At 31.4% G+C, this 69,244-nt stretch overlaps 3 protein-coding genes across 4 annotated transcripts; 2 read left to right on the forward strand and 1 right to left on the reverse strand.

The window, feature by feature from the left end:
* The first annotated feature begins 2,663 nt into the window (after positions 1 to 2,663).
* LOC139480963 (uncharacterized) lies at positions 2,664 to 25,935 on the forward strand. The gene is made up of 8 exons (XM_071263957.1): positions 2,664 to 2,924; positions 14,626 to 14,786; positions 15,152 to 15,328; positions 17,562 to 17,711; positions 18,579 to 18,768; positions 19,251 to 19,342; positions 19,842 to 19,952; positions 21,588 to 25,935. Exons 1-8 carry the CDS (start codon positions 2,780 to 2,782, stop codon positions 21,792 to 21,794), a joined length of 1,233 nt encoding a protein of 410 aa, XP_071120058.1. The 5' UTR covers positions 2,664 to 2,779; the 3' UTR covers positions 21,795 to 25,935.
* Positions 25,936 to 29,935: 4,000 nt separating this feature from the next.
* On the reverse strand, positions 29,936 to 39,707 carry LOC139480965 (putative uncharacterized protein DDB_G0282133). The gene is made up of 9 exons (XM_071263958.1): positions 37,858 to 39,707; positions 37,401 to 37,510; positions 36,788 to 36,994; positions 36,346 to 36,459; positions 34,718 to 34,816; positions 34,182 to 34,259; positions 33,581 to 33,691; positions 31,649 to 31,732; positions 29,936 to 30,240 (listed from the first exon to the last, which is right to left on the reverse strand). Exons 1-9 carry the CDS (start codon positions 39,689 to 39,691, stop codon positions 30,181 to 30,183), a joined length of 2,697 nt encoding a protein of 898 aa, XP_071120059.1. The 5' UTR covers positions 39,692 to 39,707; the 3' UTR covers positions 29,936 to 30,180.
* A 1,711-nt stretch (positions 39,708 to 41,418) lies between these two features.
* Positions 41,419 to 54,463, forward strand: LOC139480966 (uncharacterized). Of its 2 annotated transcripts, none has more exons than XM_071263959.1 (5): positions 41,419 to 42,929; positions 50,187 to 50,391; positions 50,747 to 50,891; positions 51,475 to 52,539; positions 53,545 to 54,463. In XM_071263959.1, exons 2-5 carry the CDS (start codon positions 50,197 to 50,199, stop codon positions 53,988 to 53,990), a joined length of 1,851 nt encoding a protein of 616 aa, XP_071120060.1. In that variant the 5' UTR covers positions 41,419 to 42,929; positions 50,187 to 50,196; the 3' UTR covers positions 53,991 to 54,463. The 2 variants fall into 2 exon arrangements, 1 of the variants encoding a protein (XP_071120060.1); XR_011654541.1 differs by having other exon boundaries at positions 42,756 to 42,929; positions 51,475 to 53,007; positions 53,166 to 54,463.
* Positions 54,464 to 69,244: the final 14,781 nt, after the last annotated feature.

The following is a 69,244-nucleotide window of genomic DNA, read 5'->3' on the forward strand; positions in this document are numbered from 1 at the left end:
GTAGAAAATGATTTTAAATATTTGAATAATTTAGTTATTGAAATGAAAGTGGTTAGTCAAAACTCTTAAGCGGTGGAGATTGTAACTTGTAACTGTGAAACTTGAAGTTGATTTTTTAATATTAAAAAATTAGTTTTTTAATATAAAAAAAATATTTTAGAATATCATGAAGAAATATATTCTAATATTAAAAAAGGTATTTCTTGTATTAAAAAAGAAATTTTTAATATTGATTTTTTAATATTAGAAATTGATTTTTTAATATTTAAGGAATGACTGTAATATTTTTTCTGTCTATAAAGAGTTAATCATGAAAAAACGTTGATTACGTCACGGTCTAATGACTAATGTATGTCTAGTATGAGCTGATAAACAAAACGACGTCAGTCTATCAGAAGACGGATTACATCCAAAACTAAATTATTAAAAATTACGAAATTAGTGTTTTTCTTTTTAAATATTAAAAAATTATGTTCTTATATTAAAAAATGAATTTCTTATGTAAGAACCATAGCTCTTTTTGTCAACTTTAGCTTGCATTAGACATCTAAATTTGCAACCAAAATTTCTAAAATTGTATTTTAGCGTAATCATCAGGGATGTCAATTGCAAGTGTATTTCATTTGTAATATAAAAAAAAAATCAAAAATAAATTGAGTCTTGTATATAAAAAAAACGTGATGGTTGTTCCTTTGAAATGACGTGAACGCAGCTTTTTATTAAGAAAATATCACAGGTTTATTTATCATGACCATCCTTTCAAGGCTACGGTTTCCGTGCGAGAGCTATAAATATCACCAAAAAATTTACAAAAATACAACACAATGTTTTTAATTCCTTTACACTTCAGTCCAAATATTCTAATAATAATCAGAATATTTCATTTCAATAAAATTTGAAAAATAAGACTTTCCTTATTAGATCGAACACACCAGATTTATAAACTTAGTAGAGATAGTCCAGTCAATCTAGCTTAAATTGACCATAACCTTAAAGTAATTGCAACAGAAGTTTTTTAAGTTTTAATCTTTAGCATTATACCCAAAATATTGTTTAGGGGCCAGCTGAAGGACGCCTCCGGGTGCGGGAATTTCTCGCTTCATTGAAGACCTGTTGGTGACCCTCTGCTGTTGTTTTTTATTTGGTCGGGTTGTTGTCTCTTTGACACATTCCCCTTTTCCATTCTCAATTTTACAGAAAAAAGTCCCATAAAATCTTACTTGAGGAAGACTAATAAGATCTTTAATAATATATTTTTTTGAGAGAGTTTTCAATTTATTCTGAAAACTTAATTAACAAGAAAAATAAATTAACAAGACATTTGACTTCCATCAAAGTTTTGCAAACCAAGTGCTGATTTTAAAGGCGTCGACGTTTTTGATAAATGATAAGTTTTCTATTATACTGTATACCTTTCGACTTTGGGACCTATAACAAAGAAATGTTTCTGCTAGAACGAATGTTTATTGCATACACTTACAGTTATTTCCACGCACCCGACAAACTGACGCATGTGAAAAATACTCATCCTATTTCAAGGACTGTAGATCACTTTTTAATCTTAATAAAATGAGCAATTTCAAACTGCCGGCCCGTTTTACTTTCTAAAAGCTGAGGATGAAATTGATATTGTAGATCAAGCAAAAAGAGGATACATATAGTAGCTGTTACTACCATTGACGAACAAGAATGATTTTTCATTATAATCTTCTCGAAAGACACATATTTGAGATGTTGGTAGTACGGATAGAAGGACCCTAAAATTATTTCAATAAGTTAAGATTATGAGGAAATCAATAAAATCGAGAATGAAAAGATTATTTGTCAAAAATATATACTAGTAATCAGCCATGTTCACAGTCTATGATTTTTTTTAAAGTTTAAAGTAGTCAAACATCAAAAAGCCATATATGTATTAAAAATAGTACAGAAGTCGGTTGAAATAAATGAAAATTACGTCGATTAACGTTACCATTACTGAACCGAACACAGTCACTGTGCGTAACGTCAGAAGAGGTAACAAAAGAAAATAAACAAAATGACAATAATACATAAATAATGAACAACAGACTTAGTAGCAGTTACTGACTGCATGCCAGCTCCAGACCTCAATTAAACTGTTTGAAAGATTATGTCTTCATCATACGAATATCAGGCACAATCCCTCCCGTTAGGTGTTAAGTATTATACCATCATAAAATATATGAGATGAATGTCATGAATGTACACTGGTCTAAATCTACACAACATAAAGAGAAGGAACACTTGTTACAGTTCCTACTAAAGTTCTAATGGGTATAACAGGGACCTATAACGCCCGTTCTCTACGATATATTTAATATAATTCCATAATAAACATTTTAGTTAACCTTTTGGAATCTAAGTGCCAATTTTTTTTCAACCAAAAAAGTCACAGGGGTGCGGACAATGAGGACAAATGTTACCGACTCGCTTCTTTCTTATCTAAATTGAATTCGGTAATATTATTTTTTTAATTGTTTTTGAGCAAGTAGAAAGTAGTCATTTCATTTCAATACGTTAAAATTAGCAGTAAAGACGTCTTAGGCAACAAACAACAGAAGAAAAGGCTGTCGAATTTTTGAATGTAGTATAGGGACGAGTTTGAAAAAGGGCGAAAAACCCATATTCCCAACGGAAAATGCGTTAAAAGATTGCGCACTGACAATTTACCCTAGCAGTCGACGCAAGTGACAAACAATATTAATTTTCATTGAAATAATATACTAAAAGGAAATGATGCTTCATAAATCGGACTGACATGGGATGCGGCGGGAGTACAGATAGCCCTAAGGCTGAGCATGGGAATCGACGAACTTCAATCTTTGCAAAACCTGTGGTCAATCTGGAAATAGGAGAAAATGTTAAGCTGAAGGATTCAAATCCAAGATTAATATTTGTGTTCGGTAGGTGATTGTAATATAAAAAATATCGACTACATTACCACCCCTTAAAAATCCGTTAAAGGAATATGGTGCTATTTATATTGTTTAACTGCTCTGGTCATCTTTAAATTTCAATACTTATTCAGCTCGATCAGGCAGCTGCAGATTCAGTCACTGTCACATGAACTTTTCTTTGATTTTTTTTTTTACATATGCACATGTTTGCCTTCATTTAACACATGATTCCCAACGAAGGTTTGTGAGAAATGACACTGAACATTGCGAAGTTCCTTCTATAGTCAGAGCTCAGACATAAACAAGTCTATTTCTGTTTTTGACTTAAAGAGGTCAAAACATGTATTCTTTATAAAAATGTGTTTTCAATTTTAGACTTATCTAAGTCACAAAATGACAGACTTGTTTAGGTCTATTTATGTGGATGAAAAAACTTAACTTGACTTGGTGGCCAAACTACACCACCTTTGACAGTAAAAACCTGTCTGAGAGTTCACAAGGACTTGATCTATCTATATTTAATTATCTAATTGAACATCCTTACTAAACACAGATGTTTTACCTCATTAAGTGTGGATCCAGGTGGTTGCATTGTAAGGTTAATTAACATGATCCCCGATTTTTCAGACTCTCATTCATATTTTTCTTTAGAAGACAAGGCATTGGCTTTCAATGTTGTCATTATTTTATTTAGATGCATGACCTTTTTATAAGTATGCGTGGGTCCTGAAGTTGACCAATTTTGGTAACTTATCGACTTGTAGGAGTTGATATTTGCAACTTTTTGATTCTGGTCAATCATTTCTTGCTTAACAATATTTGACTTATTTAAGTCGTATTTTGTCTTGCATTAAAGGGAGACAAGTCCTAAAACTTACAAATTTAGACATCTATAAGTCAAAAGCAGATTCAGACTTATTTATGTCTGAGCTCTGACTGTATATGATAGTCGCAGTCATGAAAAATTGGCCACATCATTTTTGTCGAAATTTTTTTAAATATCGGCCATGTTTTTGTGAGATGATGTTTTCAATAGTCAACTTTCGAGTACGATGCATTTCCGTAAAAAACTTTGATTTTAGTGAACGTCATTCGTGCATTAAGGGGCGTCGTCACTTCCTGTACAATGTTGAACAAGTGGTTTGAAACTATGATGTTATATTGCATGAATTATTTGGCAAATTGAATACACCTAATTGCTATTTGTCTGCCATTACTGGATATCACACAGGTTCCCTTAAAATTTTGAAGTCATAATACAAAATATCTGACGCCACAATGGAAAAGTGATTGTTGTATGCGTTAAAAGTTCAAGCGGCTGGGTCAGATGGGATTAGCGATAAGGTGTATTCTCAGCCTAGCATAGCAAGGTGAAAAATTTTTTGACCCTTTTTTGGGGGAAAATAAATCTTTTTTAAGTCAAAGATGGTTAATTTTGAAGTGAAGTATCCACAGTTGAGTGTTTTGCCATACATGTATATCAAATCAAAAACCTAAAACTGACTGAAAAAATAAAAAAATTTGCAATGCCGCGTCAATTTATTATGCTTCAGAGAAAAAAAGGGCTAGAGAACTGGATCATCTCATGACATATATGTTAACATCACATCATATATGAAAACATAAGAAAAAAAGCAATTCAAATAATCAATTTTTAATATGGTGAAATATGAATGTGATGTTCGTATGTAAATAAGACTGAAGTTTACAACCGAGGTCCTTTAGGAGGATAACATTTTTATTTGCCTAGCCTTGTTAATTATGTCAATAACAAAATCAGAATGAACGTGTAACAGTGCAAGTGAAGAAATTCTTTCCTGTCCCATGGTCGACTCAGATACTTTTACTTGTTTCATAGGGATGAAAGGGCATTCAGTAGTAGAGGATGGGGTTGCATGGTGAAAAGTATTTGCAGAATACAGAATAATGCCTCATTCACACGAACATTTAATTTGAATTGAATTCGAATCGAATGCGAATCGAATTTGCTTATTGCGTTCACACACTTTTCTTTTTCAATTTGAATTGATTCGAATTGGCTAATTCGAATTATCCAATTCATATTAGAAATACGCATTTGTTAATACGAGTTAAAAGTTAACGTTGTTTGGACAGTAAAGTGAATTTGACGCACATTACAATTCGAATTAGAATTGACGTTGGGACGTAAAACGTTTCGAATGCGAATTAAACAAATTCGAATTAGTTAATGTGAATCGAATTCGAATTACGTGTGAACTCAGCATAAAGTTTGGGCAAATTTATTTCGGTGTCATCTCCAATGTTGCACAGAATTGGCCTTGTTTCTTAGATGGATAAATATCATATCGCACAACCCACCTTTTAATTTCATAAGGAAATTGATTTGTCTTCTGATTGAAGATCAGACTCGTAGGCGCGAAATAAACGAATTTGATGGTCCTGATTCAAACTTTTCTGATTGTTTGGAAGAAGCATCTGGGCAAGAAAACGGTCCTCTGAATTGACAAGACGAACTCGTAGTTCTTTTTGTAGATGGTTTAAAAATTGTATTTAATGGTTATATACGCACAACAAAACTGACCTTATAGAAAACACGGAAACCTCTCTAACAATTTGAAAAACCTATATATATAGTCAAATTGACAATCACACTCTTTCTTTTTTTGACTGTTTTGATTTTTTAATTATGATTTTTTCCGGCCATTTCATTTTGCATGCAAGTGTGTTGTTGCGTCAATGGTAGCTACGCCACTGACTACTGTCATCAGGGAATTGTGATTAAGTACATTTTTTTTACCTACAGAATAAAGATCAGTTCTTATACTTCTAGTTTATCCTGCACAATGACAATCACTAAGATGCTTGATGAACATTAATAGTACAGGGATACAGTCGATCCCCTCTACCTGGTAAATGAGGTCATAAAGGCGCGCATAATTGATGAGTTTTTTCTGGTGATGGACAAACTCAAAAGTGATATATTAACGGAAGACAAATCCTTTACAAATATTCACTCTTGCCCTACCTTTTATTGTGTTTGCACTATAATCCTGACCTTTACATGATCCAAGATCATTTTCAGTGGTGGAATCCGACATTGTCACTAGTTTTTTTTATTTAGGCCAAATAAAAATATATGTGTGGTTCCAGTAACCCAACCGACCCTAGTAAAAACCCCAACCCTAGAATTTTTTTTTCATTTCTGAAAAATAAAATTTCAAACGATCAAATTTTGAGGATTGTGAATTAAAATAATCAAATTCATAGATTTCTGTCATCTGAATTTCCATCACAATTATCTGTTATGGCTAATATGCAAGAATTCATAACAGAATGCAACAAAATTAACTAAAAACGTATCATGACTGTTTATTTTACAACCAAACACATGTAAAAATGGCGGACTTCCGGTTGGGGCGTGTATAATACCGACCTACCGACCCTATTTTTTAAAAGTATGTAACTGGAACCACACATATATTTTTATTTGGCCTTAAGAAAAAGTCCTTTTCATTGTATGCCTTATGGTCATTTAAAAATGAACATATAGTAATGGCAATAGAGAATTATTGTGATACTGAAATGAAAATTTTGTACTGTGAAGCAGACTCAGCATGCTCAGACAAGACATGTTCAAGATGTTTGCCAGGCTACCATTTTAATTTGATAAAGCCAAAACCTTAAAGGAATCCAACACAAATGTCCATTTTGATCTAATGTGTTTTTGGGGAAAGACGTCTTCAAGCCGTCAATCCCCTATGGGGTTGACCAGAGTGACATTCCCTCACATCATTCATTTTGTTTTTATAGTGTGGAAAACCCCCAAACAAATCTTACTGAGATTGATTAGAAGGAAACACACAAATGAATAGATTGACTTTAAACACTTTTCTACACATTTCCCTTCTGTGTCTAGCGAAATTATCGTATTTTGAGCTCTCTTTTACACTATTTACGTATCTTTTACACTCCGGAAAAATCAGTATGATGAGATATTCTAAATATATCCAACCTACATTATATTTTATAATGACGTCATTGTTGGAATGCCACACTATGCAGTTCAAGCAGGGATATTCTTCACTGGTTATTTAAATCATTCTCAGAGTTCGTGCACTAATTATAAATTGTTATTTGTTAAATTTAAACATAATTATGTTTGCTGTAGATGATTCAAACATCAACATGCAATACTTTAATTTGTAGGTCAACAACTTTCAAAGTAAACAATGATCGTGGAGATACATGAGATTGGAGAGAGAAAAGATTTTTTTTCATTTTTTCAGTAAAATTCTGTTTTGTGAATCTTCCTCCAAATCAGGAGCACCTTAATTGATAAGTAATTATCCACTAAAATAAAACTTAAAATGTGACATTTAGTATATGATTAGTAGTCCTCCATTAAAACTAAATTGTGTGTACCAACAAATAAATCATTGTAATGGTAAAAAAAAAAAAACTATTTACAAATATTTCAAAATGTAGGATCTGGAAACAAGCTTCACACAGTTTACATCCAATCTTATTAAAATAAGTTCTCATCACTTGTTCCTTGATTTTTTATATGTCGCCGCGACATATAAAAAATTGAGGAGCAAGTGATGAGAACTTATTTTAATAAGATTGGTTTACATCAATCATATTATTTTTTATTAGTACCTGTATCCCTGTGATGAGAGTTGTAACTGGGAACTTTTTCAATGGAAATTTAAAACTAAATGGATTTTTCAGTCCCAACTTTCTTAAGAAAAAAATAAAAATCTTAGAGTACTGTCACAAAAAATGGAAAATGGCCTAGCCTGCAGTTCAGTGGTACACAATTAAGATTTCAGAAAACATTGTAGTTGTTGTTAAATGACAGAAATCATTGAATTTTACATAATTAACTATCAACTTTAATCAAATGTTTAGATTTAGATCTATGCAGATCTCTTGGTCCAAATTGAATCCTAAACTAAGGAAATAAAATTAGATTAAGGATGTTCGCTACTTGGGTTTTAAAATAACAAGCTTTTTTAAAGACTGTTATAAATTGATAGTATATAAAAAGAGAAACTAAATAAGCAGAAAAAAATGGAGGGTCCGTGTGCTTGTTTTCGAGATATAAGCCATTGAAAATTTGGCGGGAAAGAATTCTCTCTAGATTTTTCTTTCACTTAACATTGGCACTTTTTTGTTTAAAAAACTATGAAAAAATAACAAGGATTTCATAAGATTTTGAAATATGGCTTTTTAAACAATATGTAATAAAAATATGAAAAGAAAAGTAGGGGTTAGTGGGCAAATTTTTTTAATGTTAATACATGGATAAAACCAGAGGATTCCGAAAATCTGTCAAAAATTCAAAAAATAGAGGAGCAAACACCCAACAACAATTGACTTCAAATTCAATATTGTCAACCTTTCTACATGTTCTACTAAGCTGTTCTTTTTTTCATTCTTTATATGAAGACTATTAAAAGAGACATTAGGGTCGTCTTTCCCCTCAGAGCTATTCAGCTGTTTGATTCTTATTCAATGTTATTGTAGCATCATCATGCAATTGGAATTAGACCATTACTTTGTTAACAAAGCCAAAGAACATGAAGAAGAACCCCATATAAACTCTGAACAATTAATTTTTAATTCTAATATCATATAAGAAATAAAAATTAATTTTTCAGAGAACATATGAAGGTCTTCACACATCAATTTTTAAAATCATTGATGAGAAGCTTCTTTCGGTTTACTCAAAGTTACTTTTGACATCCAAGCATAGGTTTCTTCATACTGATTCAATTAATAAATGTGTGTATATATTTTTTGCCTGTAATAAGGGAGATAATTGCCAACCTTCTGGTCTCTCATGATAGCTTTTTTTACACTGATTCCAAAAATATATGGTTTCTTTATACTTTTGCCTGTAGTATGGAATATATTATAAGGTACTTCCGGTATAGTAATATTTACTTCAAGTGATAGGTTTATGTAATACAGTATACATATTTAGTTTCTAGGTACTTTTCCATGAAATAAATACTTTCGGTTTACTCAAGGTCACTTCCGGTTGATATTTTTCAAGCTCGCATGGCACCCAACAGTTTGCAAAAGACCCCATGGTTTTACCTTTACCAAGTTGGAGAAATTATCAATTATCTTAAATTGAATCATTTCAGGTGCATTAACTCTTTTAAGATGTCATTGGATTTTTCAGACCAAATGTATCCTATCTTTATCACAATTAGGCAAACATTTTGCACAAGTTCTTTTATATATATCTTTAAAAGTGACAGAAGAGATAGTAGAACAAGGAAAAGTCAATTTAGAATTTGACCTTGAACTAGTTTTCTATTCTTTGAACCAAGGACCTCAGTCGTCAGACCCTAGGTCTCTATCACTTATGGAGCAAAATGCATATTACTTATTACAAATACATTAAAGGGGAAATAACTCTCAAATGGAGTCTTCGTATCGCTTCTGTCAAAGTTGGAAATAAAATCCTGAGAATATAGCGAGCAAATTTGGTAAAATAAATTTGCCACTTTCTTAAAGGAGGCCGAGGACATCTGAGACTCACCACAAAGAAAACAGTGTTTGAGTAGATAACTCTTACAATTTAAAAAGTTTTCAGCTAAACAGGGTCAGTCTCAAAAGGGAAATAGCTGTTCCATACCATATGCAAAAAATTATATGAATATCACAAAAATGAAATACAATAATGAATGTGAAACTGATCGACATCTGTCCTCAATTTGACTGAAAATCTCTGCAAAGGGACAAAACCAAAAGCAAAATAACAAAGAGAATAGATTTCAAGTAAAAAAAAATCTGAGAAATGAAAAAATGTACAAAATTTCATAAAAATGTTACTTCTTTAGTTTAAACTTGAACATACAGTTATGAAGAACACTTTATGAATGCGAAATGATTTTATTTTATGAATTCATGTGACATCAGTGATGGCACAGTTCTGTCTGCACATTTGTATAGACATTGTTATAAGTGTTAGTATAGATTGTCTCTGCTTCAACACAGCATTCTGTAAAGTTGATAGAAACAAAGGGATATTTAATGTATTACATATAATATTAATTGACATGACAGTTCAAATTTTAAAAATATATAATTCAAGGATTTAATCTTTGTTTCTGACACCATGAAAAAGCAGGAAATTGATCTTTGGATAGTGAGATTGTGTTGGCTATATAAGTAACATGGTTTGATTAAATAGTGGTTTAAATGGTCTAATTGATGAGTAGAGTCATGATAGTATACACTCAAGAATATCATGCAGGTTAATGGAGATTTCTTTCTAAAAAATCAAATATCAATCAATACTTTATGCAATGTCGTGAGAAAACATTGATTCATAACAATATTACTGTTCAAGATAGGCTTGATTAATCTAACTCAATACAGAATCCGTTCTCATTACTTTCTGTTAATTTCAGTTTAGTGATTTTGTGTAGGCTTTTAATGAAGCATAAGGCATAGTAATCAGAAATTTAATATTGTAAAACTACATTGTATTTATAAAGGGTCTGTAGGTTGTTGCAATTGATAAGAACCCTTCATTGTGATAGGAAGGAGTTATTTATATCTCCTTAAGGACATGTCTTTGTAACAGTAATCATTTCAGTCTTCACGCCGAGTGGCATCTCAGGCAGCCCAGGCTGGTAAAATTTCTCTCAGGCCTGTAAAAATCAGACCTACAGGCCAACAGAATCTAACTAAAAATTTTCAAAAATTGAGCTGCGGGCCTGTAGATTTAGCAGTTCAGCGTGAAGACTGTCATTTATAAGAAAAGCAAATATAAATCTGAAGAGTAAATACAGGGAATAATCAAATATTTACAAACCTTTTAATATACATGTTAATATACTACTGTTTGTTTTCATGGTTCAAATTGGTCTATTTTTCATTTGTTAGATACTTAAGTTTATTCAGACTACTTTTAGCGAACAAATGGAATAATTATTGTGTAAATTGTTACAAAGCTATTATATATTTTAAAAACTTAATAGAAACTTTATCAGGATAGTATGGGAATTTCAATGTATGTTTTCACACTATTTGAAAAAGAAATTATTATGAACTTTAAAAATTCTGTATTCATGATTTTATTTGTTTTTCTAAGCTTTAATTATTCTTAAAAACTCAAAGTTTAATAAAGAATTTGAAAACTAATTGAACATAAATTGATGTTTGCATGACCATTGATGACCTGTATTTTAATCAGTTATTACAGATATTCATATACCCTTTTGCTATGTAATGTATGGGTTGTACAGTGATCATGCTAACACACTCCATTATCACTGCTATGTAATGTATGGGTTGTACAGTGATCATGCTAACACACTCCATTATCACTGCTATGTAATGTATGGGTTGTACAGTGATCATGCTAACACACTCCATTATCACTGCTATGTAATGTATGGGTTGTACAGTGATCAAGCTTAGACGCTCCATTATCACTGCTATGTAATGTATGGGTTGTACAGTGATCATGCTAACACGCTCCATTATCACTGCTATGTAATGTATGGGTTGTACAGTGATCATGCTAACACGCTCCATTATCACTGCTATGTAATGTATGGGTTGTACAGTGATCATGCTTACACACTCCATTATCACTGCTATGTAATGTATGGGTTTGCTAACACACTCCATTATCACTGCTATGTAATGTGTGGGTTGTACAGTGATCATGCTAACACACTCCATTATCACTGCTATGTAATGAGTGGGTTGTACAGTGATCATGCTAACACACTCCATTATCACTGCTATGTAATGTATGGGTTGTACAGTGATCATGCTAACACACTCCATTATCACTGCTATGTAATGTATGGGTTGTACAGTGATCATGCTAACACACTCCATTATCACTGCTATGTAATGTATGGGTTGTACAGTGATCATGCTTACACACTCCATTATCACTGCTATGTAATGTATGGGTTGTACAGTGATCATGCTAACACACTCCATTATCACTGCTATGTAATGAATGGGTTGTACAGTGATCATGCTAACACACTCCATTATCACTGCTATGTAATGTATGGGTTGTACAGGTTGTACAGTGATCATGCTTACACACTCCATTATCACTGCTATGTAATGTATGGGTTGTACAGTGATCATGCTTACACACTCCATTATCACTGCTATGTAATGTATGGGTTGTACAGTGATCATGCTTACACACTCCATTATCACTGCTATGTAATGTATGGGTTTGCTAACACACTCCATTATCACTGCTATGTAATGTATGGGTTTGCTAACACACTCCATTATCACTGCTATGTAATGTGTGGGTTGTACAGTGATCATGCTAACACACTCCATTATCACTGCTATGTAATGTATGGGTTGTACAGTGATCATGCTTACACACTCCATTATCACTGCTATGTAATGTATGGGTTGTACAGTGATCATGCTTACACACTCCATTATCACTGCTATGTAATGTATGGGTTGTACAGTGATCATGCTAACACACTCCATTATCACTGCTATGTAATGTATGGGTTGTACAGTGATCATGCTAACACACTCCATTAGGCCTAAATTAAAATATTGTTTGTTTGCCCTTTTCCGACCCTATGTTTTGAAACAGGGTAGGTAGGTAGGTAAAATATTTTATTTTTCTTTCCCAAAAAATAACTTAGCTCGGTCCATTTTTTGTCATGGGTAGGCAGGTAGGTATAATATTTTATTTTATAGATACAAAATCTGCATGATGTCATTTTTGTCTGTATTGCTTTTGTTTAAGTATGCTTTTGCTAATAAGTTTCTAGGACTATTAGTATAATAGTCCCAAGTTTTGAAAAAAAATATCATGTAGAATGTGAAGTTAAATCATATGCACTACAACTTTTTTTCAAATTTCAAAATATAGGGCTGTGCGGCATATTTTAAATGTTTACATACCTGGAATTTTTAAGAATTTTAACTTGCACTAATAGTACTCTGTACCTTGAACGCTTACTTCAAGGTTCAAACCTAAAGTTTTTCTGTAAGCAGGTAAGAAATAACTTTGTTCTGGTAAAATATGTCCGGGCATAAATACATTGTACATTACCAGTAGAAAAAGTCCCTAGAGTGTTTAAATTTTTGTGTGTGCCTGTGTTTCCAATAAAAATGCTACAAGACTTGAAACTCAATTGTCACGTATTTTACACCGCATTTATAAATGATCTGTATGGAAAAACTTGGCGATTTTACTGCCAAATATTCTCCCCTTTACAGACCTTTGGTTCATGTCAGATATAAATCAGAATATATCAATGCTGGTCGAAGGCATCATTAACATAATCATCCTAATCTACGGACCACCAAAGGCCATCCCTACATAGGATACAAAGTCTGTTTACAAAATATTTTGTACACACGTTGATAATTTAGTATTGGACGAGCTTTTTTTTAATGAACCCTGCTCTTCATGTATAAAGACACAGAGTAACGTTTTCAAAGCTTTCAACATCGATTTCAAACAAATGCTTTGAAACTCCAAATGCAAGTGTTCATTCATGTCAAACGCTCATGTGATACCAAACGGACTAGACCTTATACAGGAAAGATAAAACCTGAGAATTCCGGTAAAAAAGTTTTGAGCAGGAAATACAAATATAAGATTTTTGGTAGGAACAAAAAATAAAATAAAATAAAATCTTGCTGGTAAACATAAATAAAAGATTTTCAGGCGGAACAAATTTATAGGGTCGGTCGGTAAAGGGCAAACAAACAATATTTTAATTTAAGCCTTATCACTGCTATGTAATGTATGGGTTGTACAGTGATCATGCTAACACACTCCATTATCACTGCTATGTAATGTATGGGTTGTACAGTGATCATGCTAACACACTCCATTATCACTGCTATGTAATGTATGGGTTGTACAGTGATCATGCTTACACACTCCATTATCACTGCTATGTAATGTATGGGTTGTACAGTGATCATGTTAACACACTCCATTATCACTGCTATGTAATGTATGGGTTGTACAGTGATTATGCTAACACACTCCATTATCACTGCTATGTAATGTATGGGTTGTATAGTGATCATGCTAACACACTCCATTATCACTGCCAGTGTCAGACAATCTTTAGTACCTCTAACTCCAGCTTCACAGGAGTGGGAGAGTATACTGATTTACCTCTCTGTCAGTTTCTCACATTTTCTCCCGAACTATAAAACAGAGCATTCTGTTATTTGGTAATAAGATTTATGTGAGGATGCTTTACTGCGATGCATTTTTACATTCATTGCTAACTATACTTATGTACATGTATTTAAATACACAAGGGCCATATCTGAAATTCAGATTCAATCTTCATGTGAGTCTGCAATAACATACAATGCAGTTTCACATCCTTCAGTTTACTGAATACTTGTGGTGCGGTATCATTAGTGAGCAACAATAGGCTTATAGCTCATCTTGTATTTAGATAATTTATTTCCAGGACAATTTCATAGAAAACTGTCCTACATTTACATGTATACAGTAAGTGTAATAATAAACTCTTTACTTGAATATATGTTTTGGTGTACCTTTGTCATAACTACAAGGTGATGGATAATCCATACTTTTTAACTGGAACTTTTTAGTCTGTATTTTAGATTAGAGATTTCTTTCTCATTAACGTAAATAGGTTTCATTACCACACTACCTCTTATTCAGATGCTTATTCTTTAAGTTATTTTTTGCTTTCAGGTGGACCTGGTTCCAAAAAGGGGAAAATGGTATACAACATAGCTCAAGTGTTTGGCTTTAACACTCTTAATGTGGAAAATATAATATTGGAAGAACTGGCAAAGAAGATAGAAGAACCTGATCCATCTCGACTGACAGCACAAGTTCAACAACTTATCAAAGTAAGTCAGAACTTATTGTTAAAAAAATATTTCAACATTGTGACCCGTTGATATATTGATGGAATTTTCAAACTTACAGAGTAGGGTAATTGGCTGAAATGATTTAATTTACTTCCCTTCAATTATCTAAAACAATAATGTTCATATTTGCAATTAGTAGTACCTTAGAATTCAGATAATTTTCTTCAGTTCTATGTAGGCAACAGACATTGGCCTTTGCATTACATTGATAAACTGAAGTATGTGTACTTTAAATATTTTAAATGTTTATTTTTTTTTGTATAGAAGAGACATAAATGCTGAGTTTTTGTTGTTTGTTCATGATTCGTTGCGTTAATCGATCTTTATGGATATATAATTTGTAGGCACAACCAGAACTACTCAGACTAGATGTTGTATTGAAGTGGGTTGCCAAGGCTTTGACTGAAATGGACAAAGACAAGACTATATTGGTGGACTGGATGCCCAATTTGAAATATATGCAGATGGTTTCTACATTCGTTAAAGATTGTAATCATGAATTTCGATTTTTTGAGGACAAGGTAATTATTTTGGATGAAAAAGTCACATGAAAACCTTAGGTTTTACTTGCATAATGCATTTTCCTGGTAGCATATACAATCAAATAAAGATGCTAAAGTTTGTTTAAAGCATTTGTCATATTTTAAAACTTCAAGTAACTTTTATACCTTGTTCAGATAATGTCTTTTATGTTTATTCAGTAGAAATACTGTTAAAGTTCAACAATAATCCTATGTAAACAAATTCATTAGACAATACATAGTTAGAACCATTATTAAGCAGTTAGACAGAGAAAATTATTTTGGTTTGATATAACACAAGAACAGCCTTCATGTACACATTAATAATGAGATTATATATATACATATTTTCCTTTAAACATCAATATTGCAGTGATTCAAGGAAAGTTAGATCAAATGATTATTTTCCATAAATGTCTACTAATTACTTAAAAATTATGGCAAATAATTAAAGACTCAAGTTAAGATCTCTTGATCAATAAATTGTAATGAAGAACCATGCAAGATGAAAGAAGTACAAAGAAAATACTTACAGCTGTTCTGGTCTGTTAAAAAGAACAATCAATGGCTATAATTGGATTGAGTAATTGGATTGTTTATATATTTTACCATGTTTACTGGAAACCTGGAAACTAAAATTTAAAATACACTTGTTTGCATAAATAAAAAGTGTTTATCTGTAAAAAGTTTATTGAAATTGTTCAGGGAAAAAGAAAAGTGAACTGACAAGCCTACTTGAAAAGAAGGCAACAGTCAAACTCATAGATCTAAAATAATTTGACAACACCATGGCTAAAAAAAAAGACAAACAGACAAATAATCAGTCAGGGGACTTACTGAAATAAGTGATTTTTAAATCACTTATTTGAGTAGCAAATTCAAGGTTTTGTCACAAATTGGGATTTTGTAGTTTTTTTTTAAATTTTAAACACATATATGTTTAAATAATCTCTTGTAATTATTAAAATGAAAAAATATGAATTTTTTGCTTCTTTTAAGTAGCAAGGTTTATGCCTTTGATGCTATCAATTAGCTGAAAATTCTATTTTAGTTGAAAAAATGCTATAATAATGGCTTTACATAATGAACTGATACTTTCTTAAAAGATTTTTCACAGCAGTGGGAGTATTTTTCCTGTGAAGTTCAAGGTGTCATCTTTCAGATTATGTAATAAAATTCTACTGTTCGCGATACAAATTTCACTGTTCGGGGTGTTGAAATTAGTGGGGGTTATTAAAAGAATGATACTTAAAAAAGTGATTTTTGGGAAGGAAATTGAGGTCTGATACTTAAACAAGTGATTTTTATGTCATTATCCTAGATTCAGTACAAGGTCATCACCTGAAATTACCTGGTCATCCTAGACAACACAGATGTTGGTTCTGATAAGTTAAGATACATAATTAGTCCCTGGATCATTAATATTCTATATTTAAAGTACAATAAAATTAAATCACTTCTTCTAGTGGTTTATTTGTACTACTTAAATAGGTGATTATTAAAGAAAGACAACTCTAACTTCCAACCTTTATAGAAATAATGTTACTTGAATCAGTGATTTAGAAAATCACTTGTCTAAATCACTTGTTTAGGTAAGTCCCCTGACTGATAATAGTACACAAGACACAAGATAGAAACATATCTGATATAATCAGTGAAAAATTTGACCATAAAAATATTGGTGTTTTTTTATATAAAAATAACATCTCATTAAAGCAATAATCTTTCCCCTATACCACAGACACTATGAAATGAGTTTGAATATGATAATTGAGATTTATGAAGATGAATGGGTTGTCTAGAAGGTAAGCAGTTCCTATTCCACGGTTAGGCCTGCGTGTGTTCTCATTTTGGATATATATATATATATTGGAGTTAGGAAAGAAAGACAAGTTGAAACTCTTTCCACATTGGAATTTTGTTGATTTTTCAGTTGACTTGCATACATTGAAGGTAAAACACAAATTGACAATTAATCAACTCAGGGATTCCCTTCAATTTGTCAGGTGTCAACAAGTTACACTGGTTCAGAAAACATAATTAATTTGATATATAATTCCAGAATATTTTCAGTAATTTCAGTCAGTATTAAAGTCTTGTTTGCTCTCACTTAAGTTTCTGTAACACTTTTACATTAGGTAGAAAGAGAAAATATTCATAAGTAATGGTGACAGTATAAAGCAATCTTGAAATCTACTTTGTTTAAATTTTGAATTTGATTGATTAATTTCAGTATCCTGTATCATTTGCCTTCTACATGTTAATATCCCAAGAGAAGTTTGTAAAGAAAGCTGTAGCAGAATGTGCAAAACACCCTACAGCAACCCCTAAAGGAAAGGAAGGAGCAGCTCAGACTGATGAAGCTGATGTTACTAGAACCTCTGTAAGATTTACCTTATTTATACCCTTAGAGTCAGTTAAAACTTGGTGCTGGTTTGACAAGCTGATGGTTCAAAAATTAATATGTGAAAAATTACAAACTTTAGTCATATCTCTGTCAAAAGTTTATTACACTTTAATTTAAGGTTCTCTGCTCTCCAAATCAGCTAAAATATTTGAGCTCAAACACTTATTAAAAAGGCAATATGTCTAATATCACTGCACAGCAATTTTTTGTTCACAAGTTTATAATTGAGATATTGACCCAATATAGAATTAGCACTTCTCTATAGATGTTATTGATGGGTGTTGAAAACCTCATATCTCTTAATGCTGTACATCTGATTAACCTTATCTGTATTTTGTTTTGTCAATCTGTATTGTTATATTTTTGTATATTAAAACATAATAATTGTATACTAATACATGTCTTTTTTCTAATAGCCTTATTACCATATCATTGCAATATGGTTGTCCTGGGCAGAAATATGAGTCAGCAAGTCTGCATTGTTATAACAGCATTACCCAGAGTCTTCTTTACAATTATATCTTTTGTAAAAGAATATAAGATATATTTCACTTTGAACTGATCTGTTGATGTTTTTTTTTTAACAATATACAGAAATTAAAAAAAAAACCAAGGATATGTGGTATGATTACCAGTAAGATGACTATCCACCAAAATTAAAATGAAGTGATGTTAGCAAATTTTATAGGCAACCACTGCTTTCTACAATGAAAAATACTCCGAGCATATAGTCGACTACAAAAGGCCCCCACATGAATATATTATGTGTGGTAAACTGATTAACAAGGAACATATACCAAGACATTTTGTTAAGAAATAATGCATTGTATTCTAACATTTCAGAAAAGAGCAACATTGTTTACAAATGCAGTCAAACCATTTATTGACCTGTTTACCAAAACTGGCAGACTAGCAACATTAGATATGAGTACTGGAAATGCAGATGATTTATGGGAAAAAGTAGTGGAATTCTTCTCTGAATTGAATATAAGTTTTACTAGAAAAATTGACAATGTCATTTTATTCACATTTAGTAAGTAGATTTTCTTCATGTTTTTAGATACATTATGTTGCTTGATAAAATTTCTTAAATACCAAAAGATAAGATTGAAAAAGATTTTATGTTCAAATTTTAGGAAATCTTTCAAACAGAAAGTTGACTACCGTTGAAGTCTGTGATCAAGTCAGTGTAAGGGGAACAACTAATAATAAGTCAATGATATCTGGTATGCAGCTTTAGCTCATTTCATTTCCATTGAGATTATTTGACTATGTCCTTCAATCATGGTCTATTGAATTTGAAACTTACAAACAGGCGAGACATATTTATATCAACAGTTTATTTACCTTGAGTGTTCCAATTTAGGAAAGGTTCTATTTTTTAAAAAGGGATTTATACATTATAAATATTGGGATAAATATAAATCTTTGTATGAGTGATTTTGGGTCACATACAAAAATTGCTGTGTTGTGGATATAAACCCATTAGCTTCTATATTTCATTTGTATTTTCAGCTGAAGATGACTGTGTAAAGCTTGAGATAGATAGATATAACATAGATAGAATTTGTATCAAAGATTTACCCATTGACCTTGGTCAGCCCGCAGTAAGTATTGAGATATTATATGCACAGTTTAAAGGAGATTCATGCCATGATAGTTAGGACTAGGTATTCATACTACAATTTCTATACTATATAAATATAAGGAGATGTGGTATGAGTGCCAATGAGATAGCTCTCCATCCAAGTCACAATTACTCTTACATAGGAAAACTAAACACCAGCAAACTTATTATATATCAGATTACCTTGAAATGATGGTACTACAAAAACTGGATAAAATTATCAGTTTTATTCCACGAATTGTGAATAACAATTATATATGAAATAAGATGTTAAAAAAAATATTTCAATACATCAAACGATGCAGGTATTTGTCAGTGTGCATCTGTTTAAAAAAAAAAAATATATATATATATAAATATGTGTAAGCATTGCATTGTACTTTATTTTCAATATCATAATGATCTGGATAAGCAGTTAATTGACCAATTAAGTTGCCTCAATTATACATATACTTCATATGAGATCCTTTATATTTCAGGAAAAGTTGATAAAAGTATTTGTTAAATTATTAGACACAACAGACCCTATAAAGAAAGTATACAATATTGATTGCTCAGGTACCTGTATACAAAAAGACACTTTAACTGAGGTGAGCAAATGGAAATGATAGGGAAAAAATCACTAAAAGCTACCAGACAGATATTTGCAATCTTAAATTTCTAAAAATAGGTCTTTGTTACATTTAATTTCCTAATGCATGTAGAGGAAGACTTTGGTTTAATAGCTTGCTTGCTTTGATTGTATATTGTACAATTGTAATTAAATTAGATATAATACAGGTTTAACTATGTTCATATATATTGTTTGAAGATGTCAATCTTAATTACAAAGCATGAGTAAACATTTATACAAAGAAACCAAAGAAACCAACCAAAGTTTTACCTTACAAGTATTAGGAAATTAGCTGTAAGGGATGTTGAAAAGATAATAAAATTGTAAATATCACATGAGGATGAAGTTTCAGCTCTTCAAAAATTTTTCATCTATCAAATCATGAGTTCATGTGTAAAATCAAAGCAGGTTGATGTATTACCCAAAATGAGCAGCAAATGTTTCATTTATATTGCAATTAGCTAATACTGAAATGGAATTCGAGGAAGTGATCACAATAAGTGATGGCATCAAATTACCTCCCTTTGATGACAACTTTTTTTTTTTAAAGATGGTGGGCAATGTTTTTATTATCTCTTTAAGGATGTGACAAATTTATCTATCAAAATCATCCCATATCAATCCAAAAATTAAATTTGAATTATAAAAGAAACAAAACATGACTATATTTACAGGATTCTAATTTTTGGTTAAAGTATGAAATGTTATCCAAAAATTCTGTTGATTTACTAGTTAGGGCTATTCCAGAAAAAAATGTATGGGGGGGGGGGGTGTTGGAAGGCACATTATATTAAATAATACATGGGTGCTGGGTATCAGAGCAACTTTTCACACTATAATGCACTATAAGTCTCAATTACAATTGTCTGGGTGGCGGTGCTGACAAAAAGTGCCTTCCAACCCCCCCATAAATTTTTTTCTGGAATAGCCCTTAAATAAAATTTATTCTTTTTCCGTTTAAGAATATTCATGATATGTGACCATTTTTATGCACTTAAACTTGTGCAGTCATCTTTCTGACTAGTTGTATTTAATATAGCCTTCACCCTTTCCTCCATAATGACTCTTTTGACACCACCCCCTTTACTCCATAATGACGCCCATGTAGTGCCTCAGTTGAAACGTCTTGCATACAAAAATCTGTATGACTTAAATAAAATTTGCATTTTATATAAAAAGGATATTCATGAGAATATCTGACTTGAATATCATTGATGAAATATTTGGTTTAGAAATGCATTAATACTTTAAACATGATGATTTTTTTTTATTGAAAAAATCCTATGCGAATCAAGTATGACAAAAAAATCCATGGAGGAAAGGGTTCAGAAGAGACACATTTATTCACACATAATTTAATGATACCATGTGGAATTCCTGATATTAATTTATACTGTGCTTTATCCAATATTTAAAAATGAAGTATTAAAGTTTATAGTAAGTTGCACACTTACCTTCATGTCAGATGTGCCTATTTGTTTGTGGTAACTTAACCTTAACGCCCAGTTCAAGCTATTGCCATCACTAGATACTGCCTTGTTTTACTTTTCAACAAATCTCTAGGTTTTTGTAAACTGAAATTTTACAATTCAATCTTTGATTTATTTTTCAGGAGTATAAGAAAAAGATAGTATTTCAGGACTTTGGTTCATATGAACTGACTAAGTTTGTACCTCTGATTCATCCTGGGAAAGTGAAACCTACTCATCTGAAGGCTATAGCGTCTACAGAAAATGAACTATGTCTATTCCCTGATGATACACCCATCATTCTATGTCATTGGATTGTCAGTGTGATGAGATCCGCAAGAGATAATTGATGTTGTAGTTAATGCTTCAGTTTTATCCTTAGATAATGGCAATACTTGGTTATTGGGACAGTTTAATATCAAATAATAATTTTTTCGGTAATGCAAATTTTTACTTGTAAGAAATCCACAAATGTAAAAACTGAGACCTTCATAAGGACTTGAAATCTAGAATTAGAATTTATTTTGTATGACTTTTAAAATATGAATTGGTAATGTAGCATTACTGTTACGTGAAGAAATGGTAGGCTATAAATAGAATAAGCTGAAGTGTATATTATGTTGAATAATATATTGTCTATGCAGGTGTTTTTTTATTACTTTCTAGATTATCAATTTTTCAGTAACAAGCTTTAGTTAAATTTTAATTTTACACCTTGAAACTTATCTAGGTTATGTTTATGTTTCAAATAGTAAAAAAATGTCATACCATCACCTCAATTATTCATTTCAAAAATCAAACAAGATGTAGATATTTTGTTGTTTCATTTTTGTAGATTATAACACCTATATTCCGAAATTAAGAATTAAGAATAAAAAAGGAAAAAAATGTTAGAGATGAATTTGTGTTATAACTATATTAAACTGATAGGGGCATTGTACATTTGTTAAGTTTTCTTGAGTTGTTGTACTAAGATTAATATATTTAGTGACCAATAATCTTTTGAATTTGTTAAATTTTAATCTTTAAACTGTGTGTGGTATGATTGTTTTAGCTCTTCAATGATTGAAAACTCAGCATGGTCTATTCCTTAGTTTTGCAACTTTGAATGAACAAACAGTGACCATGATTTAAGTTTATTTTATATCCCTGTCACATTTAATAGTATAAGATTAAACCAGATATGATATTCTTGATTATTTTATTTGCTTTGTTCTTACTGATTTTGTATTCATTTATTGATATATATTTATGCTTGTTTTGCACAAATTATTATACAGTTTTTTGAGGGGTTTTGGTATGTTTTTAAATTCATTCTCATTGTTGAAGAACATTTAGTTGACTAATATGTTATATTTTTTTGCTCTGTGTATATGGGGTATTTTCATGGTCTCATCTACGCAAAACTTTTTAAATTTTCACACTCATGAGATCAACAAAGAGGTGAACATGAATAAACACATTGTTGAGAAAAGGCATTAATGTTTTACCACATATGGTAAAATTGGCAGAGAAGTATTTGAATTTGATTTTGTTTTCATTAGAAAATTTGCATGGATCATGGTGCTTAAATGAATTTTTTCATCAACCTATTTTAACTTTTTATTTCTGATTATATGTGACATTTCTTAAAATGTTTGTGTCCCTCGTGACAGAAAGATATTTTACCAGAATATATTTACTTTTATCTTATATGCATTAGTTGTTGTTGTTGACATCTCAGTAATTAGGCCTCTGATGGATTATTGTCTCCTTATTTTCATATATAAATTTAATTTTACATTTTAAAGGCATTATTTTTTTGTTCTCTATATTGTGTTCAAAGATTTCAATCAGCATTTGTTCAAACACTCCACCCTCTATAAAATGATTTAACAAGTTGTTATTAATGTATATTATATCAATGTGCTTTTCTGTAGGACTTCAAAGGTCTCTCAAATCAAAACAGAAGTTGCCATTTTTTCAGATTGGGATTAGTATGCACTCATTGCACAACTACTGAATTAGTGGAAAAAAGTTTTTTAAAACATTTCGTTAGACAAATGTGTTTTTTCCAATTTATGCATAAATAAAAAAAATAAAAAATTTCAAAGCAAAGCAGATTTTGTAAGTAAGGGTTATATATCTTTGCTAACAGTACATTATGATTTAACATACTTTTGGCTGTTAACAATTTCGAATATTCAGTAGCACCACATTGTTTTTATTAGTTTAATCATATTTTCAGATTATTTTAGAATTGTTTTTTTGCAATATTTAATGATATTCTTTACTGTGGCCTTATTGGTTCCTTTTTATGTTATTGTGCTATTTTTATTATTTGTTATCTATAATTTTTCTATAGTTTCTAGTCACTGGCATTCAATTTTGCACTCATTTCATCCGTCCAGTGTATTTTAGATAAATATGTTTAATAGTATTGTTTTGCTAACAAAAACTTGTAATACCAATCTTCACTAATTGAGCAGAGCTTGTAACCCTTTTAGAGCACCAGAGTTATGACCCATATTGTTTTGAGTTGATCAATTGGTTGTTTGACTCTTTTCTTCACTTTATAGTTTCAATTGATCAAGATTAAGTTAATAAAGAGCATTAGGAAGCACTATCTGTCAGATTACCGCTCTGTAGTGTCAAATTTGCCATTTGTAAGCTATTACCAACTCTTTCAAAGAAAACTAGTCTATATTATCACTTGGTAAATTGCATTTAATTTCAGTTCTCATAATTTATTTAAATGATATGAACCTCCAAAAAACGAACAACTAACTTGTTTTGTAGTTCAAAAAATTATGACTCCAGCTCCACAATTTTTTTACAGAAGAAACAGGCAATGAAAAGGTCTGACCTGGTTATTTTTTTGTCTTTAAACATATAGATCTGTACATTGATGTTACTCAATTTTAAATTATTGGAAGATTTGTATTTTTACAGGAAATATTTATTTACTATTTTGGGACCAACCATCTTTATTCCTTTATGCATCTTAATTGTTGTAATTTCATCATTTCATTGCAAAATATTTATACGTTTAAATGTGATGCTCAGCTGTTTCATAAATAAAGGCATAATGCCTTTTCAGTTAATTGACAGGAAGGCCAATAGTCATCAACTTGTCTGTCCTTCTGTTGTTTCAAATCAACAAATCAGCTTTAAAGTTTGGTAGTTTTTTAAAACTTTGCTGAACTAAATTATTATAAATCTTTAATCTTGTTTACAATTCTTTCTGCAGTCAGTTTCATTTGATGTTCACATTTTACCTGCAATACTGTAAATTCAGAAATTATTGCATGCATTTATTATTGCGATTTTGTAGTTTTAGACTTAAATGCGATTTTAATTTTTACGATTTAGAGAAAAATCCTGTTTAGTTCATATTAAATATTTCAAAATGCGAGTTTAAATTATTGCGTTTACAACTCTGTCACATTTTTTGCAATAATTTCTGAATTTACAGTACATATTTCTTCAACCTGTATCACTTTAAGAGAAAATGTGAAAAAAAATTAATTCCATGACTGATATTAAACTTTTGGGTGGAATCTATGAATTATATAAACTATTTTAAAGTGGCATTGGCACTTGTGCAAAGTTGTATTTTTTATTTAAAGATAATTAGACTTTTTGTTGTATGAAGATATCACCATAGAATATATTTTTAGTTTGTACATTAACTATTCTCCATTCTGAAAAAGAATGTTTCAAAATTGTAGGTCTTGTTTATCTTAGATGCATAGATAAGTTTTAAGTTAAAAGGATATGTAATTCATAGATAGTATGTAGAACACTCACATGTTTGGTTGGGTTTTTTTGTTGTTGCAAAAGTTATAATGTGTTTATGTAATTTATGTAGCTTTGACATTCCAAATAATAATAAGATATTCTTCTTTCCAATTTATTTTAGAAAATTCTACTATAAATAGCTTCATAATTGAATGTACCTGGTGTTTTTAACACAGTATTTTAAGTCATACTTTTCTACATTTTTAGCTTCTAAAGTTCATGATTGTTGAGATTTACTGTTACAAGTTTGCTTTTTGTTGTGGAAACAGACTAAGTAAAATCATGATTGACTCTTTAGTTTGTTATGATAAAGATAAATGACTTACTGCATTTTTAGTTTGCATTATAATTGTGAACAGAAAGACCACCTTATTTCTCATAATGTTAGGATTGAAATTTTAGAGGAATATTAAACAGCGAATTTGATCAGCTTGAACACTGAAGCTATCCATATTAAAAATCAAATGTGTTGTATTATTTGCACTTAGAAATGTAGTTCTTTATACATGTACCAACTTTGGTATATTTTATAATACAGTTTCCAGGTTTTGTATTGTTTTAATACTCAAAAGTTCCAGGAATAGTCCTATTACAGTGCATAATATTTATGTAATGTGCCCATTGAATCTGACCAACTCATTAGAAACTGTACCTTATTTATTGTTATTTTTACAGTAGTTGTTATACAATTTAAATAAATCTAAAAATTTATTTTGTATTCCTTTTTAATGAAAACAATTACACCAAATAGTTGATATTTCTCATAATTTCTTTGATGACACCACTTGCTAATAGAAGCATTATGAAGTTACCCCAAATATGTCTGGAAATTTGCTCTCCCTTTATCTTTAGTGGCCACCCCATGAATGAAGCACTAGTGAACACAATTTTTTTACTGTATTTTGTTTGATTTCAATAATGCTGAACACCAAAAACAAAGCCCAGTTGTTTTGAAATCAAATAATAATGATGTTAATAATGCTACATTTTAACGTTGTGTTGTTTGTTTTCTCTTTTTTTTGAGTGTAATTCCACATTGCGATAAGACGTTTCACAGTACTTGTCTATCCCAAATCCATGTATTTGGTTTTGATGTTATATTTGTTATTCCCATGGGATTTTGTCTGATGCTTGGTCCGTTTCTGTGTGTGTTACATTTTAGTGTTGTGTCGTTGTCCTCCTCTTATATTTAATGCGTTTCCCTAGGTTTTAGTTTGTTACCCCGATTTTGTTTTTTGTGCATGGATTTATGAGTTTTGAACAGCGGTATACTACTGTTGCTTTTATTTAGGTAGTCTGAAAAAAGCCAAAACTATAGATTTTGCAATAATTGTGTTTAAAGGTATGAAGAACAGGAGTCATTCATCCAACAGTTGTATTTCTGCATGTTCTAGATTTTTAGCTCACTTCAAACACTTGACCAATGGGCATGCAAGTACTTGTCATGAATTTGTGTCCATTTATTGTCAGATAATTGACATCTTCATTGTCCTCTGTCACTACTTGACCTATTTTGAAAAAAACTGCATCAATGATATATGAAATGTCCTTTAGAAAACAAAATCGTTTCTTTTTTCGATTCTGATAAGCCAATTTTCAAAAATCTTTTTGAAAGCTTATGCTCAACAAGTTTCAGACATGAAAGCATCAGTTGGGCTAAATAAATGCATTTAAGGTCAATTTTCCTGAATTTAGCCTTTATTGTTGTTGAGTTATAGACCTTAAAGTAGCGAAAAATGATACGTAGATTGATTTTGGCCATTCCATTTTTGAACCTTACAAAAAATTATGCATTTTTTCAAACCAGAGTTTGCAAATATCATTTTCACTGCAGGAAAATCCTGTTGGCTGTTTTCTTCTCTTCAGAGTTTATTAGACTATTTGGCAGTCTCTTGTTTTTAGTTTCTCTCTAAGTATTATTCTCCTGAAAGTAGCACATACAAAAAAACCATAACAACTGGAGTCAAACATCTTCAAATTAAAAGGATGAGTCATCATATAAGACCAATTACTCTTATAACTTGTCAACTTGAAGTTGCACATTTAATAGAAATTGTGTAAATCTGACTTTGATTATGAGTTTGTTCTGTGACGGTTTTAATAAGACCGCAAAATTTGAAAATTTTTTCGTCGTATATTGCTATCAGGTTGTCGTCGTCGTCGTCCGAATACTTTTAGTTTTCGCACTCTAACTTTAGTAAAACTGAAAAGAAATCTATGAAATTTTAACACAAGGTTTATGACCACAAAAGGAAGGTTGGGATTGATTTTGGGAGTTTTGGTCCCAACATTTTAGGAATTAGGGGCCAAAAAGGGCCGAAATAAGCATTTTCTTGGTTTTCGCACTATAACTTTAGTTTAAGTTAATAGAAATCTATGAAATTTTGACACAAAGTTTATGACCACAAAAGAAAGGTTGGGATCGATTTTGGGAGTTTTTGTTCCAACAGTTTAGGAATTAGGGGCCAAAAAAGGGCCCAAATAAGCATTATTCTTGTTTTTCGCACAATAACTTTAGTTTAAGTAAATAGAAATCAATGAAATTTAAACACAATGTTTATGACCACAAAAGGAAGGTTGGTATTGATTTGGGGAGTTGAGGTCCCAACAGTTTAGGAATTAGGGGCCAGAAAGGGACCCAAATAAGCATTTTTCTTGGTTTTCGCACCATAACCTTAGTATTAGTAAATAGAAATGTATGAAATTTAAACACAAGGTTTATGACCATAAAAGGAAGGTTGGTATTGATTTTGGGAGTTTTGGTCCCAACAGTTTAGGAATAAAGGGCCCAAAGGGTCCAAAATTAAACTTTGTTTGATTTCATCAAAAATTGAATAATTGGGGTTCTTTGATATGCCGAATCTAACTGTGTATGTAGATTCTTGATTTTTGGTCCCGTTTTCAAATTGGTCTACATTAAGGTCCAAAGGGTCCAAAATTAAACTTAGTTTGATTTTAACAAAAATTGAATCCTTGGGGTTCTTTGATATGCTGAATCTAAAAATGTACTTAGATTTTTGATTATTGGCCCAGTTTTCAAGTTGGTCCAAATCGGGGTCCAAAATTAAACTTTGTTTGATTTCATCAAAAATTGAATAATTGGGGTTCTTTGATATGCCAAATCTAACTGTGTATGTAGATTCTTAATTGTTGGTCCCGTTTTAAAATTGGTCTACATTAAAGTCCAAAGGGTCCAAAATTAAACTAAGTTTGATTTTAACAAAAATTGAATTCTTGGGCCTCTTTGATATGCTGAATCTAAACATGTACTTAGATTTTTGATTATGGGCCCAGTTTTCAAGTTGGTCCAAATCAGGATCCAAAATTATTATATTAAGTATTGTGCAATAGCAAGAAATTTTCAATTGCACAGTATTCAGCAATAGCAAGAAATCTTCAATTGCACAGTATTGTGCAATAGCAAGAAATCTTCAATTGCACAGTATTGTGCAATAGCAAATATTTTCAATTGCACAGTATTGCACAATAGCAAGAAATATCTAATTGCACAATATTGTGCAATAGCAAGAAATTCCAATTGGATTTCAATTGGAGTTATCTTTCTTTGTCCAGAATAGTAGTTGAATCAACTTAAATCATTGTTTTATACAATATACAATGTATATTCACTTTTACTACCAACTGATAGATTAAAACAATCTTTACCATTCAGTAATAACAAGCACTTTTTTTACATTTTAATATTTTATGATGTATTTAAATGAGTAGTTATTGTTGCAAACTTCATTAGAAATTTGAATTGAGATCAGTTTTGAAATAAGGGAAAGGGGGATGTGAAAAAAAAATTGGGGGGTCAATTTTTTTCATTTCAGATTTCATAAATAAAAAGAAAATTTCTTCAAACATTTTTTTGAGAGGATTAATATTCAACAGCATAGTGAATTGCTCAAAGGCAAAATTTTTTGTTTAAGTTCATTAGACCACATTCATTCTGTGTCAGAAACCTATGCTGTGTCAACTATTTAATCACAATCCAAATTTAGAGCTGAATCCAGCTTGAATGTTGTGTCCATACTTGCCCCAACCGTTCAGGGTTCAACCTCTGCGGTCGTATAATGCTGCGCCCTGCGAAGCAACTGGTTTGTGTTATAACCCAAACTGCAAAAATTTATAAAGTCATCATTTTTAAGGACCATTACTCCTAAAAGAAGACATGAAGTGGCGCTTGTTAAAAGTTGTGTAAATTTACTATCACAAAGTTGTCTGCCAACAAAGTTTAAATTTGAAATGTGAAGAAAGGTATTTATTGAATGGCCTAACTTGTACTAGATTGTCCTCAGATGAGCCATCTGATCACTCTTTCAGTTTGGCATGCTTAAGAAGTAAAAGCATATTTTGTACAAATCCTGATATAAATACATTACAACATATCGAAGTCAAATCAAGTAGCTGTTTCTTTACAAATAAATGAATATGTTGGTATGCACATATCGCAAATTGATGGTCAAAAGATCATAATCATACCTTTGCCCAGGAGACATGTGTAGATCCCGCTACCATATTTCTACATATCTTATGATAAAATGGTTCTTTACCTACACTATATTTCTTGTTTGAATTTGGATTGAGCATGCAAGTATCAACATTTGAATATATAATGATTTCAATTATGATACATACATAATATGTAATTAGTTTTTTTTTTAAAGAATGAAAAATAAAATAATAGTTAAATTTTATTTCTATTCGCAATCACTTGTTAAGCATATTCCCCTTTGATCTGCTAACTTCAATGTTTCCTCTCCTCTTTCCTACTATATGATAGGCTGCACTATCAGCATTTTGCAGTTTCCCATGTCAAATGTGGCTACTCTATCTTTTATTTAGTCCAAATAATTGTGACGTCTTGAAAGGCTATTATACGTTTTGCTTTTACGACTTACAGCCAGAGTCATAATTATTTAAACTACTCAATCATATGGTTGTTTGTTTCTCTCACGTTTGGTCTAACACAATACTTCTAGATATCTTGAAAACCAACAGAAAACAAGCAACCTACAAATTGAAATTGTAAAAAAATATGTAGCATGTACTGTCAAATATTTTCCTAGCCTACAATTCCGCGAATATATTGTGGTTTATATGTCACATCACAGTCTCATTCACAGAAAATAAAATATTTCATTTTTTTATCACATTTTTATTAAGGTTCACAAAAGGTAACTTTTACTTTTGACAGCGTTCCTCATTTGCATATCATTCTTTTAAGTGACAGCAAAAGAGAGATTTTTCTGAATCAGATGCTTGCAACGCAAATTAACATGTGATGACTATTTATTTGTGCGTTTCTCTGTGATGAGTATTTTTGCGTTTGTGCTTTATCTCTATCTGACACGTAGTGTTGTCATTTTAGCGATATTTTTTAACATTGTCATAAAACGGGAGGTTTTGCTAGCCATAAAATCAGGATAAATTCACCCTTTTTCTCTAAAAATGTCCTGTATCATATCAGGAATATGGGAGTTTTATCAAATAATCCGTGTCTATGAATGTTGGCGCTTGTTTTAGAAACAGTTCAGTTTTCTGTTGTTCCATTGTTTTCCTCTTATAGTTGATGTGCTTCCCTCAGTTTTAGTTAGTAACACAGATTAGTTTTTCTCTCAATCGATTTATGACTTCAACAGCATTATACTACTTTTGTCTTTATTCTTTTGGATAATCATGGGACACATAAGAATTTTTCATATGTTGGTCGAATGATAATTTATAAGTTTTTCTTATTTTATTTTTTTTTAAATATTTTGAAAAAACAAGTTCTTTCACGTGCATTGTTTCTTTTTGAAATGACAACTATATAATAAGGAAAACCAAATGGCAAATATGGAATTATCCGTATAGAGATTGTGCATATAAACTATCGAGGTAGGAATATCAAATGTGCCCTGTTCTAATTATATGTTATCTATCACGTGAAAGTTCTACACTTTTCCAAATATATTTGTTTCTGTCTTCTTAACATGAAAGCAACAAAAACCTCTCTTTCATGTCAATTTCATTTTTTAAGAACGCGCATCTTAGTAATAATTTTCCTGCTGTATAAAAAAACTGCCATTCATGTTTTGGGCATGGCCAAAAATATACGACACGATAGTCACACATAACAGTTAAAATATGTCTTTTATACCACAGGAATAGCCAGTTCGGGTTATAGGACAACAAAACAAAGAGTCTTCCTCAACTACAATTTATTTAACTGAAAAACAATTTTAAAATACACAGATAAGTGCTTTCATTGCATTTCATAAAATTATAAACAAGGTCAAATACGTGGAATAAGCACTTGGAAAATTTCCAAAAAATACCTTTTTAAATTTTCGGAAAATCACTTGCATAAATTGCAGTACTTTTAAGCTTATTTCCCATCATATCTAATTTTCTGAAAATACAATTTGTGATTTCATACCTCAAATAAAAAAAGTCCTCCTAAAACTCCAAGTGTAATCAGGCTATTTTGTACATACCAAATCATCACCATTTCTAGACAGCCCTATAAATAAATAAACAGAATGACATTTCCTAGTGTTTTTGCTTTTAATAACTGCTTCTATTAACACTCTCACCCGAGGTCACTTCGAAAGTCACACACCCTTTTGTAATACCAACAGAGGTCAATTATTATCTTGCACTCACACTGGAGGTCACTCATCCGCTTGCAATCTCATTTGAGACCAACCATCTTCTTGTACTCTCAGCAAAGATCAATTGTCCTCTTGTTCTATTATCAAAGGTCAGACACCCTCTTGTTCTATCAACAAAGGTCAATTTTTATCTTGCACTCACACTAGAGGTCACTAATCCTCTTGCAATCTCATTCGAGACCAACCATCTTCTTGTACTCTCAACAAAGATCAATGTTCCTGTACAAAAGGTCAGGCACCCTCTTACAATATCAACAAAGGCCAGACAAACTCTTGTATTCTCCTTGTATTCTCACCAGAGGACAATATTCCTCTTTTCCTCTCACTACAGACCACATTCCCTCTTGTATTCCTACTAGAGGTCACTTATACCATATGCTTTCACCATATGTAAATTGTATTGCATTACTAATGATTTTCTATTGGAAAGCATATTAAATTTGGTCGGGTTTATAGAAGAGTTAAGAGAAATAATATTGCAGTTGGGAAATATGAGGAACTGCGCAATGACATTATTTTCTCAATTAATTATCACACTTATCACGCACTTACTTTTAATTAGATCACAAGCTCTAACTGTAGACCAAAACAAAGATATTTTTGGAAAAGTACAAAAATTCTTACTAAAGTGCAAGAGATTTACAAATTAAATTGTTATACATTATTTTCACAAAATTGCATTTCATCTAAACATGTGTGTAGTATTTAAGCATATTTTATTTCCATTTTTTCTTCTAATTTTCTCTATTTTGTTTTTTTCTTTTTTTTATGTATTTTCATTATTTAAAAAAAAAATCTCTTTTCTTTTTCTGTTATATAGTTACTTATTTATTCTTGTTCCATATCATTGTAACATTAATAAAATTGACAAAGGAAATGGGGAATGTGTCAAAGCGACAACAACCCGACCATAGAGCAGACAACAGCCGAAGGCCACCAATGGTACTTCAATGTAGCGAGAAACTCCCGCAACCGGCGTCCTTCAGCTGGCCCCTTAAAAAATGTATACTAGTATAGTGATAATGGACGTCATACTAAACTCCGAATTATACACAATAAACTAAAATTAAAAATCGCATGCTATATTTATGTAATCGTTAACCGGAGTTGGTATTTCAAGGAAACGGATTAATATAAAAGAGGGATGAAAGATACCAGAGGGACAATCAAACGCATAAATCGAAAATAAACTGACAACGCCATGGCTAAAAATGAAAAGGACAAACAGACAAACAATAGTACATATGACACAACAGCGAAAACTAAAGAATAAACAACACGAACCCCACCAAAAACTAGGGGTGATCTCAGGTGCTCCGGAAGGTTAGCAGATCCTGCTCAACATGTGACACCCGTCGTGTTGCTTATGAGATAACAAATCCGGTAAATAGTATAATTCGGTAGGTCACTGTATGAAAGGGAAGGGGATTGTAGTTTACGAAGAGATGATTTCAACTTCACCGTAAGCTATGTACAGCTTGTTTCCGAATCCTATCATTATTGTGTATTTTGTATGATGATATATTTGTAATGATAATGAAAAATATGTTTAAACTAAGAGTTAAGAGAAATACTATTGCAGTTGAGACTGAAAAATCCCACTTTAAACAGGTATAGGATTGAGACAAGAATTTAAAATTTCTTATTTTAACACGATTAGTCTGTCTGTTGAACAAAGCAGTTTTTTCATTCTATACCTTCTGGTGGTAAAATCCACTGATCTGCAAATTACACATCATTGTGTTTGTTGGCTCAGGGTCGATATAGTTTTTTTCTTTAACAACACAACAACTGTTGGGAAACATTTTCTGAAATTAAAATAGCATTTAGTCAAATTTGATCAAACACTTTAAAATTGTATAAGATTTGTTTTAATCCCTAAACTTGAATTTAAAATTGGTTAGGAATTATCTCGATTTTATTTCAATATTTCAACAGTAGAAAAACAAATCTGATCATAACTGTCATTAGTGTATGTCACATGCATTTCAAAAATATATCAAAATATTCAAAATTACTACAAATAGGCCAATAGAATGCAGGTTTACATGATCCAATCCTGCATGCTATTCAGATAAACTAGAAAATAAAAGTATTTGCATACATCAAAGTTGGTGATTTCAATGATAAAAGCTGCAGTTTATGTAGTTGCTCTGTATATTTGTTCGTGCATTCAAATTTTTAAGTAGAAGGATTTAATATCTAGTACATGATTTATCTTATGTGATGTTTATTATTTATTGGACTTTAATATAGATTTATTATCCATTATTCTAAGAGTTAAATAAACCCCATTACCTTTGGATACGTTCTAGAGTTATTAGTCCAAGCACTGTACGCATAGTCCTCTATGCCATTGATGCCACAACAACTCTTCTGTGAAAACAAAATAGTCCATGAATATTTAACGTTGTAATATTTTCTTTTTATTGCATAAGAAATAACTGCAACTTCATAATTTCTTTAAATCTAAAATGTAACAATGAGAGTTTCTTATTCATACAGTACTCCAAGTATGCGTGCAACCTCATCAAATGCCTGTTTTAGCTAATCATTGATCATGAATACCATGTTTCCGACAAGATTGCAAAAACAAAATAACTTCTAATGTTCGTTAAAATGATGACACATATAGGCAAGAACATTTCATTTCCTCCGTTACTTAAGGGGAAAAAAATCCAGTACACATTTTACTTTCACTATATGCATATTTTGAAAATGAGGGTCTCTTTAACGAAATATGCCATTGTATTTGAAACCTTACATGATTGTATTGATTTTGTCAATAAAGTTATAACGATATAAGAGGGACGAAAGATACCAGAGGGGCGTACCTCGATTTGTATTCTGTTCCAGGATAGGGCTGCAGGTGATCCATCTAAGTAATTGTTCTTCAGTGATTCCTTCAAAAACTTGGCTAGATTTATTTCTACCTAAAAGCAAATGTTTCATTATTTGTGAGGAAGTTATAATAGGAGATTGATCAATTTAAATACTATAGTTAATACATAAGATTTGGCACTAATCTGCTGAGTGAAGGCAGTAAAATTGTCTAGGAAATAAACACATCCGTATTTGTTTCCTTTGATTCTAAAAATGTTTCCGGAAAATGAAGTCAGTGATATAAGGTTATTTTTATTTCTTAGATGCATTCATCAAAAATTTGTCTTAAACATCTTAAGATTTTAAAATAATATCGGTAATTGAATCGCTTGATAATAAAACCAATGTATAGTCTAAGAAATATACACAATCAGCAACAGATTCCATATTTTCAACTTACCCTCGTAAAATCAGCCGTCGTTCGATATTTTATGAATTTCAATTCCTACAGATTGTCTTCTCTGTTAAACTTTGAATTTTTAAAGAATCAGTTAAAAGCGTTATTTTCAACTAAATCTGAGATCAAAAACTTTATCATCGAATCGAGAGTACATCATCCCTATTTCAATGTGTGCAAAGACAAAAGTTAGAATTGCTGTTTGCTAGTTCGTCAATAGTGTCTGTGTTTACAACTTCTAAATAAACGCAACAGTAGTATACCGCTGTTCAAAAGTAATAAAACGATCAAGAGAAAACAAATCCTGGTTACAAACTTAAACTGAGGGAAACACTTCAACTTTAATAGGAAAAACAACGAAACAACAAAAACACTGAAGAGTAACAAAAAACAAACGACAATGCAACATACATAGAAACGAACTATAAGATAACAACTGCACTGTTCCTGATAAGTACAGGACATTTTAAGAAAAAAATGGTTGGTTGAACCTGTTTTTGTGGCTAGCAAAACCTCTCGCTGTATGGCAATGTTAAATATACCGCAAAAATGACAACATTACATCACATGAAATCAATACAAATAAATGAAAGAACACTCCAGTCAGAGAAATACAGAGTAACTGACAACGTCATGGCTAAAAAATAAAAAGACGTACAGACAAATAATAGTACACAAGACACAACATAAAAAACTAAAGACTAAACAACACGAACCCCACCAAAAAACTGGGGGGTGATCTCAGGTGCTTAGGACAGTACACAAAAACAGTATAATATAATTACGAACCATGTGACAAACGAATGAATAAAACTATAAGTGTTAAAATTATTGTCAGTTAATAAAATCATGGACAAGTGAATAAAAGGTGACGACCGAAAAGCTAAAATTTGTGACCATTTCAAATAGCTCACAAAGAATTCATAGTCAAACAAACAACTAAACTGGCGCACTAAGTAATTTCTCTAGTCGAGCTGAACAAACAAGAATACTTAAAAAGTTGTGCTTATAGTAAATGATTGAAGAGAAAATAAAGAACAAGGATATTTAATACGTTGTGCGCTTAGAAAAATTAAAGGCAATACTGAGGTATAAGAAACAAGCCAACTTAAAAACAATACACCAAGAAGTTAATTAAAAGTGAAATACTCTGAGTATGCTATCAAGAAGGTTTAACTATACCTTCCCTGTGACTAATGTCAATAATGGAATATTGTGTAGACTATCCAATTTCAGATAAATTAAAGCAACGATTGCAACAACCAAAACAGCGCCGCCAATTTCTGCTGACCAATGCTAGAAAAGAAAATGTTAAATTCATTTAAAATAAGAATAAGCACAATTGTCTTCCTTTTTTATCCTTATTATCCATTAATTCAGGTGTTGAAAAGCTTTGAATTTGGAAACTCAGCCACGTTTGATGTATTGGGTTATCAAGCTTTGTATGACTTTTTAAGAAATCGTACGAGTAGTGTTTTCAGTCCTATTTCCCCTCAGATCTTTTGTAGATGAAACGCGCGTAAATATAAAATTCTAATCCTGGAATCTATAATGAGTTTATCAATTATCAAAATTAGAAAAAAAGAATAAGTGTCATAATTTCTAAAGATTCAACTGTACATACCACTTTTAAACAGCACGGATTCAGCTTTAAGAGACCACAAAATCCAAATAACAAGGCTATAGTAGAGAAGATGCCCAAGAAACAAAGTCCATAACAAAAGTATAAGAAGTTCTGGTTGTCTTTTTCTTGTGTAACCTCTGTGTACATGGTAATGTCCTCATCCATCATGTTCCAAACTCCTACACCAATCACCCCAAAGCCACATAGCTAAAATATATGAGAAAGTCCAAAGGAGGTTAAAATAGGAAAAATATTTTGTGATTTATAGGTTTATCTATACAACGGACAGCATATATGGTGATAAAAGGCTGCACTGATGCGTGTATACCTAAAGAGTGGACTGCAAAATCGTTATAGTGGTTGTTCATGATTCTATGCCAATGTACATACATATGAAGAATATGCGTTCAATAATATTCCAGAATAATATACAGATAATGTACTATCATTTCGATTTTAGCTTGCTAATAGGTTCAAAAGACGAAATCGATCGCAGATTTCTATAACTTGGCTTTCTGATATTTTCCTATTTTCTTTAATTTCATTTTAAACTTCAATCAAATGCACATAATATAAGACAATTTGTGTCTAGGTACTATGGTAAAATATTTACCCCTGATATGATGGTCATTATTAGAGCCAGTGGACGAAGCTTTCCAGCTTTCTGTATCTTTTGTTTCTTTTTACTGCGAGTGTCCTTTGGGTTTGTTGTTGGCGGTAAAACTGAAAATATTGTAACAAAACATTATGCAACTATTTGTATATTTCCGTGCAATGATATTTATTTCAATATTATAATATATAAAACAAGACTAATACCACTGGTTACATTAATTTAAGTACAGCCTTTATTATTTATTATGGTGATTTTTCATACAATACATTCCACTTTGCAAGGTCATATTTTGTTAAAAAAAAAAGTAAAAAAGTGAATGTTTATGAGAAAACACATTAAATATTTTTTCAACCCGGCGTAAAACATAAAATATAACCTTAATTTACAATTTTGAGTGAAAAGCGATTGTAGTTCCTTGTTTGTACTATTGATTTTAAAAACGTTTAAAATGCACCTTTATTTTCTTTCTTTTCCTTGCTTATACTTGTATCTTCATTTTCTTCAACCGGTTGTTTGACTGTTATGCTGCAACTATAGTCGCTTTTTGTTGGGTCATTTGGTTGCTGTACGAATTGGCCAATAGTAGATGGTACTGACTGTGTCATCTGATGGACATTTTGAGATAATACCGCGCTTGGTAATACATTATGCTGCAATCCAGCTACTGGTGTATTATCAAGTGACAATCTGGGTACCGTGGTGAAATTATATGATAACGCCGGTACCTGTGTAGTATTGTGTAACAGTTCCTGAGCACTGGCAGGCATATTACTACCATGTGTGGTAACTGGGAAATGTTGTGATATAGCGTTATGATTTTGGAATTGTTGATTCGGGTAGTTATTCTGTGGTGAATAGTGTGTACCGTTTGTTGATACATTGTTAGTATATACTGGGTAATTGGTAAATCCGTTATGATTAGAAATTCCGTTAGAAAAGTGGTTATTTCTATTGTTTTTGCAACTGCTGTTGATACACGTTCCACAGTTTTTACAACTACCGTTGTCACAATGGTTAAAGCTTGAGTAGTGATCTTTATATGAATTGCCAGAACATCGAGAATCACGCAAATAGTCATGTGCAAATCGACAATCACCCATTTCAATCCCGTTATGACGGCCATCTGTGGCAAAGTGTGGTCGGTGAATCAAGTTTCCGGTATTTTTGTTAGGTCCATGATTAAAATCATATGCATCACACTCATCGAGATATTCCGATGTTGTACGATAGTTACCGCTATTGCTTCTTCCTTGAGACAAAAGATATGCGTTCATCTTTTCAGTTGTAGAAATTCTTTGGTTAGACGCTGGAAAGCGCTCTACATCATAATTACCAAACGATAAACACGTATCGGTAGTAGCCATTGAACTTCTGTCAGTCAAATCTAAAGGCAAGAATCGTTTTGACGTAGTTTTGTCTTTGTTCTGTTTTCTGATAAGTGGTAGTACAGCCACACTAGAATCATTACTGCTTGTATTTATTGTATCTGTGTCAGAAGTTAGATAATCTTCTTTTATATTTTGCTTCTTTGTTTGATTATCAGAAAACATCGCTTTCATATCATCCAGTGATACATGTAGAAGAACCCTATTGTTGGTAGCCTGTTTCCTTAACAGCCAGTTGTCATCCTTACTTGAGAAGGGCATGTCATCTCCGTCCTCCAGTCCTATTTTTACATTCTTAGAACTCCGTTTCCTTTTAGATGAGGATTTTTGATTATTTGATATTCTATCGTTTAGTGCTATTGTGATCTTTTTACGTATGTCATCGTCGGACTCCGAATCCGTTATTAGAGCTTGGTTTGCTGTTGTTTTGGTATAGCGGTTTGGGAGTGCTTTTTCAAATTTGTTTCTTTTTGGTTCCTGTAAATAATCTTGGCCATGTGAATCAGTCTTCCCACTTGTTGTATCTTTTGGTTTGTTATTGTCTGAAGATTTGTGATTTTCAAAAAGTAATTGCTTTGATGTTCTTCGTTGTGGTTCATGTAGTCCTTTTTGATCCTCCAATTGGTTCCGGACAATCTGAAAATTTCCAGATTTGTTTTGTCGATCTTTTATTTCTACTTTTGTCCGTTTTGTTGGCTTGTCATCCCAACCATCATTCCAAAATGTGTTACTGGCATCACTGACCTGATGCCCCTTTTCATTATAATCCTCATCGTCGTCGCCAGAATATGGATAATCGATTTCTGGAGATTGTGATGTTTGACTAGCAGTTAATTTAGAAGTTGACGTTATGGAAGTTCGTCTATTTCCAAAAACGTTTCCAAAGAAAGAAAAACGTCTCATATTCAGTTAGTTAAACAATTCTGAAATGAAACAACATGTATTCTGTAGTACACAGATCAGTTAAAACGTCAAAGAGAGGTTATGTTTTAGTTTCTTTCTCACTGATAACTAGGTAATGAAATTTAAATGACTTTTTTTTAAACGAGCAAATTAAATTAAACACAATGAAAGTTACTCATTATTTTAAAATGCATGCAGAAAAGGACACCCATGCTGTAGGTTTAGAAACACGCTTTCGTGAAAAAGAAACTCTTTTAAAACGCATTGCCAAATCAAATATATTTTGAACTGTCATCCAATAATAGACTGTATCAATAGGCTAACCTGGGCAAAGGATATTTAATCTTGGCTTTCACATATTTTGATCTTAGCGTCACTGATGAGATGAGTCTTATGTAGACGAAACGCGCGTCTGGCATATCCAATTGTAAGCATGGTACCTTTGATAACTATAATCAACACACTATAAATTAAACAAAATACCTACACGGTTTGAGGGTTTTCAAGTTCTCAACAAAAAAAAAATCACTAGTAACGTGTTTTACTACTGAAATGGTCATTTTAAACTGAACAAATCTAAAATGTTTGTATTGTTCGAAATGAAAAATGTGAAGATCTTTTTCAATTATTCAGCACGTGTTCATTAACCTGGTCCGCACAAGAGATCAAACACAGTTCATTACTGCCTCAGGTAATTCAGGGAAAACGCATTGCATTCGATTCAGTAGTACAAGAACTTTTGCGTACAAAATAAAATAGATAAAAAAAGATAAAATAGAATAATATAGAATTTTCTAATGAGAGATCATGATGAAATTTAAAACAAAACAATGTCTATACACCTACATTATACCAAATGCATGAGTAAATTTTGGTTAAAATCAAATGAGCTTATGTAAAATGTTATTTTCAGAAAATGTTTAACATACTATATTACTACCTCTACTGTGATCCTCTCCAGCGTTTCACATAGTAATAATTTATTTGATGACATTGTCATATATTTGTCTACAAAGTAATAAACCGACAGATGGTCAGTAATGAGACAAATTGCTTAATTAATTATTCTGATTCATAGAATAATCAAGTCAGGTAATTCAAAACGTTAATAATTCTATATATTATATAAGCAAAAGTAGCGACAGTATTTAAGTTCATAAAAATAAATTCACAAAAGTCAATGCAAACTAAATATCAAAACAGTACATTTGATTCGCCAATAACAAAATAATAAAGAAAATAACGAAAGAGGGCACGGTTTTTTTCACATTTTAAGATTGGAACATAATATTTGTTTGTTTGTTTTTTAGGTTACATTCCATATGATTTCAATTAGCACCCTTATTTTACTGAAACTGGTTAACAGATTTTTATATAATGTTTTTTTACAGTGGGATAACTGGTGAGCCGAGAACAATACAAAACTTAACTCTTCGCACGATTAAGGTGACAAAAGTGAATAATCACATGTCAAGAACAATTTACAAAACTAGAGAAACATGTATGATTCCGTTTTTAGTGAAACATATATATATATATATATATATAGATATATAAACTACTACAAGGATTCTATTATCTCTGACATAACATGAAAGTTCTTGTTAAAAATATATTGAATCTGATTGTGTTAAAAATTGATTAATTGATTGTTCTTTGCTTAACGTTCAATTACAAACAGTTTATGTATGACGAATGCAAGAACGTATTAACAATTAATACACTATGTAGGTTCAGTAAGGTGTGTCAATGAAGGAAGGTAAATAAAAGTTTTATTTGAATGATTATTCTATCTTAGCTTACAATGAGAAATATTTCCTGTATATTTTGGACAAGATATAAAAGGAGCAATGAATACTATATGGACGACCTGCGATGTTGGTCGATATGGATGAAAGAACGAATTGAAACTTTCCCTAGAAGTTAAAGCATGTTGGATATACATAGACATTTTGCATTGTATTGTAGTAATTGATACAAAGATTCTATATGGTGTAGAGCATATGACGCTTTCACTACACAAATCATTGGATTGTATGCCCCCTTATAGACCGGATGTCGATTGTTTTTACACACCATCGGATGGAAGATATTTTGTATGACCCAGTCAAAACATTGGACTGTATTTGATATCATATGTTAATATGCAAATCGAATCGACAAAACCATTTACATGTATACAGCAGAGCAAATATGTTTTGTTCTGTTAGAGGCTGACTCATTTTTTTCACAATTTACAGGAATACGAATACGACTACTTTATGAAACCAATTATCGGCCGATAAGGGCATGTTAGTTATAAATAAATAATCATTTCAAGTAGATATATGTTAAGAAATAATAATGATAATTGGCTTATGAAAATAAGAATTTAACTTCAGCAGTTGTTTTCTTATTGTAAAACATTTATTAGAAACCAAATACACCGAATGCGTATTTCTTCATGTTCACACACGAGAAGCCAAATGTTTACTGTATTACGAATTTTGGAATTAATACATGTTTTCAAAGCAGAAACTAACATAACTTGTCGTTGTTGTTCGAATACTGGACATTCCAGCAGATGTTATCTTCAATTGAATTTACAAATTATTTTATCTTTGTCAATCTTTTTGTAACGACCCGGCTCAATAGCTTATTTATGACCACTAATTCTTATTTGTGTGAGGTGACTTTTAGTTTCAAAGGTCTTCATACAGACAGGTTCGAGAACATCCTTAAATTTGAAATAAGTACATATTTTACCATTTTTCACGGTTGCATTCTGTAAAAGCTTATCGTCCTAACATTGTGACTGTTTATGTTTTTTTTTTAAATTGTCCATTCATATAGTTATTAATTTTTATTTTGAAATTTATATGCTTCATTTTGTAAACAAGCAGAGATTTCGAAAACTTGTTTTGGTATTTTATCTATTAGTCCTTCAATGATGAAAAGGACAAATGAAAGTCCTACTGTACATGACTATTTATATGGGTATATTTTAAATAGTCACGTGTATTTCGTATCTCGGGCATAGATAAAACGTTTAACCTTTAAACTGTGGTAATCTAAAAATAAATCTACCCTGTGAGTTAGCTGTTGACATGAAAGGTACACAGCGACCGAACCCACGGAAAATAGACCCGCATTAAATCAGGAATAAACAAAAACATTGTTTAAAACATGGAAGTGTGTTTAAAACATGGAAGTGAAAAAATGTAATTCAATGAAAGGATATATAATGTGAAATATATAGGTAAGTTCAATAACACTGCACTCCTATCGCTCCTTGATGGAAAACCCATTTTAAACTATGTCAAAGTTAACCGATATCATCTGTGTGAATAACAAATTTAAAGGAGATTATTTCATGCTTTATAATAGATATATAGTTAAAATAAATATGGAAATGTAAGTACTAAATTTTGCATCAGTTATTTACTAACACTTGCAGCGAAGTGTGATAGAAAATCAACCAAATTAAGCAGAAAAGTGACCAGACAAATCTTTTCCTAGCCGTTGCTAGTCTAAAAGAAATGAGTATTTTTGCACTACCTCATTATGTCCACGTAACTATAGAAGAAAAAAGTGATAGTATCTTCTGTAACATCTGCGCATGATATTGTCTTTACATTTTTGTCAAAGCAAGGCAACATTGTGTGTGACGATTGTAATAAAGAATGTGCAAACTATGACAGTACTAAATAAACATGAAGAGATGTGACATTGTTTCCAATGAGATAACTATCCACCATAGACCAAATGACGCGGATATAACTAACTGTTTTGTTGGATTTAACCATCTATATCAATTGTTATATCAGAATTATATATTTTTCTTCATCGAAATTAAAAACATTAAAAACTGGTCATAGTTATAAATTATAATAATACCGTGGGAACGATTGGAGTAATCTGTTTCTAAGTACATTGTATTGCATTTTTATATGTATTTCTGTATAAATATAGAATATGGTGCTATATATGGAAACGTACTTATACTGTTATAATGCTATTGTAATTTGCTATATAATGTTAAATTGCACCGATTTTTTTTATAAGTTTTGCTTACTGTCACTGTGTGTGTAGATGAAACGTTAGTATTGTTTAGACCTTAGGGCCTGACCATCAGTGACCAACAATGACCAAGAACATATTTACAGAGTTAACTGACTTACTTTCATTTTGATAATTCAGAAATAAAATGTGAATATGAATGATTTAGAAATCAACGGATGCAAATCAATCATTGCCACAACGTTTGTTTTATCATTTGATTTTGCCATTTGATTAGGGACTTTCCGATTGAAATTTTCCGGATTTCCGTATTTTTGTGATTTTACTTTTGATCCCTGTTATTCTTTAAAAATGATACAATGGATAATGCTTTTGATGAGGGTAATTATTTGAGCACATTCCCCAAGATATGTATACGTCAATGTACCTGAAACTTTGGATACATTTTAAATTGATCGACCTCTAATAAAGCAAAGTTTGCTATAAGCATTAATAAAAACCTCAGTCCCTCCTTTTTATTGTGTCTGCTTCATGAATCAGAATAATTTGACACACGTTTTATGAATATTTTCAGCTATAAAGTACCAATCTTTAGGAAAACATACTGTCTTTTAACAAATGATATATATATATATATACTTTTATTGATAATGGACAGAGCAAACAAAGCCACAGTATAGGTTTTTGAAGACTATTTTTAACTCAAGTTGAAACTTTAATCTGGTGTAAAACTATAAATTAGACATGATCTATTGAATCCTAGACAATATGATTCAAACAATATGGTATGTGCGAATACTTAACATGACTTGCAATAATCAAAACGAACGTATTCTGGTGCAAATAAGAAAGGAAAATGTATTAGTTTGGTTATGTTATCAATATTAAGTAGTAAAAACAGACGGTGGATTTGGATTTCACATTTTGTTTGTAGCATTGCAATGTGATCCCACGTTTAGTCATAAAGTCAATTGACACAAAATCCAATCATTGACCACTCCATAGATGAAGTAATTATTTAAGAAATTTAAAATTATGTCAATAATATTTGTATAACGTGTGCACTATAACAACGTCCTTAAATAATCTAGGTTAAAAACAGGTGACAAATCCTTAATCTGTTTACTCGAGCTGATTTCACATAGAAAAACGTGCCAAGAAAAGTTCACGTCTGCGGCCGAATGGCGAATTCTTGGAAATATATTTTAAGAAGCTTTCCTTTTTTTTAAATTAAGAAAAAGACCTTACTTTATTCTCTTGCATTTACTCATTTATACAAATATATTATGAATAAACATGCAACATATTTAGGACAAAACCTATACTTGGTATTTGTAACAAGTGCCAGATATTTCCCTACGAAATGCAATCAGTATTTGATATGCCAATATTCTGTAAAAAGTAAAACCACAAAAATACTGAACTTAGAGGAAAATCAATTCGGAAAGTCAATAATCACATGGCAAAATGTATGTCAGGAAAAGGGTTTAACCTTTCATCTCAATTTTGATTATATAAAATTGAAATTGAAAAGTTTAAAATAGATTGGAATTTCTTAAATAAATACTTCATCTGTTGAGTGGTCAATGATTTGATTCTGTATCAATTGGCTTTATGACTAAGTGTGGGTTACAGATTGCAATGCTACAACAAAATGTAAAAATTTAAAGCCAGATAGACTCATTTTGAATATAAATATTAGAACATTAGCTTTGTTTTGCTTTTATGTTGAGCAAAAGTTAACATAGCGGTCTACAATTAAGCAAAAACAATTTCTTTTATAAAAAAATCAAATAAAGGCAACAGTTGTATACCGCTGTTCGAAATTAATAAATCGATTGAGGAAAAAACAAAAAATTCGGGTTAAACATAATTTCATTCTCAACTTTAAATAACAACGATTAAGTGTGCAAATAGATTGAAATGCAGATTATTAATGTATGTCATCATTATGTTGAAATAACTTAGTTGGTACCTAACCTGTTTTTTTGAGAGTACATCCGATCATTGGGAAATAGAATGGATTATTTTATTTATTTTTATAATTTTTTTTAATTCATAACGGATATTCATGTAGTTCAGGTAGAATGTACTTATTATATTGAAAGTTTAACTGCTTTGTTATTTTTGCAAACTTGAGAAAAAGTGAGAATATATATCTACACTTGATGCTTAAGTCAGAACGCATTCGTTTTTGTTTTGGTGTTGGTGATGCTAAAAAAAAATTAATGACATATGTTCGCCATGTTCATTTGCTTTCTTCTGTTTGTTATAGACTCAACTTATGCATTTCGTTCGGTTTTTTTTGCAAAGTTTTTATCAGACTTGTTTCATTTAGGAACGTTATATTAGATAGATATTTTCTAGTATTTAAAATCTCAAACATTATTTCTTTTATTTTGTCCGAAATCATAGTAAATGTACAGTAGAAAGCCCATTTTTGTCAGACAAATATAGATGTTTTTCAGTGTTTGATATGCCAACATTCTGTAAATGTATGCCAGGAAAAGGGTGTAATCTTTCATCTCAATTTTGATAATATACCATACAGGGTATCTATGACCTTCAGCATAGAAAAGTTTTCAGTCAGAAGTGCACATGATGTGATAACGCTTGTGATCGAGCTAGATAATGAACAGGTCAAAATTCTGGCACTTGTTTACAAATACCAAGTATACGTTTGTCCTGGTTCTATATTATATATACCATATAGTTATCAAAGGTACCAAACTTATAATTTGATACGCCAGACGCACGTTTCGTCTTCATAAGACTCATCAACGAAGAAGAGGACCCTAATTCCAAAAAGTTATGCCACATACGGCTAAGGTTATCTGTGCAGGGTATAGGAAAATCCTCAGTATTTAAAAAAAATCATAATTTTGTTAATAGGATTTTTTTTTTAAAATGACCGTATAATTGATATCCATTCAGATGAGACAAACAATATATTTAGTGAATGACATTTGTCTATCAAATTTTCAAATTTTGACGTTTCTTTTGGGATACAGCACCAAATGTTTACTTTAACACTACTTTACAGTACTCGTTGATAAACTATCAGACCCCGATATATCCACTAATTGACAAGAATATTCATTAGAATATGAATTAATATACATTTTTGTTTAGCCGAGGCGTCTCCGTTGCGGGATTTTCTCGCTGGTTTGAAGACCCAATATTGGCCTTCTGCTGTTTTCTGCTCTTCGGTCGTGTTGTAGTCACATTTCCCATTACCATTCTTAATTTTATTGTTTACAAAGTTCGGAGTGTTTATCAACTTTGAGGATCAATGTTGTTTAATTTGGTAGTATCTATTTTGATTCGGCCTAATTCGGTCTGATAATGCTGTTTTATGCAATTGCTTTGTATATTTGAAAACCAAAATATGTATATATTTAAAAAGGAAAAGTACTGTCCAGAGTACTGATCCACCCAAACAACAGATAGGATACAAGTCTTCGTGATGAAAGATCATTATATGTTGAAATTGACTTAAATTGATTACACAATATTTGAAATCACTGAAGTCTAGTCCGTATCAAGTTAGTTTTTAAAAACAAAATTCGGTCAAAGCTTTGTATACCATAATCAATATAATTTAATTGTGTACATTCCTAACATGCATGGTTGTTTACGTGATAGAGTACAGCTTAGTGTATATGTTCAAGGTTATATATGACTAGACGAATTTTACAATTGATATAGTTTATAAAAAGACAGAGTCGAAAGGGTATTTTGTTGAGAGCTATAATTTTTGTTTTACTAAACCTTCACATTGAAAAATAGGAGTATCAGCTTTCATAACACGAAAACCAGAAAATTTACATGTCTGTACTATACCCATGCATCGGTTACCTTGAGTAGACAAATATATCTCAATGCTCAAGATTGATTAAAAAATACTACTGAGTTATTCAACAAAGACAAAGAAATCTGTCCGAACCTGTTATCACATAGCTTAAAATGTTTATTTGATGGAACATATGATATTATTATAGAGTGATGTGCGTTTCCGCAGTCTTGTTTTGTGTACCATGGGCGTTTACAAAGACCAATACCAAAGGAGATTGTTAAAAAAACAAACTAGTATAACCTCACCCAATGTTCTTAGTCAGAAATATCATCAGTTATTGTCTGTAGATCATTGATCACAATGCCGAAAATGAAAAAAATATATAAAATACTTCGTTTCATTATAATTATTGCGCAAGAGTTTCCGATACATTTGCCATGTGTAAACATTTAAAAGTCTTGTGAATGAGTTGGTTGGGATGGTAGATCTTTGATATAACTAGATTTAAATTCTCAAATTGTTAACTTGTGAAATCTAGCTCTGGACATATAATGGAAGATCGACGTCTATCTTGTGTTGTAGTGTTAATTGTTATCACATTGGCATATATTCAACATCTGTATAGTATCTATGTTAATATGTTCCTTTAGAAATAACACCCTGTCACGTCATATCTAAATATAAAACCCTGTTAATCTTAGTAAATGTTTACAATAATGTCGAGCAGTGCAAAAACTAAATACGTTGTTACTTTGCTTGACCAAGTATTAGCCGACCAACAAATGTGGTGCCAATACTAAATTGAATCAAGAACAAAACTATAAATTATATAATTTACTTAATTACGGATTACTACATTTCCTCCATTCAAAAGAAAAAAGGTAAAAAATAAAAATGTATAAAACATATAATAGCATCAATAATAAATATATTACTAGTAGTTAAAATTTTAAAATAACGCTTATTCCTCCTGTGTGTGTGTTTGTGTGTTTGTGTGGGTGTGTGGGTCCTTTTATTTTAGAACTCAATTGTTTGAAACTGAAATGTTGTTGTTGTTGGAAGTTAAGAAAATGACATATGTGTGCTTGCAAAAAAAAACCTCTCCCATACAAAAAGATCCAAGTTCGGGCATTATACTTTTATTTTTCATTTGTTAGTATTATATCTGATTCCATAGTTTTGACTATATAAATGAATGTAGTATATGAATCAGCAACAACTGTGATATGCAACCTTTCATTTACGAGGCACATGAAAGGATGACAGGATGGACTGCACTCTTATCTTGACCAATAAACCTTCTGAATTTGTTTTATTATCCCCTCCTTTACAGCAATATTTGATGTTCTCATTTCTTTTGACAAATCTTTCATCCCTCATTGGTTTAACTGTTATTAATTATCGAACTTAAACATTCTTTTTTTTGTGGCAAATCCTTGATCTCTTACTGGATTTACTGTTAATTGATCTCGAAAACCTTTTTGTGGCAGATTCTTGATCTCTCGATAGATTAACTGTTGATCGAACTCGAACTTCGCTACCAGTAATAGTCTGTTAAAAATGGATGGCATTCTTTAGCTTATGTTGACAAGTGTGGTTGCAAAGTTTGATTCATTGACATCCCATTAGCAATTGTTCGATCTTCCGATTAATAGCATAAGTTAAAAGAAACCCTTATTTGAACTATTATATTATCATAATTAGGGTTAACAGGACTTCAATGGAGTATCAATGTACTTACTATTAGATTCATATTCAATTAAAAATTTGCACTTGTTGTGTAATATATAGCATTTATATGAAAGACAGAAGGTTAACAATGCTTACAAAAGAACAAATTCTAATTGTGTATTTTTTATTCGGTCGAATTGTTTTCATGAATGAATGTGTGGAAATTTCCAATGGAAATTGCCTAAATTTATTAATAGTAGCAAGGTAATTTTCAGTGTGTACACTGCATTTTACGAGATTAATGTATTTAAATTTAAATGCCATGCTCAAATATTCAAATGTTGTCCAAAATATAGTACATAACATCCAATAAGTTTTCTGATATAACTATAGTACAGACTGAGTCAGTTGGTTACTCTGAAAACGGGAAAGTATTACTCAATAAATAAAAAAAAGCTCTTTTTCTTTTTTTGTTACTAATATTTACTATAATTACTAATACTTATTTCACTGACTCGTCGTAAAAAGTATGTTCTAGAACAGAAAAGTATTACATTCCCATACTTTGTCTTAGCTAGATACGTACTCTTAATGTGACACAAAAAGAATTTCTGACAGAAAAATTTAATTCATTGAATAAAAACAAACATAAAAAGATCAATGAAGTATCCTGTGGTAGGTACATACACATAGACGGGTTTGGATATCTATTTGTTGAACGATCTTCTTGGGAAGTAGAGGAATTTTAGCGAAAACCTGTTTCACAATGATAGATAGATATAGATACATTTTATTTTAAATAATGACCCACTATTGGCAAAATCAGTACAGCAATTAGCGCATTAAACATTTACAGCGCAATTGTAGAATATAACACAAGCTAATAATATAAACATACCAGCCATAATTTACTGATTTTTCGATGACCATGTACCAGAAGCAGCATTATATTCATTATGACAGAAACTTTTATAAAGTGAAACAGACAATGTTGAAAATATTAAGTTGGAATTATATTTTACATTCTAGATAAATAAAAATGGCACAAGGTTGTCCTCTTCATATCTCTGAGTATCCACTCTACTACATTGGCTTGAAATATTTACCAGAAAGTGCCTTAGAAAAGTTGGCAGATATACTAGATGTACCTGGTAATATTTGCATGGAGTTATTTGCTGAAAACATAAATAGAGAGCATGAACATAAGCTAGACCTTGATGCAAACAAACTACAGGTAAATTTCATCTGAGTTGTGATATTTTTTAAAAACCAATTATAGCTTTGGTGTAAGTATTTGATAGCTCATTACCAATAATATTTTTGATCATCGAAATTTTAGTTTTTCATAAGGCACATGCCTTTTTTTTAAATCTTGTATTTGCTAGTTTGATTTTATAACTGGCGTTTTCAACTAACCTTTATCATATTGACAAAAATATAAGGAATCATATATAAAATTAAAAAGTAATATGTTGTTGGATAGAAACAAAATGATTCTTATTAATTAATAAATATAAAAGAGTTGATTTATTTCAAAAGAAAATCCATCTTTGCTTCAAATCTTTAGATGCGTAAAATATATTTTTCAGGCGTTTCGATGTCAAATGGGCCTTAGACCAACAAAACTGTTATTTAGACACTTAATGAAATTAGGAATTACAATTGGACAAGTACAATATGTACTGGATGAAATGAGAGCAGCGACTAGCCACATCTTTAGAAACTCTTACAATGGTATGTTACTATACAATATAGGTGATTTGTATAACATTAAATATTGTTTTATTTAAATCAGAATACATTGATATTCATTTGACATCAACGTTCTCATATATAGAAATAAGACCTACTTTAAGATTGCTAGAACATTTTCTAGGCACTTAATGTATATTATATTATATTTTGGTATTGACGACACATTAACAAAATGTGCATGAAATGAAGCAATACAATACACTACGAATGAAACATAGAGCAAATAACAAGTTTAAACTCAGTAAATTGCTGTTTTTTTTAATCTTGAAAAGATAGTAAAGAAAAGGGTTTTGATTTATTTTGCTTGTCTTAATAACGAGCACATTTGTGTAACTTTTCTTTAGAAATATTCATAGAGCAAAGAACACGTTTGCATTTCTGTTTCTGTTCATCAAAGCGAAAATTGATCAATCGATTGCTTATCGGCGTTTTAGCTGACGATCATTAACATACCAATCGTAAAACTGTAACAGCAAACTCATTCAATCTTTAAACCAATAAGACATATTTACATTTAAACAAAAACGTACACTTAACAACCATATGCATATGTATATTGCAGATATTACTCAAATGTACAACCATGACATGATAGGATATCCCAGCACATCTACTGCCACAGCATCAGAACACAACTGTACCTGTATAGGGTGTCAAGAAAGAGATGTTCGGGATACCCATATGTACACACACTCTTTAAATCAAAGGTGTGAAGAAGATAGATTTTCCACTTCCCCACCAAATCCACACAGAATGAGACCAGATGGACCACGACGCAATGAACCTAACGAACAAAGATATATGGTAGAGCGATTTCCTACTTACCGGCCACACCAAAACCCAACCAACAGGAGACCAGGTGGACAGATACAAAATGACCCTAATTATCAAAGATATGTAGCAGGGAGGTCTCCCCCTTTTGGAACAAACCAAAACAACAGGACACCAGAACGACATAGACCAAACAATTCGAGACATAAAAATACCGTTCATTTGTTACATGAAAGTAAATTACCAAATAATGTACAGCCTTCCCAACCTAGACAAAGGGAAATTGAGCTTAATTGGATCCCTCCGTCCGAATGTGATTGTCAGTGTGGTTATATAAACTGTAAAGAGTGCGAGGAAAGACGACTGCTTGACCCAGAAGAAACAACGGTATTGTCATCTTATCATCCTAGAAGTCAACCAATGAACACGAGAAGGTCAAACAATCTTTCTTCTAAGACAACGGGACATGTGCCAGTGAATGATGGAATGAATATAAATGATAATGTGCAAACAGATTATGTCAGTTACTCAGAAAATCCATCAAGTTCGTTCAGTCTTCGAGCATGTCCGGACGGCATTTCTCATTCTTCTTCTATAAAACCTTCAATTACATGTAAACACTCATGTTCAAATACAGATACACTTAAATGTACATGTAAAAAACCACCAGTGTGCACATGCAGAAAAGGAGAGGTTCAGAGTTCATGTAGCGAAGATGATCGAAAAAGGTTAAGTACACCTGTTGAAAAACTATATGGAAGTGAAATCGATCCCTCTAGGCTTTCAGTAACATCAAAATCTGAAGACAATTTATGTCCATATTCAGGAGAAACACGGACAAAACTTGGTCAATCAGGTAAGAGGCTTTTAACTCCGATGTTTGTAAATCATTTATTAATGTTTGTATTGTTGAAAGTGGCGAGTGAAAAATCAAAGCATGGTTGAAGGTTTTTAAATATAAACGATTCCTTCTTCATATTTTGAGAATATTTGTTTCCGGTCTTGTTTTTCTCAATGGATGTTGAACATTTTGCTCATCTTTCATTTTTTCTGAAACAAACATTTTGGACTCATTGAGTGATGGATTGATATTTCATCTGACAGTCGTCGAAATGCAAAAGAACACAAATACATCATTGCTAGTCAACCTGTTATCGTATTTACATGACGCAATCTAATGCATTTTTTTTGTGGTAAAGATTATAACACAATGTTGACTGCTGTTTATTTTGAAATTTTTAACTTTTATGTCTGTTGGTTATTTAAGGATCGTTGTCAATATAATGGAGATTAAATTTAAATTTGATGCGACTGTCATACTGGGGTTCGTGTTGTTTATTCTTTAGTTTTCTATGTTTTGTCGTGTGTACTATTGTTTTTCTGTTTGTCTTTTTCATTTTTAGCCATGGCGTTGTCAGTTTGTTTTTAGATTTATGAGTTTGACTGTCCCTTTGGTATCTTTCGTCCCTCTTTTCATACAAGTGATAGGTTAATCTAGCTATAAAACCAGTTTCAATCCAACATTTTCTACATAAGGAAATGCATGTCCCAAGTCAGGAATATGACAGTTGTTATCCACACGTTTGATGTGTTTGAGCTTTTGATTTTGTCATTTGATTAGGGAATTTCCGTTTTGAATTTTCCGCGAAGTTCAGTATTTTTGTTGTTTTACTTTCTACCCCAGTAAGCTTGATCATATTATTCTACTGAAACAAATCTTTTCTTGAAATAAGCTTGATAAAAATCTGTAATGTTGGAAATTGTCCATTGTTGAAGATTCACATAGACATAGGTAATCGACACAGACACTATAAATCCTTTAATGAGTTTAAAAACATTAACATATAATTGATTTTTACAGGCAAAATTATTTTTATCTCCTATACTGATGACGTCAAACAAGATGTGATTAAAATAGCAGGAAAACTAAAACGCCTAGGACACACAGTAAACACAGACCTTAATAAAGGATCTTTTGTTTCGGCTAAGAATCAGGGATATGTCAGTGAACAAGACCAATATACCTGGCTTCAAACCCGATACAATCATGCGGACTATATCATTATTTGCTCATCCAAAGGATATATTGAGGCCATCAACTTGGACGACAAAGTTTGTCCTAGTCCACATTACTTAAACGCAAAATATATATTTGAACTTATTATGCAAGATCCACGAAAAAGCGAGAAGACAATCGAAGTCTGCTTTCAAAACACGTACGTCAATGACAAACTGTGCTTACCGTTCACCCGGAAACTCATTCTTCCAAATGAGATGGATTCTTTAAGTGATCAAATACGAAGATAACAGTCATTCATTAAAAGGAAAGCAATAACTGATTCTTTAATTGAAATCTTCTCCTCCATTTGTGAACCATGTTTGTGTTTTATTGGAATGTTTTTTCGTTGTTAGACAATAAATACGACTAAGAACAACTAGAATAATTGCAATGGTCTGAACTTGGCGGATTCCTTGTGATAACGGATTTGCTCAAAAATTGCCCATTTGAATACATGAGGAAATAGTTTATCAAGAGATTGTTTCTGTAGATTAAATTAATTCTGCTGGTCAGATGATTTTGTGAATAGACACAAGTTGCCAATACGATCACTGCTGTGCAGTTGTTGTTTGGTGGCATCTCATTGTGCTTGTAGATACATGTATATACAAAGTTATTGAAAATGATCTTAAGGTATTTTTAATGGTTGTTATACCTGTATTGTTGATATTAGATACATTTGTAACTATGAATATGAAAATAAAAGCCAAATGAAATATTTCGTGATTTTTAAGAATATGTTTTACTACATACATATAATATATATATATTTTTTATTTTACTGAAAGGTACGCTTATCTTTTTATTTGGTCAGGAAAGGAGTTAAAATGAAATGTAAGAAGTATGTTTATGATTCAAAACTAGAACTATATGATACAAACACACAGAGTCTCAAAAATCACAAATTATCAAAGAAAAAAACCCGCATCAGTCTTAGATCTGAATCTAAAAAATTTCAGACGACAATACATGTGTTTTAATTTCTTTATTGCCCATTATTGAATATAGAAATTTAAAACAAATACTTGGCTTTTGGTCATATGTTAGTGATTAGTCTTTGGAGAATTGCTGAATGACTGCGCTTTATATTTTTTCATGACAATAAACCAAGTAAATGTTTTGGAAAAAGATAAGGTGAACTTTAAGGGCTTTTGGAATCTTTTCAATAATGAAAGAAGAAAGCATAGGTTTAAGTCGGAAGAACGACAACGAAAAAATCAAGAGAACCACGACAAAACAGTCTACCAAGACATTTACAGAAAACTAAAATTTACAACAAAAACTAGATGCGACTCAGGTTTTCCAGTGGGTTAGCATGATCCACTAATGACATATGTTTTGTAAGTGTAAAACATTCACATGATGAAGAATGGGTCATATACTTCAATGTTTACATTACACCAAACATATTTGAAATTAAACAGAGCATTTGACGTTGTCATTTATTCTAATAATTACTTGAACGTTTTTGGTGATCATACTAGTAGCGATACATATAGTATAATTGTCAACATTTCTCAGATTTTTATGGAATACGATGTGTTTCTTTGGTGAAACATATGCTGGAGGTTTTTTTTTATTCTATAACAAAATATTATGTATGAGGCCTACATACCAATTACTTTCCACAATGCCAATATAATATTTTCTATGATGAGTTTATTTGTTTTCATAATTGGACAAAACATCACTATTCACAATTCGATTACACACATAGTTTCTATACAATATTGCCGACCAATTGATAACATATATGTTGTTTAGAACATGATATCACGAACCTAATACAAATAAATATAAAATACTGTCCACGACAAAAAAAAATCTATAAAAAAAATATCTGGCAAAACAAAAATACTGACAAGCCAACATCACCATTCTGGTAATATCTCGTCAAAGCTTCTGCTATCAACAGAACAACACAGCACTGTGCTTCACCCAACCTGATAGCATAATAATATCAAATAATTAATTGTATCCAAAAATCGCAAACAAAAGTATTTTTTCTAAACAAATACTACCAAAACGCAAACAACACAATTCTGTCATCCCCTTAAAAAACAAAAACAAAATTCTGTCTTAATCTCCCTTAATCGCCTCCACCCGCTCCTTAAAAAAGGAAACAGACAACACAAGTTCATACAAAACATCAAAACCGTACTGCAAAATACAAACCTTCCTATACAATACTTCAACCCGCCTACAACACAGTTGTTTTAACAACAACCCCTAAAATAAACACGGAAAGACGACAACACAAGTTCATACAAAATATTAAAACCATACTTCATTATACTATTAACGACTGAAAAAACACAATACAACTACAACGTAGAAAAAGCATACTATCCCCAAGCCGACAACACAAAGTTTAACAGTAGTTTTCTCCATCTAGTTGATATGCAAATTAAGGAATGTATATCCCTCATGCAAAGCTCTGATTCCTTTCACGGATTTGGCTATACTTTTTGGAACTTGTGGATTATAGCTCTTCATTTTTTATATAAGCTTTGGATTTTACATATTTTGGCCACGAGCATCACTGAAGAGGCATGTATTGTCAAAATGCGCATCTGGTGCAGAAATATTGGTACCTTTAATGCTATGAAATATTTTCTTGAATAAACAAACCAAATGTGGAGCAAATGTTCCTACCTGCACATGCATATAATAAGCAGGATAGGGAAGACTAGTGTCTATTTGACGGACACAAAAGGTCATTTGTATTATTTATACTATACATCATAACATACGATCTCAATTAATTTTAAACATATATACAGTGCTGCATAACGATAATTTTGATCATATAAAACATTGAATGCAATTGTACGAAGTTTTGACTGTGTTCCAAAACGTCTGTCCCATTTTTTAAAACCCTAAATTTAAATATTTATCGTAGTTTAGTCGATTAAGGTTGAGTGCAGTTAAGTAAAAAAGATTACCTCAAACTTTCGTCAAAAACAATGTTTTCAGTTTATCTTTGTTTATTTATGAGATTCATGCTGACAAGTCTGTTTTTTATTGGCTATTATTGTTTATTCGTGGCTATTTCTTTTGTCATCTTTCTTGTCTGTGTATCACTGACTTTTATTTATGGTTTCTTTCTCCCCTTTTTTTGTTTCATGCTTTAATCCATTTTATAAATTCATAGTGTTATAATTAAAATCTTCAATTTGAACGGAATTTGACAGTCAGTTGTCTACATATCTTGTTAGATAAGACATAGGTGAATCATACTTATGAAGTCTTCTTCATAACACAATATGAATAAATGGATAGTATCTTGAGCATGCATGTAAATCAAGCCGTTTGTAGAATACTATACATGTTATACGAGCTATGGTGGAAAAAAATGAAATAAACGATAAACAAAGAGGCAAAGATTGAGTTATAGTATTCAAATATCAGTCTTGTATTTTATGTCGGTTAAATCTCCATTGATCAATATCTCATAGAATTCACCGACTTTAGATAAAAAGTTATACTTTATGTTTGATACAATTTACAAAGGTATTGAAAGTTTTGTTTAAAATTGTGAGAGCACGACGAGATGTATTTGTGATATGTTTTATGTTGTGTAAAAGAATGTATCTAGTTATAAGTCTTATAACAACTAAATATGTAAGTAAATTCTTTTAGAATGTCATTTCATGCGTACAGTGTCAGTCAGTCAAAGTAAAAAAACTAAGAAATAAGATATCCCCGAACATCGATATCCATGTATTGAGTAAATGAAACGATGTCTTTCTTTCTGTTATATTGATAAAGGGAGGCGAAAGATACCAAGGGGTTAACCAATCTTATAAGTAAAAAATAAAGTGCAAAGATCATGACTTGAATAGAAAAAGAAAAAAGCAAATGAACAAGCATTGACAAACAACAGTAAACAAAACACAATGTAGAAACATAACTGAACAACACAAACCCCACCAAAATATGGGACTCTCTATTTATTAACAAAATAGTTCGATTATTTTAATTATTATATTGTAGCTCGTGGTGATTATACACGTTGACTCTTTTCTTACTTGTTAATGTGTCTCAATGTTTCTTGATGAAATATTGTTTGTTTCTGTCATAATAAAGAATCTTATGAAATATAAAGTTTGCATCCTATAATCGATAAACAATACCTTTTAAAATTGTTTATTTATTTTTATTCTATTTTATCTTGTTGAAAAGCTATCTTTATTATTTATCTACAGCAGATTTCAGTCAGTATGTAGCTAATGGTAATATCTTTGGTTAGCTAGCTTGTTAGCTGAACCGTGAAGTCATTGTTAGGTAAGGTAAACTTCCCTCCTTTAATAGTAGACTAGCCCAACAGATAAAAAATCGATCTCTCTGTAGGACTAAGCTACTTTTAAAGGAGGGTAGTATACCTTACCTAACAATGACTTCACGGTTCAGCTAACAAGCAAGCTAACCAAAGATATTACCATTAGCTACATACTGACTGAAATCTGCTGTAAATATCTTAGAATTGATACGATTTTTTTTTTAAATATATTATAGAATTTACTTCGGAATTTTATCATCGCTTTTTCAAAACATCATGAAAGAAAAAAGATTTTTAAATAGTTTTTTTTTACATTGACATTTCAAATATTCTTACTAACTTTTAACTAATTCAGAATATATTTAATTATTAAGTTTAAGGTTAAACCATTAATGGCATGGCATTGTTTAAACTTGACTTACGATTTTTATAATTTGCCTTTATTTTTTTCTGTACATTAAACTTGAATTTATCCAAATTATTACTTAGATATGTTTTTGAAATAATTATATAGTGATAATTATGATTATAAGAACTCGTATATCGGTTTATCTCGCGTCGCCTTCTTTCGCAATATGATCACACAATTGGTATGTTAAATTTTAACTGTGTACAATTTTCACATTTTTTTTTAATGAGAAAATACACTGAATTGTAAACTAAATTGACTGACAAATAATCGATTACAAATAGAAATGAGTTCTTATTGAAAAATAACTATATTTGGGTGAACTTTCAAGGAAAGCAAATTATGTGAATTTTGGTATGCTCTAAATCAAAGGTTTTGGTCAGTTTGTCAAAGGTATACAATGACATTGTTAAAACAATTTTGTGAAATTATCTGTTTAATTGTGATTTATTTTTATGTAATTTAGACATTAGCTACAAAATATTCGGGTTTAGACAACATCATCTAAGTCAATATTTTAATGCTTTGTGTCATGAAATCTTATTTACATCTTTACAATAATGTTCATTTATGGATAGGATGGAATGTGTCTTGTTAAAAAGAAGTTATCCAAGGTAATGTATTGTAAAAATTGAGACAATATGTCATATCATATATTTCTCAAGGGCGTTTTTATTGAATTATAAAATATTTTCATGGACAGAACTTCACAATGCAATATTGTGCGGAAGGAGATGACTAAATTTATTAACCAACTAAGTGCATTATTGCCAAAAGTGACTGTTTATTAAAAATTACATATTTTCTGTGATGGCCCTGTTTTTTCCTGTAATGGCCCTGTTTTTCTGTAATGGCCCTGTTTTTTCTGTAATGACCCTGTTTTTCTGTAATGGCCCTGTTTTTTTCTGTAATGGCCCTGTTTTTCTGTAATGGCCCTGTATTAATGCCCAGTTTGTCTGTATTAAGCCCTGTTAGGGTTTTTGATAAAGTTAATAATATAGTATTAATGAATTGGTGTTTTTACAATGACCCTGTTATATGTCCAAGGTCTGTAATAATGGTCGAGGAAGTCTGTAATGGCCCGAGGCAACGCCGAGGGCTACTACAGTTATCCGAGGCCATTATTACTAACCGAGGACATATAACAGGTCCATTATAAAAACACCCATTTCTTAATACATTTATTAACCAACTGAACAAAAGTGTATGTGTTGTTGTAACTTGATGTACTGTCTAACTCTTTTAAAGACAGTTTAGTTTGAACAAAATAATTTGTACTTCACCATTATAAAGCTTTAAATATACCAAATATCCAAGTTATTAAGTTGAAAGAGATATGTGATAAAATAAAACGATGAACAGTGATCCCTTTAATATATGGTTCTTTAATGTTGGTTGCTGGTTACTAAATTAAATAAAATACAAAAAGGTATTATACTCTTAACAACTTAGTTTTATTAACTAATTTTTTTTAATGGCCCTGTTATATGTCCTCGGTATGTAATAATGGCCTCGGATGTCTGTTATAGCCCTCGTCGTTGCCTCGGGCCATTACAGACTTCCTCGACCATTATTACAGACCTTGGACATATAACAGGGCCCTTATAAAAACACCCATTCATTAAAACTATATTCATGCACAAGAAAACTATTTCATAATGAAATATGGTCCTGGACAGTATTGTAATATATAAAAGTGTACGTGGACAATATTTTTATACAAAATATTTTGCAATTGACAAAGGTTCATGGGGGAGGGGGTATTATTCTAGGTTACATATATAGTCACTGATTTATGTGTTGGTGAAAAAGGTATGGTATGTGTTATTGGACAATTTAATTATCATGAAAATGTTAGTATTAATCAAATATACTTATTCTTATGATTTGTCGATTAACACTAAAAATATATATTATAGATATACATTTTTGTAGCTATTTCATTTTAAGAGTGAAAACCGTTTACACATCAATATTCAGGTCAGAGTCTTGCGTTTTGAAAAAATACACGAAAATTTAACAAAATCCTAAAATAGAAACATGCTGTGTGCAAGAATGTCGTCCATTTACAAATATAAATGATTTCAAAAGCAGTTTTTTTATAATTTTTCATGTCATTCTATAAAACATGGCACAAATTTTAAGATATTTTCAGCTTCCGTCTTCATTTGTTAAAAGGCAAAAGGTGTTGTCATTCATGTGGTCGATCCACAAAATAAACACAGGAATTTCCATTATCATGAACCGTTGTGAACATTGGTATTCAATTACAAATCATGTGCTAATCCTCAGTTAACTATACAAACGAAGGCGGCTTCACAGATACCACATAAAGAGGTTATACTGTGTCATGGCCTTTTATTTTTATGAGATAGCAGAAGGATTAGTACTTACGTTTTGATTGCAAGACACAAATTTCAGATAGGTACTTTTTATCTTATGTGAATTTAATAGTAAAAAGTTCATCTAAATGCAATGATGTTACTTTTGAAGGGATGCAACTTACATTTTCATAATAGTTATGATTATAAAAGTATTGATAAAACAATCATTTATTCTAGCATTTATACGTTGAAACATTATTGTGTAATGTCAGATTTTGTATGCCAATTTTATTTTTGCATCGAATTATTATGCAAAAGAGTTTTAGTCGTTATGCCTCTTATTACTGCTTTTGGAGTATGGTGTACGCACATTTTAATATAAGATAGGTTTCACAATGTCGAAGGTTGAGTTAAACACATGTATACGGGTCTAAAACGTTCTGCCTTGCATAAACAGTGTGACTTATAACAATAACGGTAATGGTTTTAAATGGATGTTTGAATTTGTCTAAAATGGATGGTCGAAATTCACGATTTGCTAATAGAGCAATGTCAAACATATTTAAGTTATCTTGAATGAAAACTAGTCCCCAAAACAACAGTTTTACTTTTCGTATTCACATTTACTATAATACCGTTAGTTACACGCCATTGGTTCAACGATGACAAACTGAATCTAGCAATGTTTAGAATAATGCTTTGACTTGTTTGAACTTGATGAACTTTGAGAAAGAAAAAAAACATATTGATTGTAAATGTTCATTTAAACATAGGATGCAAAGACAGAAAATAAACCAAGATGCACCAGCGCGCAATATTTTAAGGAGGAGAGGGTCTCCACTGGATGACTCCACAAAGACGTCACCGCAATAACCGAGAGGATCCACAAGATTTTGAAATACGGTGTCAAAAAGACCGGTGTCTTAGATAAATATCACATTTTGTCCAGTTGTCGTATTTTCATTGAAGGTTAACGTTGCCCATCACTAGACAAAAAGTAAAACATGACTATGAAAAGTAAAATCACAAAAATACTGAACTCAGAGGAAAATTCAATACGGAAAGTCCCTAATCAAATGGCAAAATCAAATGATAAAAAACATCAAACGAATGGACAACAATAGTTATCAAAAGTACCAGGACTTGGTACATGTATTTTCAAATGTAGAAAATGGTGGTTTAAACCTGGATTTATAGCGCTAAACCTCACCTATTTGTCAACCGCATCAAATTCCATTATATTTAAAACGATGCGTGAACAAAACAGACAAAATAGGTATAATTGTCAAAATAGGGCACAGCAGTCATTATCATTAAATTATGTATTCATTGGCTTGTTGAAAATTTGTTATGATGTTGTTATGAAATTTGAGACATATAAAATTCGCTAATTTAATAACTGTATTTTATCACATATTTTGTACTGATATGTACGTGTTTGCATGGCCAATAATAGCCGGAAGTTAAGCATGTTAAGGTTGGTTATCAGCCCTGGAGACAAATATCGATATCAGCCCTCGAAATCCATATCGAGCCCCCGAGCTTAACTTCCGGTAACCTGTCAATCAAAAAATATTTGTTAACAAGTTGTCATCCGAAGCAGCTAGACGACGAGGACAGGTTTCTCAGAGATCAAATGTACATTCATACAAAATATGAAAAATGATAACACAATGAAAAATTATATGAAAATATATGACGCCACAATGGAAAAGTGATTGTTGTATGACATCGAAAGTCAAAGCGGAACATATTTCCAAACCATAGTAGCGATATGGTGTATTCTTCCTCAGCATTAATTAGAAATGTAAAACTTTAAGTCGTTTGATATTTACAATTCTGAGAATTAATATATTTATTGTAAATAATGTGTTTAACTTTTCACAAAACTTTGTTTACTCACTGTGATACATTTTTTCAAATTTTGTTCGTTAAAGGGGCACTAGCTGTCAAATTCATGGTCACCGATTTGACTCAAATTCTCATATTTGATTTATAACAATGTAAAACATTTATCCAAGCTATCAAAAGTCTAAAATAAACAATTTACAGAGCATGGGGTGGATAATATAGAGGTTCGTTTCGTGTTTATTTTAGTCCAGACGCCATCTAATTAACTATCGATTTGACCTCAGATGACCATATAAGCGATGTAAACATAATAAAGATATGAATAGACTAAACCAACACGTACAATTGGATTTTTATAGGTCTGTTTGATTTGATTTTATAGATTAAAAATAGATGTTTCTCATTGTTTTTAGCCGTATAAGAATGATTTTATGTGCATCGAATTAGTAATCAAATGATTTACCGTAGTTTCACTTTCATTGTTGACATTCTTTTTCTTTAAATAACCAGTACACGTACAATGCATGCGTTGTCAATCTCTAGCTAGGGGTTAAATTGAAGTTCACATGAATACGGATTTAAAGAGGTCGACTCATTCACTTGCAAGTGAATTACTAATTATCAATGTTTATTAGCGTAGTTTGACAAAATTGAACCTTTTTGGCTACAAAAAGCGAATTGTTATTTCACTATTTCACTTTCATTAATGATTGAACAGAAAAAAATCAAACTTTAGATTTTTTATATATCTCGTAGCTAGTGCCCCTTTAAATGTTTTTCTGAATTTTTGTTGCAAAATCAAACATAACTTGGTATATGCAATCTTTTTTCTCTTGCTTGAAACCAGGGCCAATATCGAAAATGCCATGTAATAATCTATAAGTATTACCTAATTCGACTCAACCAAATTTTTATATCACAATTTACATATAGTGTTCGTTATGTCTATTCCTTATCGTATTCACTTAATATGATATATATTGTTACAGGCACACATATTTTAATAACCTATACTGAGGACGCGAAAGCTGATGTTGTTTATTTAGGGATACAAATAAAACGTCAAGGACATAGCGTAAAAACAGTTCTTTCCAGATAAACGTTTGTTTTGGCTACGACTAAAGGATTGATTAGTGAACAAGACCAATATACTTGGCTGCAGAACCGATACAATCATGCAGACTATATCATAATTTGTTTATCCAAAGGATATATTGAGGCCATTAACTTGGACGACAAGGTTTGTCCCAGTCCACATTACTTAAACGCCAAATATATATTTGAACTTATTATGCAGGATCCTAGAAAAAGCGAGAAGACAATCGAAATCTGCTTTCAAAACACGTACGTTAAGGACAAACTGTGCTTACCGTTCACCCGGAAATTCATTCTTCCAAATGAGATGGCTTCCTTAAGTGATCAAATACGAAGATAACAGTCATTCAATAAAAGGAATAGTCATATATTGATCGTCTCAGTTATTAAGGAAACTTATATATGGCATATGCAGATGCACACGAATAATCAGTGAGGTGTAGAAGTCGGCGGGTTTTTTTCACTATTAACATGCTTCTTTGTTACGATGACTACGACTATGTCTGATCTCGACCGATTCCGTTCAGTAGCAGATCAACCCTGTGTAGTATAGTGTTTGTCTTTTATTGACATGATTTTTGTTATAAGACTGTGAACACCATACATAACTGCACATGGCTCAACTCTGCCGATTCCATAGATTCACTCGATGATTGCAGATTTGATAATTGATGATATAGTTGGAACAAGATACTGCTGATCTTATAGCTTAACAATTTCATTGAAACTGATCCTATGCTATTTTTAAATTTGTTAGGTTTGTTTTGTTTGTATTCGATGAATTTGTAATTTTGAGTATAATAATAAAATTAATAAAATTTCCCTGGTTAAACATATATATGTACACATGTATTATTTTTCTAACAGTCATGCCTAGTTTGTCAGTAAGTCAGTAAAGGAGATAAAGTAAGAGGTATGGTTTCAATTATTATTTTCACCTGTTAATTACAACACCACTGCATCTTAGGCAGCACAAATAAACAACAACAACAAAAAGCCCAATTTAGAATCTGCAACCTCATATGGTCCAACCATACGCGTCTGGTCGGACCACATGAGTACCCACATGGTCATGATCACACGCGTACCGTTCAAATACTAATATGGTCCGGAATATACATGCAATGCGAGTTTTGGAAGCCAAATTATAAGCCTGGTATACATGATGATTCTTGTTTTAGTCTTCAATGTTAAATAGTGTCGCACTGTATCTATTTGTCATGCAATCTGATTATTGTCTGGTATAAGAAAGATATTTGGAGCAAGTTGAACTACCTGCACTTGCATACAATGTATAAAATGCAAGTGATTAATGATGGTGAACAATTTTTAGAGTCTAGATCTATCATATATCATGTAATTTCAATTAAATTTAAGTATATATGCAGTGTTGTATAACGATGGTATAAAATCTTTTGAAAGAAATTCAAATCTTTTTCAGTTCAATTGTACAAAGGTTTGGCTGTGTTCCAAAGCGTCTGCTTCATTATTAAAACCAAAACTTTAAACGTTTACGGTAGTTTAATTTCAGTATAAAGGAATGCAGTTAAGAAAAAAAACCTATCTAGATATTAGACGAAAACAGCGTATATAGTTTTGGTGGGATTCGTGTATCTTAGTCTTTGGATTTCTGTGTGATGTTTTATTGACCATGTTTGCCCATTCGTGTTTTTTTTGCCTACTTTCTTGTCTTGTTTTCTTAGACTCGTGTCTATGGGGTTTCTCCTCCCTTTTTTGTGTTTTATGATTGACCTCTTTTCGTAAAAGGGAGAGGTTTAGCACTGTAAAACCAGGTTCAATCCACCATTTTCTAAATTTGAAAATGCCTGTACCAAGTCAGGAATATGACAATTGTCGTCCGTTTGTTTGATGTATTTTATCATTTGATTTTGCCATGTGATTAGGGACTTTCCGTTTGAATTTTCCTCGGATTTCAGTATTTTTGTGATTTTACTTTTTCCTTCGTTAACTCAATGGATATAATCATAATTTTCAATTCAAAGCTATAATTTGTACCGAACGTTACGGTGAGATTTATATGTCTTTGATATGTTTGTCATTAACTTGTAGGAGTGTGGTGAATCCAGGATTTTCAGGACTTATGGAAAATTTAGCCTGAAATGGGGTTTATGAGTTAGAAATGAACTAAATAAATATATATTTCCCTCTTCTGACCCCTCTATCCCCCCTGAAGTTGATGGGTCATCTACAATTTACATACTATACCCGACCAGACTTTACAGAAATCCTTGTTGTTTTGCTCTGCTTTATAATGCGTGCATGTGCATGCTAATTGTAACATTTGAATACTTTTAGGTTTGTATATAACAAAACTGATTGTAACATGTAAAGTGTTCGAATATCAGTTTTGCATTTTATGTCGGATTAAATCACTACTGATCTATTCTTATCAAAATTCACCGTCTTTGAATAAAACCGTATACATTTCTAACATTTAGAAAATTATTATTGAGATTGTGTTTAAAATTCAGAGAGCAAGACGAAGTGTAAGTGTGATATGTCTCATGTTGTGTAAGAGAATCTATATAACCATTACGTACTATTATATATTGTTATTTAGTGTGTACAATAAATGATATATAATTAAAGCACATATGATACGATAAACACAGTTATGCAGAACAGTATCAATTGCTACGTATCAGATTTTGAAAGTATGTTAATACGACAGCCTCGACTGAATTGACACTTTTATGAACTGCGTTTATTTCAATAAAAAGAAATATCCTGTCAATTTTTAAATATATTTCCGGTTTTAAAAACAATCGGTTGGTAGCAAAGTTCATAGTTTTGAATAGTAAAGAAACTTGATATCTTTATAAAACGTAAAATTATCCTGAATAATTTCCTGTTGTAAAAAAATTAAGTTATTTGACACCGAATGAACATATATTGTTTTCGTTGCTTCCGTATTTTTTTTTTTTTGTGTCAGTGCTTAACACAAAAAGGTGCAGGAGAGTACTTTGCCGACATGTCAGTTTCCCGTTGTACGTTTGTTATGTCATTGCTTGTGTTGTTCAATTGTTATAAGCTGTTATTTAAGCAATGAACAAATTGTATTGTTTTTAAGACCTGGTCAAGGTGTCGTAAGGAAAAGTACAGTTACATTAAACAGTATTGCTTCATTTCCTTATCAAAACACATTATTTTTTCACTTTTGTTAGAATACCATATTGTTACAAAAACTTTTTATTGATTGTCTTTGTTTTTCAGAGCTGTCATTCAAATATTTTACAACAATGTATTTGTTGAATCATTGAACATTTATTAATAAAATAATACATTGAAGTCTTAAGTTAACGTTGTGCCCTTGAAAAAAACCAATAACAGAAACATACTAAAATATAATAATTGTAGCTTGAAAGTACTTATATGATAAGTGATTTAGAAGTACTTATACAATACTACATTATTTAGTTGCAATTGTAGCAGTTATGGTTATAGTACTGAACAGGCAGCTGAAAAAAAGAAGCAGTGTACGTAGGGCATGCGCAGGAAGGGCGATTCATCTGGGCAACTTTCTTTAAATAATAATATACGTATTGTTAAGGAAAAGTAAGAAGTAGTAAAATAAAAATTCAGAAATCTTAAGATCAAGACAACTAGTAATTAAAAAAAATTGTATGATACAATAATCAATTATCAATAATAAAAAACTGGTAAGCAAGAAGAATTGAAGGAAAGACAATACTGAGAACAAAAGAGGAGAGCAAATAACACCGATGACTAAAACAGTGTACAGGAACAATGGAATAGAAAGAATACTGCAAACAGCACCAAAATGGATGCAATACTAGCAGCGAAAAATCTGTTCAACCAACATCGAATCAAGAGAAGTGGGCAAATATTATTGAAACGGAAGTGGTTACTACGCAACACTGAAATCGACAAAAATGTGCATTGAACACTGCAAGGAAAGAGTATGCAACGATACTGAAAACGAACAAGGAGTTCAGACAGCACTCACACGGAAAAAGTGAGCAAACACAACTGACAACAATCATAATCTGCAAACACTGAAAACGATAGAGGTGTTCAAAACAATACTGAATACGAAAGAGAATTGCATTAAAGACTGAAACTAAAGTGTCAAACAACATCGAACATGATAGAAGTTTAAAAACAACAGAAGAGAAGAGAGAAAGGTGTGAAAACAAAACTCAAACGAGATATGTGTACAAACAACACTCAAATATTTGTCAAAAGCGATAGATATTCAAACAAAACAGACAAATTACCAGTATTCAACGATATAACTATGAAGCCTTGGTCGGTAGATGTACAAAACCTGAAAACAATAGAGTGTCTGCCAAAAATTAGGAATAGCATGTGTGTTTGCCTTGTGCTAAGTTTAAATGAAATTTTAGAGAACAATATTTTGAGAACAAATTTGTAAAAATTGTATAATTAGTTCCGATCGAGGACAAGAACTTTGTACAAATTGGTGAAACTTAGGACACAAAAAGAGGATACACGAGATATCAAACATATCAAAAGGACGAGAGAAAAACAAACCAGCAATCCCGAACAAAAAACTAATATAGGTAAGGAAACAATAAGAATTAAGACACGACAGGTTTGCAACAAAATTAATACAGAAAAAAAGAGGTACATAACAATACTAACGAAAAAATGTGTGTTGAAACAAATTGAACTAAAACAAAAAAAGTAACCAATTAAACTCATTTAAACCCCAGCACATCTGTTGTGTACATGTTTAAACCCAGGGTCCTGTATTTAGTGTGTGTTGTAGGTTGTGGTCTGTTATATGTGTTTTCCTTTGTTTTAGCAAAAATCAAGCCATTGTTCTTCGATGGAATTTGTTCACATTTTGTCATGTCGTGGCTATTATAGCTAAATATACGGCATAAGTGTATATTCAATATTAAGTGACGTATGATGACTTATAGTTACATACGTCCACATCTTGTGCAGCTAGATGGATTGTTGTCTCATTTTCAATCATGCCACATCTCAATAATTTTGTAATTACTATGTCAGGAGAGTGATATCACTTATGACAAGAAAAGGTATCAAATAAAGAACTTTGAAAACTAAAGCACTGTAGAAACAAAGCTCTGGACTGCATCCATCACTAACCATGCATTAGAAGAGTTATACCAGACTATTTGCTGGGTATCAAATGAGGATTCAAGTCGGTATAAAGTTTAACAATTTAGTAAACTATAAAACAAGAATATAAACGATGTTACAATATTGAGTCCGGTGTTTACGGCGAAAGAACCTTTCCAAAAACTGAATGTAAACTATTTTTATTCCTCTGCTGGTGGACGTTTCGTCCCCGAGGGTATCACCAGCCCAGTAGTCAGCACTTCGGTGTTGACATGAAAATCTTTTAATACATTTCCTGTTTACAAAACTATGATTTTTTCGAAAACTAAGAATTTGTTTTATCCCAGACATAGATTACCTAGCCGTTTTTGGCACAACTTTTTGGAATTTTGGGTCCTCAATGCACTTCAACTATGTACTTGTTTGGCTTTATAACTATTTTTATCT

Source organism: Mytilus edulis, chromosome 7, assembly GCF_963676685.1.
Source record: "Mytilus edulis chromosome 7, xbMytEdul2.2, whole genome shotgun sequence".
Classification (NCBI taxonomy): Eukaryota; Metazoa; Mollusca; class Bivalvia; order Mytilida; family Mytilidae; genus Mytilus; species Mytilus edulis.

Excerpts from the sequence above, each read along its gene's own strand:
- LOC139480965 (XM_071263958.1), bottom strand. The coding sequence starts at position 39,691 with ATGAGACGTTTTTCTTTCTTTGGAAACGTTTTTGGAAATAGACGAACT. Across the intron at positions 34,817-36,345 it reads TGACATTAGTCACAGGGAAG|GTAGAAATAAATCTAGCCAA; the intron begins GTATAGTTAAAC and ends ATTTGCTTTTAG. Across the intron at positions 34,260-34,717 it reads GGAACAGAATACAAATCGAG|AAGAGTTGTTGTGGCATCAA; the intron begins GTACGCCCCTCT and ends TTGTTTTCACAG.
- LOC139480966 (XM_071263959.1), top strand. The coding sequence starts at position 50,197 with ATGGCACAAGGTTGTCCTCTTCATATCTCTGAGTATCCACTCTACTAC. Across the intron at positions 50,392-50,746 it reads TTGATGCAAACAAACTACAG|GCGTTTCGATGTCAAATGGG; the intron begins GTAAATTTCATC and ends TATATTTTTCAG. Across the intron at positions 50,892-51,474 it reads CTTTAGAAACTCTTACAATG|ATATTACTCAAATGTACAAC; the intron begins GTATGTTACTAT and ends TGTATATTGCAG.
- LOC139480963 (XM_071263957.1), top strand. The coding sequence starts at position 2,780 with ATGGGATGCGGCGGGAGTACAGATAGCCCTAAGGCTGAGCATGGGAAT. Across the intron at positions 2,925-14,625 it reads AAGATTAATATTTGTGTTCG|GTGGACCTGGTTCCAAAAAG; the intron begins GTAGGTGATTGT and ends TTTTGCTTTCAG. Across the intron at positions 14,787-15,151 it reads AAGTTCAACAACTTATCAAA|GCACAACCAGAACTACTCAG; the intron begins GTAAGTCAGAAC and ends TATAATTTGTAG.